The 72,089-nt window shown below is 32.4% G+C and overlaps 3 protein-coding genes across 5 annotated transcripts; 1 reads left to right on the forward strand and 2 right to left on the reverse strand.

Annotated features, from left to right (window-relative positions):
* Positions 1-12,904: 12,904 nt before the first annotated feature.
* Positions 12,905-16,782, reverse strand: LOC108485874 (uncharacterized). 2 transcript variants are annotated; one of them, XM_017789721.2, is made up of 3 exons: positions 16,603-16,782; positions 13,174-13,454; positions 12,905-13,097 (listed from the first exon to the last, which is right to left on the reverse strand). In XM_017789721.2, the coding sequence occupies exons 1-3, from the start codon at positions 16,678-16,680 to the stop codon at positions 13,049-13,051; spliced, it is 408 nt and encodes a 135-aa protein (XP_017645210.1). In that variant the 5' UTR covers positions 16,681-16,782; the 3' UTR covers positions 12,905-13,048. The 2 variants fall into 2 exon arrangements, with proteins under 2 accessions (XP_017645210.1, XP_017645211.1); XM_017789722.2 differs by having other exon boundaries at positions 13,174-13,451; positions 16,603-16,776.
* An 18,367-nt stretch (positions 16,783-35,149) lies between these two features.
* Positions 35,150-38,676, reverse strand: LOC128284350 (uncharacterized). Of its 2 annotated transcripts, none has more exons than XM_053022374.1 (3): positions 38,367-38,676; positions 35,472-35,755; positions 35,150-35,377 (listed from the first exon to the last, which is right to left on the reverse strand). In XM_053022374.1, exons 1-3 carry the CDS (start codon positions 38,466-38,468, stop codon positions 35,356-35,358), a joined length of 408 nt encoding a protein of 135 aa, XP_052878334.1. In that variant the 5' UTR covers positions 38,469-38,676; the 3' UTR covers positions 35,150-35,355. The 2 variants fall into 2 exon arrangements, with proteins under 2 accessions (XP_052878334.1, XP_052878340.1); XM_053022380.1 differs by having other exon boundaries at positions 35,472-35,752; positions 38,367-38,658.
* A 213-nt stretch (positions 38,677-38,889) lies between these two features.
* Positions 38,890-41,800, forward strand: LOC128284388 (uncharacterized). The gene is made up of 4 exons (XM_053022402.1): positions 38,890-39,020; positions 41,048-41,115; positions 41,276-41,325; positions 41,403-41,800. Exons 1-4 carry the CDS (start codon positions 38,986-38,988, stop codon positions 41,616-41,618), a joined length of 369 nt encoding a protein of 122 aa, XP_052878362.1. The 5' UTR covers positions 38,890-38,985; the 3' UTR covers positions 41,619-41,800.
* The last annotated feature ends 30,289 nt before the right edge of the window (positions 41,801-72,089 follow it).

The following is a 72,089-nucleotide window of genomic DNA, read 5'->3' on the forward strand; positions in this document are numbered from 1 at the left end:
TTTGATAGGTCATATGGCCACCCTTTAGCTCAAATACACAATGATCATACGCATTTTTAATCACATCAACAATTTAATACAATTCATTCGAACATCAAAAGAGAAGCTCAAGGTACTTAGCCCATATATACACATTAGACATTGGAGTCACATATGTACGAAATCACGAATCGAATTCAACATACTAGCTAATATTTCCCCTTAGCCGAATTTTCTAAGTCAAGCTAAAGCCATCAATAGGCTACCAATGGCCGAACATACACATCTATGCTAAGGCCGATTGCAACACTTAATACATTCTACAAGTATGGTCACTTGTGTTGACTAAACACCATTTGTTTCAAGTTCAAAACTTGGCTAATACACATATATACACTATTAAAGCATCCTCTCTCTTTACACTAATTCAACACATGCATTACCCATAATATACCAAATTACATTCGGCCTTAGCACACAACTTGCTAGCCGATTCTTCTCCATCTAGCAACCAATGCACATACGAGCTCATTTGTTAGACTCTACTTCATCTAACAACAACCTTATTTCTCTTCTATATCCTACCATGGCCGAATGCATCACAACACTTTACCATTTCAATTTTTGGTCATGGTTGAACAAGGAACTTAATGTCTCACTCAAGGATGCTAAAAAGAAGATTCAAGAGTTATCAATCCACCATCACATGCATCATTAACAAGCTTCACATTTAGCATGCAATGATATCAACACAAAATCCACCTTGGCGAATACCATCCCCATGACATAGCAAAGATTTGAACCATGGGCTAATAAGAACATCAAGCTAGCAACTAAAACATGCATGAATCTCATGGCACAACATCAAACATACCTTAATCTTGATACAAGTATGGCCGAACCTCCTCCTAATCCTCTTCTAAACCAAACATGGAGCAAGAATTCCTTCCTTCTTCCTTAGAATTTTCGGCCAAAAGAAAATGAAAAGGATGAACAAATTTTTTTTTTCTCTTTTCTTCAACTCACGGCAATGGGGGGGGAATCACACACCTTCTTTCCTTTTTTTTCATTTCTTTATTATCCATACTCCTTATTTTATTTATTCCAACATAAACCACTTACACAACATGTTTTATGACATGTTTTGCCCATCCCCCTTTGTCATGGCCGGCCACTAGGCTTTAATCTAGGGAAATTTGACATGCAAGCCCATCATTTTCACATCATGCATTAATAGGCCACTTTACATTTGCCTAGCACATTTCTAAATTTTCTCACATAAGTCCTATTTGATAAAATTCACTTACAATTAACAAAATTCAAAAATGAATTTTTCACACATGCATATGTACATATAATGAGCATCAACTATGACGGCTAATTATTTTTATGACTCGGTTTAGTGGTCCCGAGACCACTTTCCGACTAGGGTCAATTTAGGGCTGTCACAACGTAACCGATTTTGAAAAAATATTTTAATATTATTTTTTTTGTCTGTGATATGCAAATTTATATCTGCGAAGTTTCTGTGATTTAATTTTTCTGTTTCTGTGCTTAATTATGAAAAAAAGGATTTAATCGCGTAAATGATAAAATTTGCATGCCATATATTCAATGTGTTTAATTGGTATGGCTTTGGATTATTATGGCCTTATGTGGCAATTTCTCCATTGAATTTATGAGTGGTCATAAATGACGTTGTTTTATGTAATTGATATGTTTATTTATGAGGGATACAAAAGTAATTCATGCTTTAACATGAAATAAAGAAAACAAATTGCATGAATATGTTCAAAAACACATATTATATCCTAAAATCAAAGAAAATAAAAAGAAGAAAGCTATTTTAGGTTTCGGCTAGCTTAATCCTTGATTAAGGTATGAATTTTCGTCTGTTTTTTATAATTTCTACGTTTCTGTGATCGTTGCTTCGTGTTCTTCAAAACCCATGTCTGAATTTCTATTTCTGTTGAAGATTATGAAATGTTCCATTGATGATTATATGAACTTTGTAATGTTTTTATATGGATTATGAAAGATATAGGTGAGATTATCATGCTTTATTCTTGAATTTTTTTATGGAATAGAGATATTTAGGCTAATTTGTGAAAATGAAGTTTTGAATGACTAAATTGTGAATTAAATATGTTATTTGGGCTTGTATAGAAGCTATGTATATTCGGCCAAGCTATAGTCTTGGTGAATTTTGCATATTTGTGATTTTGTGAAAAATAGACTAAATTGTCAAAGTGTGAAAATGTAAGGGCTAAAATGCAAAGTGCCCTAAATATGTGTTCATGGATTATTTTGAATGAAATGAATGATTGAATGGTTGAATTTGAATTGTATTAGATCAAGAACAAAGAAAATTGGACTTAGATCGAGGGAAGTTCAAAATAGTTGAATAGTAGACTCGTTTCCGTCTGAACTTCGTACGAGGTAAGTCAAAATAAAATTACGTGTTAAATTGATTGAATGTTGTATATACTAGTTATAATCTGTATTGGATGGTTGTGAGAGCCTGATGAATGAATTTTGAGTAAATTCCGATAATATGCTAGTATCTGAAAAGCTCTATATGTTTCTAACAGAACGTTGTCATCGATCTGAGATATCGTGTAAAACTGTGTCTGGGACACAGGCCTCGATTTGAGATTTACGTGTAAGACGATGTTTGGGACATCGGCATCGTATCTGAATTCGTGTAAGACCCTGTCTGGGACAGAGGCATTGATATTGATTTACATGTAAGACCACATCTAGGATGTCGGCATTGTACCCGTTTATAAGTATCTGTATCATTTCTGAATCGTCTGATGATAGAGTACGACATATGGGAATGAATATATAAAATGTATAATCTATACAGGTACGTTTGTATCGTACTAATTTTCTGAATATAAAAGACTCTATTTCTGTGAAATAATGAATACGAAGTATGTATGAAATCATGGAAATGAAACATGACATGTATACAAGCAAATGAGCATAGTTAGGCTCATGAACTATTCTGTATTTGGCTATGAATTCTTGCTGTTGATTTGTACTTTATATGCTTTAATAGTTAGACCAATTATATTTGGCTTACTAAGCTCTTTGTAGCTTACTCTGTGTGATTTCTGTCTGTTTTACAGTTATCGTAGCTACTTAAGGCTTGGGGATAGTCGAGGATTGTCACCATACTATCAAACTCATTTGGGTACTTTTGAAAGTGTAAATATTTTTAAGTATGGCATGTATAAGCTAGAATATCTATGTATTTAAGTTTTGATATGTATATATGTTATGCCATGAGAGTTGGCTAGCAAATGGTATATATGTGCTTAGTTTTGGTAAATGGTTTTTGATGCCAAATTGTGTATGCTTGTAATGGATATATGGCCTTATATATGGTGATCATTTTGAAATATGGCAAGTTATGGAAATGGTAAGTTTAAGCATGAGTTAGAGGGTGCCATAAGTGAGCTATGAAATGAGCATTTTGAGATGTTGTTGTAATAAGATTTTTAATGTGTTTTGGTATGAATTTGAATAGGTTATTGAATGATGATGATTTAGTTATAATGAAGCATGATTTGAGCATTGAATTGGCTAAAATTTTGGTATAAATGTTGTTTAATATTGTTTGTAGGAATAACCCAAAAAGGGGTGGCAAGTTGGCTTAAACCAAGCCTGCATTATGCCACACGGTCAAGGAACATGGGCATGCCTTGTGGCCATGTATACAAAGCAGTAACCTCTTAAGATCACACGGTCAAGACACATGGGCGTGTCATATGGCCGTGGGCTTAAGTCAGTAGCCAGCAAAGTATCACACGACCATGGCACACGATCGTGTCTGTTGCCCGTGTGTAAAAGTCAGTATGTATACTCTGTTTTGGTATGGCCGGACCTCATGGGTGTGTCTGGTGCCCGTGTAAGGCACACGGCCTGATCACACGGGCGTGTGACCTCAACAGAATTGAAATTTTTTTCTATGTTATGAAAATTCTAAATGTGTTCGGTTTAGTCCCAACCTTTTCTAAAAGTATTTTTTAGGTCTTGGATATCTCTATAATGGATGAATTGTTGAATCGCTTATGCATTAATATTATGTGATATCCGTGATTCTGTATTGATCTGTGATGTTCTGTTTGTCTGGTAATGCCCCTTACCTATTCTGGTGACAGTTGTAGGATAGGGGTGTTACATTTTATTGGTATCAGAGATATGATTTAGTCGGTTCTAGGGCTACCATAGCATATGTGAGTCTAGCTATACATGTCATATTTATGAACTACGATAGTATGATGAATCCTGGCATTGAAATGTGCTTTTATATAGCAATGGATCTCGATAGAGCTGTTGTTGACGATGTTGAAAGTAATGCGCCTGCTCCCACGCAAGGGACGGTGCAAGTTGATTCTCGAACGGCTATGAGTAGCCGTGATGGTGAGGCTAAACAAGCCTTCTATCATATGATGAATGAATGGTTCACCCAATACATTAGAACCAATCAGGCTGTACAACAACCTCCACCCCCGGTTAATCCTTCTGAAATTCCTGTTATGTCCTCAATGAATCCGGTTCAGTTAAGTAGACCACCAGTTGATAAGATTAGAAAGTATGAGGCTGAAGGGTTATGAGCTACAACGAATGATGATGCTAAAATAGCCGAATTCTGGTTAGAGAATACAATATGAGTGTTTGATGAAATGTCTCTAAATTCTGAGGAATGTGTAAAATGTGTTGTTTCACTTCTGATAGATACGGCGTACCATTGGTGGAAAACTTTAATATCTGTGGTTCTAAGTGAACGGGTTACTTGGTATTTCTTCCAAACTGAATTTCAGAAGAAATACATTAGTTAGAGATTCATCGATCAGAAACGTAAAGAGTTTCTCGAGCTTAAACAAGGCCGTATGTCTGTTACTGAATACGAACGTGAATTTGTGAGATTGAGCCAGTATGCTTGGGAATGTATATTAAATGAAGAAATAATGTGCAAAAGGTTTGAAGATAGACTAAACGAAGATATCCATCTGTTAGTTGGGATTTTGGAAATTAAAGAAATGGTAGTGCTAGTTGAGTGAGCTTGTAAAGTTGAAGAATTAAGTAAAGAGAAAAGAAAAGCTGATTCTGAAGCTAGATATGTTAGAAAAAGATCTTCGAGTAGATCATTTCAGTCTGTGTCAAAGAAATTTCGAGATGATCATAGCCATTCAAAGGCTGATGTAAGACATTCGAATCGAGATCGAGCTAGATCGCATTCAAATTTCAGAGCTCTTGCTACTTTTGTTGCAAGTGTCGGGTATGTCTGATCTGAGAAACCTGAATGTAAACACTGTGGTAAAAGACATCCAAGAAATTGTAGATTAAATGACCGAGCCTGTTTTCGATGTGGATCTTTGGACCATTTTGTAAGAGATTGTTCTAAACCTGCTGAGCAAGAGAATATACAGAATATGAGACCGAGCAACACCTCATCTAGAGGTAGACCTTCCAGAAATATGGGAAATGCAAGTGGTGGTCAAAGAGCTACTAAGGATACTGCTGTTAGATCTGAGGTCAGAGCACTTGCAAGAGCCTATGCTATCCGAGCTCATGAGGAAGCCTCGTCTCCAAACATGATTACTGGTACTTTTACTCTTTATGATACTTCTGTGATTACATTGATAGACCCTGGATCAACGCATTCATATATCTGTATGAATTTAATGCACAGTAAGACTTTGCCTGTAGACTTTACTGAATTCGTAATTAGAGTATAAAACCCCTTAGGCAAAAGTGTCTTGGTTGATAAAGTCTACAATAATTGCCCGCTATTGATTCGAGATATCTGTTTTCCTACTGATCTGATACTCTTACCTTTCGACGAATTTGATATAATTATGGGAATAGACTGGTTAACTTTGCACGATGCTATTGTGAATTGCAAACGAAAAGTCATTGATTTAAGGTGTAAGAATGATGAGATAATTCGAATTGAGTCTAGTGATCTGAATGGACTACCAGCTGTGATATCTACAATGAAAGCACGAAAATATGTAAAGAAAGGCTGTGAAGCCTACTTAACTTATATGTTAGACTCGAAATTGAATGATAAGAAAGTCGAATCAGTGTCTGTTGACTGTGAATCGTCTGATGTGTTTCCTGAAGAACTACCGGGTTTGCCTCCGATTCAAGAAGTCAAGTTTGGCATTGAATTAGTACCTGGTACTACTCCGATTTCGATAGCTCCGTATAGAATGGCTCTGACCGAGTTAAAGGAATTAAACTCTCAATTGAATTGACTGATCGAGGATTTGCTAGGCCGAGCTTTTCACCATGGGGTGCTCCTGTTCTGTTTGCGAAAAAGAAAGATGGCACAATGAGAATGTGTATTGATTACCGTCAGCTTAACAAAGTGACTATAAAGAACAAATATCCTCTTCCTAGAATTGATGACTTATTCGATCAGTTGAAAGGTGCTATTGTGTTTTCAAAGATAGATCTGAGATCGGTTTACTATCAGTTGCGAGTAAAGGACTTTGACATTCCAAAAACTGCTTTCAGAATGAGGTACGGGCATTATGAATTTTTAGTTATGCCTTTTGGATTAACGAATGCACCTACTGTCTTTATGGATTTAATGAATAGAATTTTCAAACCGTATCTAGATCAATTTGTTGTGGTATCATTGATGACATATTGATTTATTCACGTGATTAATCTAAGCATGTTGAACATCTGAGAATAGTGCTACAGACTCTGCGAGACAAACAGTTGTATGCAAAGTTCAGTCAATGTGAATTCTGGTTGCGAGAAGTTGGTTTCCTGGGTCATATTGTATCAGCCTCTGGTATCCAAGTTGATCCGAGCAAAATTTCAGCTATTCTAGATTGCAAACCTCCGAGGAATGTATCTGAAGTCTGTAGTTTTCTGGGACTTGCTGGTTACTATAGAAGATTAGTAAAAGGTTTCTCGATGATTGCGACTCCGTTGACAAAATTGCTCTAGAAAGATGTGAAGTTTGAGTGGTCTGAAAAGTGTCAGAACAATTTTGATTAGTTGAAAGCTTTATTGACTGAAGCTCCAGTTTTGGTACAACCTGAATTGGGTAAAGAATTTGTGATTTATAGTGATGCTTCGTTGATTGGTCTGGTATATGTTCTAATACAGGAAGGAATAGTTATAGCTTATGCCTCGAGACAACTAAATTCGCAAGAAAAGAACTATCAAACTCACGACCTCGAGTTAGCTGCTATTGTGTTTGCCTTAAAGATCTGGCGTCACTATCTGTTTGGTGAGAAATGTTACATATTTTCTGATCATAAAAGTCTGAAGTATTTAATGACACAAAAAGATTTGAATCTACGACAAAGAACATGGCTTGAATTACTAAAGGACTACGAACTTGTGATAGATTATCATCCGGGTAAAGCAAATGTTGTTGCTGATGCCCTGAGTCGAAAATCATTGTTTGCTTTACGTGCGATGAATGTTTGTTTGGTTCTGTCTAATGATGGTTCAGTTTTAGCTAAATTAATAGCAAAACGAGCTCAGTGTGATTCTGAATTCCGAGTTAATGTTGATGATTGTTTGAGATTCAGAAATAAACTTTGTGTTCCGAGAAATCCAGAGTTAATCCGGACGATTTTAAGTGAAGCTCATAGTAGTTGTTTATCTGTACATCCGGGTAGTACGAAAATGTATAATGATTTGAAGCAGCATTATTGGTCGTCCGGAATGAAAAGAGATATCTCTGAATTTGTTTCTAAATGCTTCATCTGTCAACAAGTCAAAGCTGAGCATCAAATGCCGTCTGGATTGTTACAACCGATTATGATTCTAGAGTGGAAATGGGGTCGAGTGACTATGAATTTTATTTCGGGTTTGCCTCTGTCTCCAAGAAAGAAAGACGCAATTTGGGTTGTAGTTGATCGTTTGACGAAATCAACTCATTTTATTCCGATTCGATTTGATTATTCACTCGATAAATTAGCTGAGTTAAATATTTCTGAAATCATGAAACTGCATGGTGTACCATTGTCGATAGTGTCAGATAGAGACCCGAGATTTACATCGTGGTTCTGGAAGAAATTGCAAGATGCTCTGGGTACTAAATTGCATTTTAACACTGCTTTTCATTCGAAAATAGATGGTCAATCTGAACGGATTATTCAGATACTCGAGGATATGTTGAGATGTTGCATTCCTGAGTTTGAAGGTACGTGGGAACAATATCTACCTTTGATTGAATTCGTTTATAATAATAGCTTTCAATCGAGCATTAAAATGGCACCGTACGAAGCCTTATACGGTAGAAAGTGTAGAACTCCATTATCTTTGGTCGAGCTCGGTGAGGATAAGATTACTGATTGATCGATAAAAGAAATGTAAGCGAAAGTGAAAGTAGTCCGAGATAGTCTGAAAGCTACCTCTGATCGTCAAAAATCTTATGCGGATTTAAAACGAAAAGATATCGAATTTGAGATCGATGATAAAGTGTTTTTGAAAGTATCTCCGTGGAAGAAACTGTTCCGATTTGGTAAAAAGGAAAGTTGAGTCCGAGGTTCATCAGACCGTATGAAATCATCGAGCGAATTGGGTCGGTTACTTATAGATTGAGGCTACTATCTGAGTTAGAAAAGATACATAATGTGTTTCATGTATCGATGCTTCGACAATCCAGATCCGATCCTTTGCATATAATTTCCCCGTCTGATATTGAAATCCAATCTGATATGACTTATGAAGAAAAGTCGATCCATATTTTAGCTCGTGAGGTTAAAGAGTTACGAAATAAGAAAATTCCATTAGTTAAAGTGATGTGGCATTGACACGGTGTTGAAGAGGCCACGTGGGAGTCTGAAGATGTTATGAGACAACAATATCTGAATCTGTTTAATGGTAAGATTTTCAGGGATGAAAATCCCTAAGGGGGAGAATTGTAACAGTCCGATAGTGACCCTAGTCGGAACAGTGGTTTCGAGACCACGTAACAGATTCTGAAAAAAATATTTTAATATTATTTTCTGTACCTATGATATGTGAATTTATATCTGCGAAGTTTCTGTGATTTAATTTGTCTGTTTCTGTGCTTAATTATGAAAAAAAGGATTTAATTGCGTAAATGATAAAATTTGCATGCCATATATTCAATGTGTTTAATTGGATAAAATTTGCATGCCATATATTCAATGTGTTTAATTGGCATAGCTTTGGATTATTATGGCCTTATGTGGCAATTTCTCCATTGAATTTATGAGTGGTCATAAATGACGTTGTTTTATGTAATTGATTTGTTTATTTATGAGGGATACAAAGGTAATTCATGCTTTAACATGAAATAAAGAAAACAAATTGCATGAATGTGTTCAAAAACACATATTATATCCTAAAATCAAAGAAAATAAAAAGAAGGAAGCCATTTTAGGTTTCGGCTAGCTTAATCCTTGATTAAGGTATACATTTTCTTCTGTTTTTTATAATTTCTACGTTTCTGTGATCGTTGCTTCGTGTTCTTCAAAACCCATGTCTGAATTTCTGTTTCTGTTGAAGATTATGAAATGTGCCATTGATGATTATATGATCTTTGTAATGTTTTTATATGGATTATGAAAGATATAGGTGAGATTATCATGCTTTATTCTTGAATTTTTTATGGAATAGAGATATTTGGGCTAATTTGTGAAAATGAGGTTTTGAAGGACTAAATTGTGAATTAAATATGTTAGTTTGGCTTGTATAGAAGCTATGTATATTCGGCCAAGCTATAGTCTTCTGAATTTTGCATATTTGTGATTTTGTGAAAAATAGACTAAATTGTCAAAGTGTGAAAATGTAAAGGCTAAAATGCAAAGTGCCCTAAATATGTGTTCATGAATTATTTTGAATGAAATGAATGATTGAATGGTTGAATTTGAATTGTATTAGATCAAGAACAAAGAAAATTGGACTTAGATCGAGGGAAGTTCAAAATAGTTGAATAGTTGACTCGTTTTCGTCTGAAATTCGTACGAGGTAAGTCAAAATACAATTACGTGTTAAATTGATTGAATGTTGTATCTACTAGTTATAATCTGTATTGGACGGATGTGAAAGCCTGATGAATGAATTTCGAGTAAATTCCGATAATGTGCTAGTATCTGAAAAGCTCTGTATGTTTTTGACGGAACATTGTCATCGATCTGAGATATCGTGTAAGACCGTGTCTGGGACACAGGCCTCGATTTAAGATTTACATGTAAGACGATGTCTGGGACATCGGCATCATATCTGAATTCGTATAAGACCCTGTATGGGACAGAGGCATTGATATTGAATTACATGTAAGACCACGTCTCGGCATTGTACCCGTTTATGAGTATCTATATCATTTCTGAACCGTCTGATGGTAGAGTACGACATATGGGAATGAATATATGAAATGTATAATCTATACAGGTACGTTTGTATCGTACTAAATTTCTGAATATGAAAGACTCTGTTTCTGTGAAATAATGAATGCGAAGTATATATGAAATCATGGAAATGAAACATGACATGTATATAAGCAAATGAGCATAGTTAGGCTCATGAACTATTCTGTATTTGGCTATGAATTCTTGATGTTGATTTGTACTTTATATGCTTTAATAATTAGACCAATTGTATTTGGCTTACTAAGCTCTTTGTAGCTTACTCTGTGTGAATTCTGTCTGTTTTACAGTTATCGTAGCTACTAAAGGCTCGGGGATAGTCGAGGATTGTCACCATACTATCGAACTCATTTTGGTACTTTTGAAAGTGTAAATATTTTTAAGTATGGCATGTATAAGCTAGAATGTCTATGTATTTAAGTTTTGATATGTATATATGTTATGCCATGAGAGTTGGCTAGCAAATGGTATGTATGTGGTTAGTTTTGGTAAATGGTTTGTGATGCAAAATTGTGAATGCTTGTAATGGATATATAGCCTTATATATGGTGATCATTTTGAAATATGGCAAGTTGAGGAAATGGTAAGTTTAAGCATGAGTTAGAGGGTGCCATAAGTGAGCTATGAAATGAGCATTTTGGCATATTGTTGTAATAAGATTTTTAATGTGTTTTGGTATGAATTTGAATAGGTTATTGAATGATGATGATTTAGTTATAATGAAGCATGATTTGAGCATAGAATTGGCTAAAAATTTTGGTATAAATGTTGTTGAATATTGTTTGTAGGAATGACCCAAAAAGGGGTGGCAAGTTGGCTTAAACCAAGCCTGCATTGTGCCACGCGGTCAAGGAACACAGGCGTGCCTTGTGGCCGTGTATGCAAAGCAGTAACCTCTTAAGATCACACAGTTAAGACACATGGGGGTGTCATATGGCCGTGGGCTTAAGTCAATAGCCAGCTAAGTATCACACGGCCATGGCATACAGCTGTTTCTATTGGCCGTGTGTAAAAGTCAGTATGTATACTCTGTTTTGGCACGACTGGACCTCATGGGCGTGTCTGGTGCCCGTGTAAGGCACACAGTCTGATCACACGGGCATGTGACCTCAGCAGAATTGAAAATTTTTTCTAAGTTCTGAAAATTCTAAATGTGTTTGGTTTAGTCCCGACCTTTTTTAAAAGTATGTCTGAGGTCTTGAAGACCTCCATAATGGATGAATTGTTGAATCGCTTATGCATTAATATTATGTGATATCCGTGATTCTGTATTGATCTATGATGTTCTGTCTTTCTAGTAATGCCCCTTACCTATTCCGGCGACGGTCGCGGGATAGGGGTGTTACAACTCATTTTACAACTTTTACAAATAAGTCTTTTTTTGACATTTTTTACTAAAAATCACTGAGCAAAAGTTGTTTATCTTACAACTAACATACATTTTCTACCATTAGACATCAAAATACATGCATGTCTAACATGGGTAAAATTTTAGACTTTGACAATACTTCAAAATAGTCCTTGGAAAAGCTAGATTAGGTTACAAAGATCTCAAAAACATGAAAATCATTAAAAACGGGGCTAGAATAGACTTACAATCGAGCTTGGAAGTGGCCAAAACCCTAGCTAGGGTTCCCCTTGAAATTTTGGCACTAAGGGACTCAATTGAAGAAGATGACATCTTTTTATTTGTTTTATTTTATCTTTATTTACTAAATAACCAAAATGCCCTTTACTTAAAACATAAAAATTCTCTTACTTCATGTCCATTTTTGTCCACTATCTTAAAAAATGGTCTAATTACCATCTAAGGACCTTCAATTTAAAATCTCATAACAATCTAACACTTTTAGCATGTAGAACCTAAATTTTGGACTTATTGTAATTTAGTCCTTTTAGCCAAATTAAGAGCCCCAATCGATAAAATTTTGAAACGAAATTTTCACGAAACAATTCCATAAAATTGTAGACCATAAAAATATAATAAAAATAAATGTTTCTACGTTGGATTCGTGGTCCCGAAACCATTGTTCCATTTAGACCCAAAACCGGGCAGTTACATTAGTAGCAAGAGAATAAGAGCAGATGAAAGATGATTTCCGTGTCTTAGCCTTCTCTCAGATGTTATGGTGAGCTTATATATGGGAGACAAAGATGCTCAAATGTCTTGAAGTCACTGATTGTGGAGTTATACATTGTTCTTTTGCAGTGGTACTGATGTAACGTCCTAGGATATGACTTCTTAGGGTAGTTGAGTAATCAATAGGTTTGAATTCCCATGTGCACTCTACATATACCTAGTGAGGGTGATCTTGCGAAGATTCGCCAGTCTATTGTGGTCTGAGGTTTGCCAAGTGCTGATTGAGAGTTCATCTAATATGGACATGTTTATCTATAACTTGGTTGTTAATTACAGTGGAGGAGATATAACAAGTTCTATGCTTGAATTTTGATTTAGGTGTGTTATATTTGTACTCAGTAGCTTTTTTATAACAGTAATAAAAATACCATTTGACTAAGTAAAAAGGAAATTGAACACAAACTTTTATTCAATTTTATCTTACTTTTTAAGATAAATGCAAGACTAAGGTCTAGAATTGCGTTCCTTTCATGAAATTTGATATTATACATATAGAACATATAGAAAGGAAATAACAATAGAGCTAGCTCGCCTCCAACTCCAACCTTCATTTTTTCGATGCATCCAATTCCTGCTCTTCTCTTGCTACAACTTCACTGTAAAATAGAAAATAAACAATCTTTAGTAAAAATACAAATGACGAAGCCTTAAGAACTTTGGGAAGAGAAATACCGGAGAGCATGAGTGATTATGGCTGCCTTGTCAAGCTCTTGGTTTTGTCTAGCTTTCAAGATTTGGAACATTAGAGCAAGGCGGATTTGGGTTTTTGCACTTTGTTGTGTTATAAGCATAGTCTCTTTTCGAAGTTCTTCACAGTGCAATTCAATGGCTTCAAATTTTTCTCGTACTTGTCTTTGCCCCTCTTTTATCTCTCTTTGCTCCGCAGTTATTTCTTTCATCTCCACTCTTAACCTTTTCATGCGAGAGTTTACACTTCTCAACCTTCTCTTCTGCTAAAATGCCATTTAATTTATTGTAAGAGTCCAAAATTTTAAAGTTTTCCGGAAAGAAAAAACAATTTTAAAGTTTGGCTCAATATAAAATTTCAAAGGAGGTCACTGAGGGAAAGAAAAGAGATTTCCAATGTTAAAATTAAAACTCAAGACTTCTTTAATTCCATTTTTAAAGATTACTAGTTGAATGTAATTAGGTGTGATATCAGTCCAGTTAAATATTTTTGAACCGGTTCGATTACATTATCGATTTTTCATAGTAATTTTTCTTTTAAATTTTAGATATATTTTAACAAAATGAGCTTTGTTTTATGTCTTTTGAATTTAACAAAATTTCAAAATCTTTTTCACAAATATTTCTAAACAAAACAATAAGATTTGAATAATTTTAAATTGTTTTCACTAATTTAAATATAAAATATTTATTTTTATATTATAAAATTAAAATTAATTACATATTAAATAAAATAGAATTTTAATCAATTTTAAGTAATCGTAATTTTAAACTTGTATATTATAAATTATTCAAACACTACAATTCGAGTAGATTTTCGATTTTTTAATTTTTCCTACTCAACCCTAAATATAACATGACACGAAAATTCCAAACTTTATGAAATTTAAATTTAAATATAAACTTGCATTCCAAAATGAAATACGTTTCAACTTTGACTCTAGTATTTAAAGTACAAGCATGGTTGAGATTGAATAGTTTTATAATTACTAGGAATTGAAGAACCTATTTTGTAGATGAAAAATAATAAAATATTAAAATTTTCACACTCACAAAAAAAATATATTGTATATTTTTTATATTTTAAAAACACGCATATATAAATTTTACATTTTGATAGATAATAAATATTTAAAAAAAAAGCGTTTTCTTTCTAATGATGAGAAGTTATATAATCAGCAGTTTATTCTTTTTCCGGTTTTTATGAAAATGTGAATATATTTAGATTTTTCTAACAACGTGATTGTTTTAATATATATATATATATTGGATTGTAGGGGTAAGATTCGATTTGAAAAATTAGAAAAGTTTAAATTTTGAATCATTCAAATTGAATTAATCAAAAATTTTAATTTGAAAAGGCGAATCCAGAACAATTTTTTAAGAGCCGAATGAAATTTTATTTTTTTACAGTTTATATCTTTATAATTTTTAAAAGATTAAATCAAATTTTTATAATTTTAAGGAGAAACAAAATATAATTTTACCTTTACTAATTTAAATATTTTTAAAAAATTAAAAACCTAAATAATAATTTTTCATTTTAGGGCCAGGGCCTCCGTAGATTCGTCTTCGCTCCCAACCCACTCCCCTAGTCTCCCCCTCAAACTCGAATATATAAATTTGGAGTTGATATTATATGTAAGCCCATGCCAAATGTACCTAGCTCCGTCTAAGACCATGCGTGGCAGGCCGACACCAAACTCACTGATGTTCTTACAGTTTATTCGACTCAACCCCACGCTGCTTTATTTATCTTTATTCCTAAACTAAACAAATATTTTTATTTTTACATAATTGTTTTAATTTTTGTTCGATTAATTTGTTTAATTACCTAATTATTATATTTCATATTCTATTGATGTATAACATATATGTCAAATTTAGAATAAATTAAAATTTTTAACTATTTATTTTATGTAAAATAAAATTCAGTGATTTAATATATATTAATATAGACAATACTTTATATTGATATAATAAAGAGATAAAATTGATTTCAAAATTTACATACATATTAATAAATTCAACCGTTAAAATATATTAATCGTTTATATATATATTCAAACTAACGACTCAAGAACGTTTACTTAAAACATATGCTGATCAATCTTGACATTGCATCCGCATTAAAAAACTATTTGCAAAGGAGTGGTATTTGGGTAAGAATGGCGTGGGCCCCAGCCCCCCTAAAATGTAAAATTATTTTTTAGGCCCTTAAATTTTTAAAAAATTTTATATTAGTAAAGGTAAAATTACACTTTGACTCTCTTAAAATTATAAAAATTCGATTTAATCCTTTACAAATTATAAAGATATAAACTATAAAAAATTAAAATTTCATCCAGCCCTTAAAAAATTTTTCTGGCTTCGCCCCTGGACGAACCTTTACTAGTCAAACACCTCTTTAATATGGATAAGAGATCATGTAACCTTGATATGGTGAAATCACTTTTTAATAAAGAGGAAGCCAGACTCATTCCTACTATTCCAATTGATCGTTCTCACATTGAAGATTGCATGATTTGGCACTTCATAAAGAACAGAGACTATATATTGTTAAATTTGGGTACCATCTTATTATTGAGTCCAGTCCAAAATTTGAAGAGCCATGTCCACAGCCTATAGCCAGACTATGGAAAAGCGTTTGAAAAGTTGAAGGGACCCCTTAGGTGAAGAAGTTTCTATGGAGGGCTTGCCCCAATGCCTTAACCACATATGAAATTCTAAAGCTTAGACACAGGGACAGCTCCTTCCATGATGAAAATAAGCCCCTCCAAGGCTCCAACGCATTCCATTATTTCTGCTGCTGCCTTCTTTACGAAGGCTTCCGCGGTTTGTTGCATTAGTGGATTGAAGTTGTGAATGTGCTCCAAAGCCTTGGATAACATTTCGATAGAACTTAGAGCTAGATTATGCTGGTTTATCTGGAAAGCACGACATGAATGGATTTTTAATTTTAGGCATTAAAGGGGACGTCGTTCAAACTTGGCATGACTGCCAGGACTACTCTGTAAAAGAAGCAGCCGGACGAGCGAATGATCCCTCATGGCCAACTGAGCTCAACCGACAGCTTGGTCAAAATTAATTGCGACCGCAATGTTTAAATCCAACTCTAATCAGGTAGACTTTGCAAAGTCGGATGAGAGTATAATGATACACTTATCGATCCAACCAGATGCAGATTATAATAATATTTAACGAATTCGAATTTATAACAGTATATTTGGATTCAAGTATTATTAATTTTTTTTATAGAAAATATTATTAAAAATTAATATATACGATACTAGCATTCCTATCTTTATTTCTTTCAGGGGGATTTGCTACAGTTTTTAGCAACCCTCTGGTTCCTCAAGTCAATTCCGTTTGATCATCATAATATATATGAATAAAGAATTATAAAAATGGAACCTGATTCTGTCTTTGTGATGTCCTGTACTGCATTCTCGCAGCCACCGCTAGCTTGAAGTTCCTCCTTGTCGCCTGCATTTTCCCTTTTTTTCTTCAAATATTTCAGGTCGTTCAAGTTTGGTATTCAATGTTCTGCAGTTTGTTTGCCGACGTAAACTGCACATATATATAATCAATATCATCTTATCTTTTATATGAATTATATTTTTTTAATTTCTTTTTTAGAAATAGGTGACTAGCAATTATTGTAAGTCAATTATATGAGGTTGGTACATCTAAATAGAATTATCAAAAAAGTAGTTAAGTTCTTGTTTTAGTAGTATCAGAGTTAGGTTTGCAAAACTTTGCTTGTGTTTTTACGTATCCATGTGCGCGCGTGTGTGTTTTAAAAAAAATTTGAAAATAAATTTTGTACCACAGTGTTTTGAAAAAGTTTTTGAAAAAATAAAATGTCTGAGACTCCGATGCTAGTCCGTGTGAAACTCTGAACTTGTCAAATTAATTCGTAATATTAGAATTGTAATGTTTAGACAATTATCTTTGTGTTCGGTTTTGGTATTATAGATTCTTGAGGTTAGTTCGAAGTTCAATATGGATTCTGGTGATAAGCAAGATCGTAAGGGTCAATTTGGTGAGACTCTCGAGGAGTCGTCGGCTTTTTTGGGACATGTGTCTATTCAGGAAGTCAATGAGGTTCCGCTAGCTTCTGGTAGCGATGACCTGAAGGTTGGCCCTGAGGCGTTGACTCGGGTTGTGAGAGAAGTGTTAGAGAAAGTCTTCCATGCTAGTTTAGAGAGAACTAGAGAGATGGTTCAAGGTAGGTGTGCGGATTGTGAGAAGAAAATAGATCATAGTCCTTTGAGGTGGGAGCCTCGATCTGCGAAGCGTTTCAGGTCTCAGTGGAATGTCAGTAAGAGTAGTGCGGGAGGTTCCAGTAGTGGCGGTAAATGTGTCAGTTTGTGGGGATTGTAAGAAGCGTCATTTGGGCGATCGTTAGAAAAAATAGGGAGCGTGTCTCAGATGCGGGTTCACGGGGCATCAGATTAGGGACTGTCCTCGGCGACATTGAGTCAAGTATGGTTGTGTGATATTGTTGACTTCGTGTGCTATTGTTTGTGAATGATTTGACTTTATGAATATGGCATTGTGTTTGTGTGTGTAATAGAAAAGGAAATTGATCTAGTTCAGTGGTTAAGTGTTTTGAGTATGTATGCAAAATTTTAAGGTTTAGTAGGATATGGTAATGTTTCGAGGTCAGAGTGCACAACGGGGGCGTAGTGGTGAGTTTTGTGTTTAGACAGTTGTTTTGTTAGTTGGAAAATTTGGGAACTAAATTTCTTTAAGGAAGGGTGAGTTGTGACATCCCGAAATCTGGGATTAGAAGTTTTGAGGTTTGTGGTTAGGGTCAGTGAGTGGGTTGAATATTTGGATTCAGTTTCGCGTTTTAATGTTAGAATGGGCCTGCTAGTCTGGTGGTTAGTTGTGTGTTAGTGTATCTCTGGGTCTCGTGTTCGAATCACTGTGAGTGTTTTTTATATTTATTTTTTTATGTTATTTTATTTTATTTTAAAAGGGGAAGTCATTTTTAAAATAGAAAAATAAAATTTCACGTTCTTTTTCTTCACTTTTTTTTTCTTTCTTCCCCATCATTCCTCTTTTTTATGTTCTTTCCAAATTTCAATTTTGTTTGTTTCTTGCTTCTTTTGTTTTACGCACTTGTTATCTATCGTTCTGCCAAAGGAGATTGCTCTTGTGTGTTTCATGTAATTGGGTGTGAGTTAGAATAGTCTCATGGAGGTGAAACAGTTAATCTTTGTTGTTTGCAATTCTGATTTAAGGTGTGTTTCTGAAACTGTTGATTTTAAGTGTTAAGTTATTGATAGACTGCATGATATTCTGCATATTTCAGTATATTTCCAGATTTCCAATGGATGAGGATCGTTTTGGTGTCAAAAGCATGATTTTCAAGCTATTTCGGCGTGGTTTCGTGACCACACGGGCATGTGTCACACATGGGCGGTCCACACGGCTGTGTGCAATTGGGAATTTAGAGTTTCCAATAGTTTTTAGTTCCACACGGCCTGGCCACACGGGCGTGTGAGATCTCCACATGGCTGTGTCTCCTCTGCTATTTATTTTTGGCATTTTTGGATAGTGAGTTACACGGGCTACTCACACAGCCATGTAACTTGGTCACACGAGCGTGTCCCCTCCACACGGGCATGTAGGCCTCCACACGGCCTAGACACTTCCATACAACCGGGGCACACAACCATGTAGCCCTATTTTGCAAAATTTTTGTTTTGAATTATAATCTATCTATTTTATGTTTTTGTGTAATCCGACCCTCGGTCAAGCCTTGGTAAGTGTGTTTCGGACTTGATTTAGTTTGGTTCATGTATATATGTGCATTTATGGGTTTAAACTTTATTTCTCATTTATGTGATGAATAAGTTTGAGTTTATTATTGTTGTCGTAACTGAATATTAAAATACAAGTGTAATCAAATCTGAATCTGTTCAACTGGAAATGTTAATGTTCGTTCTGTATGTTTTCTGCGCAATTTGTGCATTGTTGCATAGCATGGAAATTTTAGGATCTGGTTATGAAGAGAAAGAAGACATACTTAGCAGTTTTAACTGTGATACTTTTGTATAGTGGTTTACCGCACTATCCTATATGTATATCAGCTCAGCTGTATACAGTTACTCAAGTGGCATAGTTCCATGTTGTGGTGTGTAGGATGGATGAACCTATTATGGTTGTATGTGGTGTACATGGTGGATAGGCCTACCATAGCCCTTATGTGGTGTGCTGGATGGACGAAGTTGTACGTGGTTGGTGCGGTGGGATTTTTAACTTGTACATCAGTTCACATCTGAATATACGTGTGTTTGTCAGAACATTTTGTTTGTTTATGTGAACATTTGGTTACTGAAAATATAGTTATTGTCATGTAATATGTTTTGATTATTATGTATGATTGGATTATCATTTCTGTGGTTTAATATTGTATTTGACATACCGATTGAGACTTTCGTAAGTGATATTTTTATACATATGCTTGTCTGAAGTATTTATTGTGTCACTCTGTCTTTTGCCATCTGTTCATGTTTCGGACTCACACTAAGCTCGCGTAGCTCATCTCTGTAGTATTTTTCCTTTTAGGTACTTTCCGTGTTTTGGAGCTAGACTCGGCATACCGGAGGTTTTAGAAAGATATGGTTTGATTTGATTTAAGTAAATTCTCATAAGTTTTATACGGTTAATTTTAAGTCGGTTTGTAAAACAATTATATAAACTATGGTACAAGTTTTTATGGTGAACATTCGTAAGGTGTTATTTGGGCCGAACTTCAGAAATTGTGGATTTTATTTCCAAATGTTTGACGTCGGTTTATTATTGTTCCAAACATAATGAACAAAAAGGTTTTCTTAGTTTGAATTAAAGTTTTTGTTTCCACCACTTTTGGTGGCCAATGTAACCTCCAGGATTCAGTCTAAACTTCTTGGCCGGGTTTTGGGGTGTTACAATAAATATAAAAAAATATGTGCTATATAATTTTGAATTATGATTCAAATATTTCAATTATGATTAATACAATTAACCAAGCTAATGGTATAATGATAAAAAAGTTTCCATTAAAATAAAGTTTTAGTTAGACATGAGATTGAATATTTGAATTTCGGCAACTCCTCCCCTATTTCCTTGATAAAAAAAATTTAATACAATACATTTACAAGACATGTTAAAATACACACTAAATTATGACTTTAGTTGAAATGAAAAGATTGAGATGGTGAACACTATAATGTTTTATGTTCAAATCTTATAATTCTTGTTCAAAAATATGGAATGACTAAAATGTGCCTAAAGAAGTGTTTATTTTCTTCATCACTGCGACAGACAACATCTTTCCACATTTAGAAGATTGATAATTTATTGAATTGTATCTTTGGAGTTAGTTGAGATCGTGGTTTATAACTAGCTCATCAATGAAAATCATATCACTTGAAAAAACAAATTTGGAAGATTCGGATTAGATTGAGTCTATCTAATACCATGGATTAAGGAAGTTTGATTGGATTGGAACACTGAAGTTTGGTCGCCAACGGTCCTTGTTTACTTTGTTTGTTATTAATTATTTTATTTTCAACAGTTTAATTATTGTTTAATATAGATTGTGATAGATCTTCATTATGTTAGCAAGTCTCAAAATCTCTATATAATTTAAGACTTGTATAGGTTATTATACCGAGAATTGAGAGAACTTAATTTGTTCAAGTGAAGAAGATTATTGTAAGAGTGCATTTGATTATAAAACCTTTATGTTGTGGTTACAATCTAAATTCGTCAGGGTGAATTTAATGGTGAGAGTACCATTTTTCTAGGATATAGAAGTGAAGAAATTGTCACTGGGAGTGATATATTAGGTTCACTTGTTGTAAGGTTTAAAGATAGTGGATAATCAAAAGAGCACTTCTAAAGGGTGTTTTTATTTTGGAAACAACTTAGTTTCATAGTATAGTAAGAAGCAATGGTCGATTTCTCTATCTATAGCAAAAGTATAATATGTTATAGTTGGCAACTGTTGTGCACAGCTGTTTTGGATGAGACAGATGTTAGAAGACTTTGGGATTGTTTTGCCTATTTCCTCGACCTAATGTGATAACACTAGTTCCATAAACATATCAAAGATTCTTGTGCAACATTCAAAGGAAAAAACATCAATATCAAACACCATTCTATTAGAGAAATGGTGGAGAATGAGTCAATTGAGTTGAGGTGTGCTTCCACACAAAGTCAGTTAGTAGATTAATTCACCAAAACTGTAACACCGCTCACCAGGTTTAGTCGTGGACTCAAGTTACAGGATGCTACATCAACCAACAAAACATAATCACATGTATATATAGTTTCGAATAAGAGCAACTACTACTAGAATTAACATTTAAAGAAAAGTTCATGGCTAATTTAAAGATTTAAACGACAATAGAAATAGTTTTAACCTAATTAAGTTTCATTTTTAAAAAATATTGAAAACCCACATAGGTACAAATACAAATGAGAAGGTATCGATATTTGTATCACAAGTATCGATACTCGTATATGAGTATCGATACCAAAGATTCTATCAAATTTTGAAAACATCTCAACTTCGAGGTATCGATATTCATATCCCAAGTATCAATACATTTACCCAAAATACCAAAAATTCACAAGTTAAAATGTTATCCATGCTCAAAACAATGTTTTACTCAACGCAATTATAGTCTAATTTAACTAAACTTATTAACATCCTTTAAACATTTATCATGCTACACCCATACATTTAAATAAGAATATTTAACATGCATTATGAACCTTAATCTCAAACGTCAATTTAGTCGCAAATGAAGTCTAAAACAACATCCATATTTTGTCAATCCAATACCAAGATAGAATTAATAAAATAATGTTAATAATCAAAACTAAAACTCTAACCCATATTGACTTTATTTAGTGAGTTCAAAAGAATCACAAAAACCACCTACTCAAAAATATTGCCTTACTTAGATCACTTCTTTTGTCGCTCCACTCACATAAAAAAACTATTTATTTGCAAGATGTTAATGTGGAGTGTAAGCTTAAATAAGCTCAGTGAATGTTCGGGACTACCGCTAAGCATACACACATCACATGTTAAGCAAGAGCTGCTACAACTTACTCATAACCATATTTTCATCAAGTCAGAATAACATATTCACGCTTCATTAAATTATAAACAAGCATATACTCTCACATGCAATTACACTCAACTCATATTTATATAATTCATTTTACGATAATTCATTAAGACAAAACAACATATTCTTGCTTTAATGACTCAAAGAATCTAACATATCTCATAAGTGTAGCATAAAGCTAAACACTCTCCAACACACCAACATATCCCAGTGAATGGAGCGTAGCTCGACATTCCCTTATTCCTCCAATCTTTCTTAGGGCTTCAATGTCCAAATCACAAAACATAAGAGTGAGTACTCACAATCCTATAGCATGCCAACTATATCCAACGGTTTCAAGAGATCATAAGGCCAAAATATCCGCAAATACACACATTTAATTACTATTTTAATGCACATAATATCTGTTCATAATCATCAATTCATATCACAAATTTGTACACGATGCATACTTATCAGATTCACATTTATTTGCACTTTAAGTGCCACAACTATGCTTATTGAGCCATCACATATCCGACCACATATGCGTGCATTAAAATCAATTTATCACATACAAATATTCACACACATTACCTGTTATAACAACATCTCAATCCACAACTTGACATTCATTAAATGTAATTTCACAACAAAACAACAATATAAAAAAGACTTACACTCGAAACTTAGAATAGAGTTTTAGGTTATTCCTAAGCTCCCAATTAATGCTACAAATCGCGCGTACCAACAGCGACTCTGAACATTCACCAATCACTCTTCTGCTTACTAGCCGAAAGCTCAAACAAGCTTTTCCTTGCCTTTAGACTTGCTTGTAATAGCCCTTGAAAGATCCGACACTTTACACACATAACAAAAACATTCCAAAATTATCAAAAAACAGCCTAGAATACAACCAAACAACAAGAAATAAACAATTCAAGCCTTTCCTTTTTCACTACCGAAAACTAGCTATTTTTGTCAAAATTGAAATTCTGACATCCTAATCTTGTTTCTAATCCTCCATTTTGATTTAAAACATCCTAAATATCATATAATTTCATATCTAAACCATTAATTTGATGAAAACAAACTATTTACAACTCTAATTTGGGATTTAAAATCAAGAAGAATAATGATGAGTTTGGGGAAGAAAACATGATTTTCATTTGAAATTGGGGGTTATTTTGGTGTTTGGGGTAATAAATCTAAAGGAATGAATTGATTTTGATACAACTCTTTGATTTTAGGTTTTATAAAACTTTTGAATGATTTGGGTTTTTTGAGAACAAGGGGAAGATGGTTGGTGTTCTCTTGTAGGAGACTAATTTCAAAATTTGGGCAGTTTGCCCTTTATGCTAATTCTTCTATTTCTCAAAAGGGTCCTAAATCAATTAAAAGCCATTTTTTTCAAATTAGACCTCAAATTTGAATTTCATCTTGAAATAAAAATAATAAAATAAAAATCTTATTATGACATTCACATAGTTAAATTACTTATTTACGACCCTATTTTTGGATATCTAACTCAACCTTCGGTTAAAAAACCTTGATTCTATTAACCCAAAACTACTAGGCCAAGTTTGGGGCATGACAATAACTTTGGATTTCAACAAGTTGAGAGCTTTAGAACCTCGATTGGGGTATGTCAAGCATGAGGAATATTGAATTATTATGGAAAGCATCCATAGGATAAGTCTTGATGTTGTTTTGATGTATTTTGGGGTAATTACGTAGTTATTATTAGATTTTCTAGAGGCTAATAGTAATTTTTTTTTTTGCACAAGTTTATTTTTGGTGGGAATTAATTTTGTATATATTTCTCTCTCATCGTATATTGGAGGGATCTTGATTTATTTTGATCAGTGACAACTTGTGTTTTTATTATATCCCATCGAATCCCATTTATTACTCTTTAAAAATTCTCAATAAGTTTTACTCATCTCAATTCTTCAAGTTCTTACTTCTTTACCCTAATTCGTATCATAAGAAAGCGTCGTTCATCTTCAATGGCTTGTGTAAAAACTACTTCTGGGAATCAATTTTGGAAACAACAACAAGAACAATCAATTGGTGAGGGGACCTCTAATCTCTTAATTGAGAAGTATGATGAAGAAACCAGATAAATGCCAACTTTCCCAAGCACATTACACCAAGAGACTACTAAACCATCACAAGTTGTTTAACAAACAATGGAGGAAATTGATACCTTGTTAAAGAAACATCCAATGCCAGAATATGCCATGATTCTTGAGCAAATAATTGAAACCATTATTCAAGTAATCACAAGTCAAGGTGAATAGGTCTCGATCATTGACAACAAATTGGTGAATGTGACAGATGCTATTTTTGAATCGTCTTCTCTAGAGAGTCTCATAGAAACTAAGGCTTTTACCAAAAATATCCTAGAACTAGTGATGGAACAAGAACAATTTGCTAAGTTTTTTTAGAAGGATCCAATGTTGTCTGATAAAGAAAAGGCCAAGACTAGAGCCTTTAATCCTTAAGTAGAAATCATTAGCAAATTGCCCACTTCCTCTGCCCCTATGCAAGGTCACAATATATGTACATTTTTAGTTGTGGCAAATGAGTTTTCCAAAATCACAACCTCAAAAAAAATGGAGAAAGGAGAACTACTTTTTTGTTGTAAATTCATGTAAAATAAAGAAGTTTCTGAATTATTACTATTGTGGAACTAGATGAGACCATAGACCGGAATGCAATAGCCATAACCAACAATGTCCATTTATCTTGGCCTGAGAAAGGTAATATTCATGCTTTTTCTCTCTCAACTATCTATTTTACCTTATGTGTTATAGCAACAACGAATTAACTCTCTAATAGCTAGAGGGATACTTTAAGTAAGAAGGACACAATCATATTGAGGAAAGTTGTTTAGTGGTCAAATTTTACTAGGGCTAGATGATTTTTTATGAGATTGTCAAGCACACCGAGAAGGTCCATGCCAGATGCCTTATGCCATTCCTTTCACTTATCTTCTAAATCTCACATAAACAATACCCCCAAATTGTTCAAGTCACCGAGAAATATGAAAAGCCTAGACCATAACTTAAAATTTTCTTATAAAAGGATAAAAGGTAAGCATGCCATTCGTGAACCAAAGGAGAAAAAAAAACTAGTTCTACTAATGATGAACAAGTGGAAAAGCCGCAAAACAAGGAAGTACCTACTTCTTCAAGCCCCAACGCCATTCCCTCTGATATTTGTAAATTGATGATTGAGGATGTTACAACCTATATTGATGCTAATGACAGGCACATTATAGATTCCATTTTGAAGCTAATACAATCAAGAAGATCAGAGATAGGTTAAAGGCTCTTATTTTATCCCTTCTTGACAAAGAGTAAGTTGACAATCTTGATGAAAAATAGGGTGGGAGTTGTTGGTGATAGAGTGAGATTTAGATTCTGATCCTTCATATTTGTTGATTATTATTGATTTCTGATGTTTTTTGGAACTTATGGTTTTTAGAGGACTATTTCTTGATTTTTCTACTTTTGATTGAAGGATTTCATTTGCTGAATAGATTATGTTTACTTTGGTTGTATACATTTTTTGTGATTTATTACTGTTGGAATAAAGGGAATATGCTAAGTGGGAGCAATTTGATAATTGATGTTTAAGCTTCTTGGCTTGTTTGTGTTTTATTAAACAAATTTCCAAAGAGGGAGATTGTTGAAAAATACGGAATGACTAAGATGTGTTTGTGGAAGTGCCTACTTCCTTCACCACTGCGACAAACAACATCTTTCCATATTTAGGAGATTGGAAATTTATTGAATCATATCTTTGGCTTAGCTGAGATTGTGGTTTATATCTAGCCCATCAATGAAGATCATATCACTTGAAGAAACAAATCTTGAAGAATTGGATCAGATCGAGTAATCTAATCCCTTAGGTAAAGGAAGTTGGATCGGATTGGAACGTCAAAGTTTTACCTGCCAATAGTCTCAAAATCTCTATATAATTAAGAAAATTGTATAGGTCATTGTACAAAATTGAGAGCACTTAATTTGTTCAAGTGAGGATCATTATTTTTAAGAGCACATTTGATTGTAAAACATGTGTTATAATTTTACTAGCTATGTTCACAGAGGTGAATTTAGTGGTGAGAGTACTGGTCTTCTAGGATACAAAAGTGAGGAAATTGTCACTAGGGCGTGATAGATTAGGTTCCCTTGTTGTAAGTTTAGAAGATAGTGGATATTTCTCATTGAGCTAGACTATGCAGGCGTAAAGGAATTGAATTGTATAAACAATCTTTGTATCCTTTATTTTTGTGCATTGTTTTGTAGTGCTTGAAGAAGTGTAAGTTCCCTGCAACTTGTTTCAAGCACATAGCTTGTTCATTAGCAATTGCTTTTAAATTTACAGTTCTATTACTTAATAAAATTTTGATATATTTAATAATTTATTTTATATATTAATGGTTCGATTAAGTTGGTGTCACCCATCAATCGAAACCCTACTCAGTTAGCAAATTACCAAAAGCTCATTTCTTCTACAACATAAAAAATATTATTTTAACAGTATTTATATCTTTTTGTATTTTGATATGTCTAAAAACTAAATATACCTAACGATAATAAAAATATTGGCTTAACGGTGTAAAAGGCCCTCAAACTTTTTAAAAAAAAGTAATTAAGCCCCTGCTCTTTTTTTTTTTTTTTTGCACTCAATTGGGTATTTGAACTTTCAAATGCATCAAAAAGGCCTTCAAACTTTTTCAAGAAAAGTAATTAAGTCATTTTTTTTTACTCAATTGGTTACTTGAATTATCAAATGCATCAAAAAGGCCATTTGACCATTAAAGTTAACTGCCCTTAAATTTTTCCGTTAAAATCATCCCATATCACAATCGTATGTGACATGTGAAAAATTATAAAAAATAAAAATTAATAAAAGTTATAACAATTATTAAATTATAAAAAAATATAAAAAAATTAGAAAAATTGTAAAATTTTATAAAAATCATAAAAATTATAAAATGCATAAAAACGTCATTTAATCATTAACTTTAATTGTTGACCGTTAAAGTTAATGACCCTGATTTTTTAGTTAAAGCCATCATATGTCACAACATAACGTGACGTGTGGCAAAATTGATAAAATAAAATAAAATAAAAATTATAGAAAAATTATCAAATGCTTCTTTTAGTACGATAATTTTTATATACTTTTATGAATTTTATATTTCTTTACATTTTTTAAATTTTCTTATGAATTTATAAAATTTTATATTTTTTACGATTTTATAAAATTTTACAATTTTATAATTTTTTTACAATTTTGTAATTTTTATAATTTTAAATAAAATTTAAATATTTTTATATTTTTGTTAAAATATAATATTTTTATAACTTTTATTAATTTTTATTTTTATCATTTTTGTCACATGTCATGCTATGGTTATGACACATGGTAGCTTTAACTGAAAAAAACTAAGGGCGATTCAAGTACCCAATTAAGTGCAAAAAAATATATGGACTTAATTGCTTTTTTTTGAAAAAATTTGAGAGTCCTTTTTATGCATTTTGAAAGTTTAAGTGTCCAATTGAGTGCAAAAAAATGCAAGGGCTTAATTTTTTTTAAAAAAAAAGTTCGAGAGTCTTTTTGATGTATTGTGAAAGCTCAAGTGCCCAAGTGAGTGCAAAAGAAAAAAAAAGAATAGGGTTTAATTGTTTTTTCTAAAAAAATTTGAGAGGTCTTTACACTCTTAAACTAATAAAATTTAAACCTAAAATATCATCTTCAATTAAAATCGTGTTTAATTTTATATTAAATTTTAATAAATTTATTACTCATATATCTACTCGATTAACAAAAAAGCATAGAATATTATACACAAAACGAGTTGATTTTTATTTTAAATTTTCATTGAATTTAAACTTTAGAAAAAAATATTTTAAATTATGACTTTATTCTAAATTGTTTTATGTATATTTATGGTCTTTTACCTACAGAATGCTAATTTCCAATCTGGACATTATAATTCCCACCCACCGACGACTGACTTGAATTAATAAAAGATTCAAATTCTAAAATCATTTTATAATAGTAAAAGAATAGTATTAGATCCGTTAGTTAAGGTGTTCAACAAAGTGTGAGTTCTACTTAAATAGTATAAAAAGTAATAATAATAAATAAAAATAAAGTCAATTATATTTATAATTTTATAATTGGCTGATGACCCAATTAAATGTGATACAAATTTAATAAAATGCTTAAATATAAGTATTAAATAAGATATGTATGGTACATAGTCAAGCTATCGTGCAGTAGTGGGAGGTTAAACTGTTGGATCGAGCGATATCTGGGCGGATATTGGCAGAGCCTAGCGACAATCGATCGATCACAAGACTTCGTCTTGAAGCGATTTACTTTTATTGACTTTTGCTTTTATTATTATGTCATTGGATACATCGCGCGAGGGGATGTTTCCCTTGAAGGACGTATGAAGCAACCTGAAAATAGGCTCCACGTTTAATAATACGCGGCGTTAAATAGACTACTTATGGCAACGGAAATTTGTCCCTTTAGTAAGTTAGAGACCTGTCTTTTTTTCTCCTGACAACATCAATGAAAGTAGCATTAAACAATATATGAAGCGCGCGATCGCCAACCTCGAAAGTAAATGCTAGGAAAATGCGTGCATAATGACATATTCAATAATCAAACAATTAAGTAGAATGCTTTACTCCCTCCTTTGCTGCTTATTTAGGTCCTAGAGATGCCAATTGTGTCATTCGTATTGATCAATAATATATTGGATTCTTCTTAAAGGAAAAGCGACAAGCTTCAATAGGTTCCAAATTCCAACTGCTGCAATAACACCTAAAATCTATCCACTTTTGTTAATAAGATCCATCAACGTTTCACCATCCCAATATTCAGATTAATACGAGGAGATCCAACTTTACAACCAAAAAAAAAAAAATGGGCAATGAGGAAATAGAGAAGGTAAAAAGAAAGCAGGACGATCATTAGTTGGTCTTGCGCAGGGGAAAAGAGAAGCAAAAGAGGGGCAAATACAAAAAGGGATGAGAAGGTGAACTTATCCGCCAAGGAAAGGCAGCTGAGATACCAATTCGGATTATCGGTAACACATAATATATAATTTGTTGCCTAAAGTGTATTATAGAAACTACTCTGTACTAAATTTATATAAAAATTTTATAACACTTCCACATATCATTTTTTAACCCCGTGTGAAGTTGCGGAATCAAGGGAGCTCGCAGGAACTCAACCCTCCTTAAAATAGGATTTTTTTATTTAAGTCATTTATAATTTATAAAATTTTAAATTAATAATGATAAATTTACATTTTGACCCTCTAAATATAATAAAATTTGATTTAATTTTTTAAAAATTATAAAGATATTAACAATTAAAATAGTGAAATTGTATTTTTACTATCGTAAAAATATATAATTTAATTTTGGTCCCCAAAAAACTTTTTCTGGCTACGCCACTGCCCTTGTGTTTAACATGATGATCAGGTTATTCACCGTCCTAAGTGTGACTTACATTCGAGTCACACTAGTTATGTTGTTATTATGAATTTATCCTACTTTTATAATTCAAAAAAATATCCATTTAATAAAACAAAAGAAGTTGGACTGTAGGACATGGGAAATGGATATGGTAAAGTTACTGTAGCTTCATGACATGGACAAATAAAAAGTAGCCACCTTAGTAAAAAGAAAAAACCACAAAATTTTAAAAGGGTTAAATCACTTTTTCAAATTTTAATTTATTTTTTCTTGAAGATAATCTCTGAATATTAGGGTTTTTTTTGTCTAAATTAATTACTAAATAAGGGTAAAATAAAAAAAAATTATGTAGAGTGGGGGATAGAGGTGTTCATGGGCCGGGTGGAGCCAGGTTCGGGTCGGGCCCAACTAAAAATTTAAGCTCTTTTGCTAGGCTCGGGCTCGGCTCGGCCCAAAAAATAGGCCTAAAATTTTGCCCAAGCCCGACCGAATAAAAATGTTAAAACCTAAGCCCGACCCGCCAACTCATATTAATTTTTATATTATTTTTATATAATTTTAAAATATATATAAACTATCAAAATACTAAGAACATCAAAATAAATATTTCTCAACATATTGAAAATAAATTTTAAAAAATATGTACACTTAAATAACACTAAAATAGATGCAACTTAACAAGCAAATGCTTCTAAAATAATAACAAAATTAACAAATGTGTTTAAAATAATAAAAATTAACAACAAAATAAATTTTATACAATATTCAAATAATAACAACAAAATAGTAGCAACATAATAGTAAAATAGTAGCAAAATAGTAGCAAAATAGAGAGAAACCAATAAAGAAATAATATTAAAAAAATAGATTTTTTGTCATGTAGTGAATTCGGGCCAGGCTCGAGCTAAAAATACATTACCCGAGGCCTGACCCGTTTTTTAAACGAGCCTAATTTTTTTACCCAAGCCCATTTTTCGAATATATATTTTTGCCCAAATCTTTCTAAATTTTGGGTGGGCCTTGGGGCCAGACCGGGTGGCCCGGCCCATGCACACCTCTAGTAGGGGATGGTCTAAGAAGTAAAAAAGGGAAGAGTGAGAGGATGGTTCGAAATTTGTAAAATACAACTGCATTCCCATTATAGTGTAAATACACTTCCAAATTCGATCTCCCAAAATTATTTCCATTTCACACCGCAACTTAATCGTGAAGTCTACTTTTTGGATAGCAACTATCCTTTTACATTTTTCTCCCTAAGATCTAATTATTTATACCTATATTTTTAAGATTAATTATTTAAATCGTAATTATACTTTAATTTTATTAAGTTACATTAAATAAAAATATCAGTTAAATTTATTTTAATTAAATATATTATTTGAAACTAAATCAAACCTACACTTACACTCTATTTGATAAAATGTTGAAAAAATCAATTAAAATTAATATTTTAGTAATTTAATTTTTTAAATATGTTTGATAATATTTACCATGTAAACTGCTAGATTTTTTTATAGAAAGTTTAAATAAAAAAAAGAGGGAGATAAGGATTAACTTATCACTTAATAGGAACAGATTCAATTTTTAAATATTATATTATCTTTTATGAAACTATCTAAATATATTCTATATATATATGCCCAATAGATTTTATGACTTAAAGTCAACATTTAATTTTTTAATATTTATTTTTAAACATTTAATCATTGAAATCATAATTATACCTTGATTTTATTAAATTAAATTAAATCATCAATTAAAATTCTTAAATGAAATCATACACTTATTTAAACTAAAAAATCAGTTCTTTGCTTTTCAACATCAACGAAAATTCTTATTTAATTTAATATTAAATAAATTATTTTAAACGTTTTTCAACTTTTATATTATAAATTAAGGTTTGATTCTTATACTTTATCGATATATATATATATATATGTAGGTATTAATTTTTAATATATTCATTATCTATAGTTTATTTTCATAGCACAAAGGAATGTGTGCATAGCCTCGGAGTTGATTGACTCTTTGCCTTGTCATTTGTATCCCATCTTTTTTCCTCTTTGGGTACCTCCAAGGAACCTTTTGTAATGATCCTTCAAGCACCGTAATTGAATGCTTGGATAAAGAATTTCATCATCACATTCCATTAGGAATGGTTAAAACTATTAAGCAAGGGAGGAAATATGATGAAATGACCTTCATCCATAATTATTGACCTAGACTCAGTAATCATCTAAGCCCAGTATTTTCAACTTTGAATCGCTTCTTTTCGTGAATAAACCTTTGATGGAGACCAAGCTTTGATACCTTTTGTTAGGCCTGAAAATACCAAGATGGGTGAATTGGTATTTTCAAATTCTTTATAAACTTTTTTAAAGGATAAGGAAATTAAAAACAAGCTTGAACACTTCAATTTATAATGGTTCAACCCCAATTGCCTATCTCCACTACCTTGATATACCTCAACTAAGGATTTCCCAATTCACCATACTTAAATTGATACCTTTCAAGGATAAGGTATAACCTTTACAATCTCTATCTTTTTCACAAGACTAAGATAAAATCTTCCCCCTAGTTTTTATGGTTTAACTAGAACCCTTTAATTTTTACAATGCTCAACTATAACCCTTTACAAATTACATAAGGTTTTAAACCTTGGAAACCTTAAGTAGCTCTTGCAATACCAAGAAAAGATGTAAACAATGAAGATCTCTCAAACGTGTGCGTTTACAGTCTCTTAAAGAATTGAAATGAGAATGATAAAAGATCTAACAATAAGCACCTAAAATATATGTACAAGAGAAAATGAGAAAATGAAGAATTTGAGGTTTTTCTCGTGATTTCTATGCTTTAATATTCATTTATTATATTTTGAAGCGTTCTTGATGTTTATATATAACAAGCAGAGATTTTGTGACCGTTTATAACCGTTGGGATAATTTCTAGACATTGGAAGCATTGCAAACAGATTTGTATTGATAAAACTCAAAGATGTATAGGTAGAAGTGGAATTGTATCGGTAGAAGTCTCCCTAAGTATCGGTAAAAGTCTGGACGTGTGCTTGAAGTTCTCTCTTACTTCTACCGATAGAATTTCCCCCAGGTATCGATACAACTTCCCAGACTTGTAGAAGATGAGTTTAAAAATACTTAAAACATTTTGGATTGACTCAAAAATATTTAGATAAATTAAAACACATTTAAAAGATGTTTTTTATTACTTTTAAAAGTCTTTAGAATGCTTTAAAAATGTTTAACAAAATTTCAAATAATTATTTTCATCAAATGACTTAGAAAATATAAATAAAAATTTATCTTAAATGTTGTTATATCAAAAAGCATGGGACATTAAAGCTAACACATTTTCTCATTGAGTGCTTCTCCCTCTTCCAAAACATAGTGAACTCTTGTTCACTTCTTATCATCAGTATCAACAACAAAATCCTTTCATGATAAAAAGAATAATTAATGTTTTTGCAACTGAAAAATATTATTCATTACTCTTATTAATGATCAATTTTATAACTCCTATTCTTGCAATACTTCAAATAGGAGCATTCCACAACTAGTGAAAGGACTTTTGGAACTCTTGTCATTCTAACTCTTAAAACTTTCTCAAAATTTCTCTCAACTTGTTTTCTTTGTTTAGCCTTATCGTCAGCTACATTTCTCTTTCTCCACCTTACCAACCACCACCTGCAACTACACTTAGTGTTATCTGATTTGCTCTAGTTTTTCTCTTCACCTTATTTCAGAACATCTCGTTCACTTGTTTGCAATATCTCCTCTCTCCATCAAATACTCTTCTCTACAAAGCGAAATCTAAGTTATCAATAATATTGTGGATAAAGCTTTTGATACTAAGTCATTCGTTTTAAGGCTTGGATATGAGCCTACGACTAATTAAAAATAAATTAAGTGCAACTAAAATTGACTTAGAAAAATGTGTGAGCAATACACAAGATAAGCTTCAAAACTTTAAAATGATTTAAAGTCAAATAAAAGCTATGAAAGTTGGTTTCATAGTTGCTGGGATCCAAGTTCTCCCACCTCAATTTCCAAGTATACAATAACGTGCTTTTAATAAAAGTTAATTAAAAGAATAGTTTATTCACTTTTAATAATAATCAATTAAATAATTTTTTTACATACCTCATATGGTTTTTGATTGAATAATTGACTAAAAAACAAATATAAATGTTTATTGCATTTATCAATATATTAATAATTTCTTGTAGCTTCAAGTGGGGCCAGAGGCTCACCATTAACAAAATCACCTTTTACACAAGATTTGTATTGAGAAGCTCACAACAACTTATTCTACAAGCTATATTATGATCATATTATTGGTAACGGTTCCTATAATTAATGATGATTTTGCGTCTGCACTAATAATTTCATTTCACTATAGTGACAATTCTAATATAATTAATGATGGAATCATTTATAATTGAGTGACAAAATTATTATTATAAAATATTGATTTTAATATGATGCTAGTCTTTATTGTTACTATATTGTTTGTACTATGTGGCAATTCAAATTGACACTAAATAAAAGTTTCTTGACATTATTTTAGTGCATTAGGTATCGATATATTATGTTATTAACTATATGACATTGTTTGTTTTGTCAATGACGATTATGTATGTGATGTAGTGATGAAACTAGTTGCCACCAACTATTGATTATATATGGTGACATTATCTATTATCGACATTTATGCTACTATTTAAACATATTAAGTACGATATAGCATGTCATTAATATTGTATTTTTTTTTTGTATTATTTATATCTGTTTTACAATCCATATTCAGGGTTAATGTCCAAAACAAGTTTACAAGTTAACTATAATTTATTATCCTAATACATTAAATCTAAAACTCTAACTAGCTATGGTACCTCTTGCCAGTCTACTTGCTATAGCTCAACTTTTACTCCTGACAAAGACGATGAATTGATATATAATTCGGTGATGAAACTGTCCATTAGTAAATACTTACTAAAATGCGATGTTTTACATTAGTGTAATTATTTTATATATTAGGTAATGATGTTATACAGAATGTGGTTAATACTATTCCGATGTCACTTTTATTAGTTATATGATAAAAGTTATTCCACTATTGATGACGATGCAAATGATCAATGAAATCTTACATAATCCGGTAATAAAATTAGTTGTCACTTAACACTAATTATTGGGTAACCTTATACATTATTGTCATTATATTCTAAAAAATACATGACAAAAGTAATATATCATCATTGTTATGAACGCTGTGACGAAAAATGCTGCACCACCAAATACAAATAGTGACAAATATTTTTGAATGGCAATGTTTAAGTGCAAATTTATTGCAAATGCAAACTAAATTGAAGTTAAGAGTTGCAATATACCATTACATGGGATTGAATGCTTATAGTAGTTGAGGTTAGATGAAATTGCTGACAAACATAAACAGAAAGTAAATAACAATAGAGCTCGCCTCCAACTCCAACCATCATTTTCCGATGCATCCATTTCGTACTATTTTCTCGCTATCACTTCACTGTAAATTTAGAAAAATGAAACGAAAAAACGCTTCAGGAAAAAAAAGTAGGAAGACTTAAGCAGTTATAATAGTGGATGGAGAAGAGAAATACCGGAGAGCATTAGTGAGCATGACTGCCTTGTCGAACTCTAGGTTTTCTCTTGCTTTCAAGATTTGCAACATTAGAGCAAGACGAATTTGGGTGCTCGCAGTTTGTTGTGCTATGAGGATTGTCTGGTTTCTCAGTTCCTCGCATTCTAATTCAATTGCTTCAAATTTTTCTCTTTCTTTTCTTTGCCTCTCTTTGATCTCTTTTTGTTCTTCACTTATTTCTTTCATATCCGACCTTATCCTTTTCATGCGACTGCTTAGTCTTTCCTGCTTTTTCCTCTTCTGCTATGTATGGAAGAAATAACTAATTACTAAGCAATTCTTAGATTTCATTAATTTACTTTTTGGGATGCTTAAATAAAAATGTTGTAATTTAAAATGCGATCTATTCACAGTCCATGATCATCCATTGATTACTCAGTCTAAAAATTACAGATTTAAAATATAAATACAATTAATGAAGATAATAAATTGTGCATGTTAAAATTAAATTAAATAAAATATATTAAAATGAAGTTTTAGTTGAGTAGTAAATTTAATATTTTACCAATCCTATTGGCATGAGATTAAATTTTACTATATCCAAATTTTATTTTTACTTTTGTTAAAAAAAATTAAAGTACCCTCGAATAATATAACTTATTTTTTCCATAATTTTCCTAGGGTTTAGACCTAGTTAATGGGTGACACCAACTTAACAAAGGGTTTCATAAATAGTATAGATAAATGACTTTATAAATAGTATAGATACAACTAATGAAGGTAATAACTTGTGCATATTAAAATAAAAATATTCAAAAAAATTAATAAATTGAAGTTTTAGTTGAGTGGCAAATTTAAAATTTTATCAATTAAATTGGTTTGAGTTCAGCAAATTTTACTACTTTTGTTAAAATAAAAGAGTAAAGTATCTTAAAATAATATATTTATTTTAATTACAGAAGGATATTCTCATAATTCCCCTAACTGAGTTGCTGTCTGATTGTCTCATGACTAGACCTGCTCATGGGTCAAGCCACCCGCCTAGACCCGAAGGCTTGTTAGAAAAATGGGAGGGTGACCAAAATACGAGGCTCGAAAAATGAGTTTGGCTAAAATCAAAAGCCCGTTTTCTATATGGGTTGGGCCATGGGCAATATTTTTTTGGCTCGGCCGAATATATTATGTTATAAAATTAATTATATTAATTATATATGTTAAATAATTATACATATCTATATTAAATCACTAACCCAATAATACTTAAACCCATTATATTTGCCCAACTAAAATATAAAATTTTAAAATTATATTTAATACAATAAAACATTTACTATATTTATTTCCATTTTTAATATAATAAAACATTTATTATATTTATGGTAGTATTTTTAATATAAATAATTTTTAATGTGTTACAAAACATTTATTTTAGTGTTTTTCACAGCGTATTCTATTTTTAAAAACTATTTTTAAATAAAACAAATATAAAAATTAAATATGGGCATGTCAAGTCAAACCCAAGATTACTTTTCTTAAATTGGATTAGGCTTAGGAAAAAAAGTAAGCCTATTTTTCAGGTCAGATCAGATTAGGCTAGGAAAATTGGTCTAAATATCTTTCATGGGCTCGACCCATGAACGCTTCTACTTGCGACATCGCTTTGTTAATAGTACAAATATATAATGCAATAAATTATACATATTAAAAATAAAAACTTATAAAAATAAAAATTGAAGTTTTTGTTGAGTAATAAATTTAAAATTGTATTAATCTAATTGGCGTGGATTCCCACAATATGTATATTTTTATTGTTTTTATTAAAATAAAAATACTAAAGTATTCTCAAATAATATAATTTATTTTAGTCACAAAAAATATTTCTGTAATTTTCTTAATCTAATTAATGTTTATAATTTAAATCTTTTAAACCTTGGAGATATTTCTTCAAGAAACCGCCCACTATCTCTTTCTTTTATTCCTAGATCATCACGAGTTCTAAAGTTTTTGGGAGGAAGATAGAATAGTCAAATTATAATTTGGGACTAAAAGTGAACTATAACTACATTTTTCTTCAGAAAATATTTAAGAGGAATGGAATTTGAGGTAGATTAATGGCTTTTTTTTTTTGCCATTGACAAAATCTTGACTTGATCTTTGAACAACATCAACCCGTTGAGTGGTTCATCAACTTCAGATGAACAACATTTTGAAAACTTCTCCTAAAGGAATCAGCCTCCCCTCAAAACAAAAAGGTCCTAATAGACCCCTCAACGAGTTGGAATTGTCGAGCTGGAGCTTTTATCTCCTGTCTTTGTCGAGAATCCAAGTTGCAAAGGCTGGTTTCATAGAGTGATAATGTCTCATTAGATAATATTGGATTGTACATGGTGCATGGCCACCTACCAAGGGACATTAGAATTATGTGTTTGGTAGGGTTTGAATCCTAACCCTTATTTTATCTCTTGATTTAATAAAGAGTTCTCACTCCATGAATCCCGCCTTCGATACTTGGGCTCTCGATAGAGTCGAGAGAGAAAAACCTCTACTTAGTCCGAAGATAACATCAATCCATGGTCCGAAGATAACATCAATCCATTAAGAGGCCTATTGACTTTAGACAAGTGATACTATACAAATTTCTTCGAAAGGAGTGCCTCCCCTCAACAATAATATATAAGTTTGTAGTTCATCTACACTAACAGTTTATATCTTGCATTAAATATCAATCATATAAATATATATATCATTAAAATTAATTGAATATTATTAACATAAAATATAATATATATATATATATATATATAGTAAAGCTTGATTTTTTTGGAAAAGATTGGTGCATATTATTAATATAAAAAAGAGTGAGACTACGTAGGGGTAGATGCAGAATAAGAATGAATGAAGATTAAAAGCATACCTGATAGCATCTCCATAGGAGTTCCGGTTTTGGAAATGGAAGGGTATGATAATGATGTCTCTTTTTCCTACTCGTAAACATGGAACATTGCATTGTTTTCATACTCACTAGTCGTAGCTACCATTTGCATGTTCTACTTTTCGTCTTCAATATCTTATAAACAGTTGCATCTCCATTGTGGTCCTGCCTAATGATCGCACGGCTGCCACCGGTGTCGACCGATTATTTTCAAACTTACGCAAGTCAACTGACACCATCGTCCGTAGCATCGTGTTGTTAATGTTTTTTTATTCTTTTTAGTAGTTAATCCAAGTCAGGCAATCAATTTCCAAGAAACTGAGCAGAATATTCCCGCAAGGAGTCGCACGATTTACAGGCTTTAACAGCTCCACAGAATTTCCAAGGAGAGAAGAAAACACAAAGCAACCCAACAATTGACTAAATTACAATTAACTAAACCCCCAACAACCCTCTCTAGTCTTGCATAAATCCCAGAATTTCTCTTCTTGTTTACTCTGTTCTTTCTGGCTTGGATACATCTAATTTGGTTCTTTCATTTTAGTTTTCACTTATCTCCAAGCGAGAAGTATTTAGTGAAATCTAAACTGAAGGATCAAATATGTATCGTTTTCGGAAATTGTTGAAAGGAGAAAGGTAATTATTTTAATCCACTGCATCCTTCTAATCATTGTTTTTGCTCTGTTTCCATGGATTATAAATTTAGTGTTTTTGGGGAGACACTTCTCACGGCAGCTAGGTATAAAAATGATGAACACAGGTAATATGGCAGGAAGAAATAGGCAAAGGTTTGACATTTATTACTGTCTAAATGTGTTATAATTTGGTAGTTATATGTTAGTTGAAATGGTAAGGAGGTGGATGCTATTTAACTATAGTTTTAGATTTATTATAGATTTCTACTAATATTATTTTGTAGAACATCCTACCACATCAGATATGTCTCTTTCAATAATAATAAAACTCATAAACATTTTTTACCAATCACCACTTCACATCAAATCTTTCTCCTCCCTCCTTCCTCTTCTAACCACCAAGAAAATCAATAACAAAAAGCAGAAACAAGAAGAAGAAAGAGGAGATAGTCAACCCAACCTAAAATAAATCCAAAGCACATCCACATATAATAAAGAAATAAAGAAGTGACATATTTGGTTAGTCAAGAATTCTCAACAAAACTTTGGTGGGACTGAATTCATTGATTGTTGCTTTTAAATTGGAGTTTATTGTATATCCAAGAAAATTCAATCCATGCCAATAATTTTAATGCTTGGATTGCGGCAAACTTTGGGCGTAATGTTTTTTCTTTTCATTAATTTTATTAATAATTATATTATTTTTTTAAACAATATCATGTTATGATCATATCTGATCTTTTTAACACAATACTTAAAATTATTAATAACTCTTATCGACCTATAAATGGGAGAATAATGCATTTCAACGCACCTAAATCCACGTAATACTCATGCCACTCGATTGGCATAATCATATTGTTAGATACTAACATATTATATATGATAATTTGATTTGTAAGTTTTGTTACTTGTATATAGATGATTTTTAAGTATTATTAATAATTTTATAAATTAATATGATAGTTTTAAATTATCAAATGCATTTTTTTAAAATTTTTCAGAAATAAAAATGAAAAATGTTTTTAAAATAAAACTATATATTTAATAACCAAACGACGTTGTAAGTTTTTTAAATATTTAATTCCATTATTTTTTTGTATATTTTTAATATTAATAATTAAAAGTAAAACCTTACTTCAATATGAAAATGGGAGTCAAAAAGCTTAATAATCCATTACAATTGAGAAGCGGAATGAGATTAGGGTCGCACAAATTGAAAACCCAACTAAAATCCAAGTTAATTTAGTGTTAAGAAACGGAAGCCCACTTTAACCCTTAAAATCTATATTTAAAATAATGAAATTAACTTGCTATATAAGATAAAATTAACATCAAACCCATGAAAACTCAAGTTAATTTACATTTAAATTATTTTAAATCTTCTCTTTTAGATGAAGAAAGATTATTTTAAATCGGTAATATAATATTATTAATAGTACTAGGATTTTGTAATATATGAATAACCTTATCTTAATAATAAGAAATCTGTGACAACTTTATCCCATTCTTAATAACTTTAAACCATTTTTGTTGAACCCTAACATTGTGCTCATCCGCCAATAGTGTTCTCCCATCCCTAACACATGGGATGAGATTGATTCACATGCATATGTAAATTATACCCTCACAACTTGCCATTTGTTTATTATATTGTATTTGATGGATTATATTATAAGTGAAAATTTGTATTATTAATTATTTATTAGCGAAAATTTTAACATTTTCTATGTTTTTATTGTTTTAACTTTTTCTATATTTTAATAATTTTTAACTAAAGATAATTTTATATTGCAAACAATTAAACCAAATAAGTTAATGTACTTCTTTGATACAAAGTGAGGAAGGAGAATTTCAGCAAAAAGGTTGGAACCTTTATCATTGAAGTGACTTTAACTGATAAATAAATAAATAAATATAATATATCTAAATAATTTTACATTTTAAAAATTTTATTACCAAAATTAATTTTAGGCTCATTAAACCACTACATATTTTTGAATATTTGACCTTCCTATCTTCTTTCAGTTCATGTAAGAAACTTGGGAAAAAAAAAGCTTCTTCATCCTGGCTTGGGGTCATGACAGGTGACATTGGTGAGTAATAAATTTTTTTATGCTTGAAAATAGGAATATTCAAACAAATAATTTTAGCAATCTCCGACCAACAAACATACCAAGCAAAAAAAAAAAAAAAAAGTCCTAACTATTTCTTTTGTTTTCACTTGATTTGTTATTTTTTTGGCCCCGCAAGCAGAAGGAAAAAGGGCAAGTAGTAGAAAAAAGCTGTACAAATCCAGCATTCAGGTATGGTGTGATTAATTAGTGATTGATAGATTATACATGCAGTTTGTCAAATTGTCAAATAGTATTTGTATATACAGAAAGCTAAAAGAATTCTTCGGATTAAAACTGGATTGGCCAATAAAAGAGTGATGGTTGAATCATTAATGGCATCCAAACAAGATGCGGCCAAGACTGTGGCAAGCCTAAGGTCTCTCAACATGAGAAGGAATGAGCTAAGGGATAAGCTGAATAGTGCAATCGATGACTTGGTGAGATGGCGAGCTTTGGAGACTTGGTTGATGGGTTTCCTTTGAAGTAGATAGCAAAGTGACTTTCAAGGATAGATAAGTTTTAATCGTAATAGGTTGTTCCCATTCTGTTTAAATATGTTTCTTTTTGGTCAATCTCTAAGATTCCTGGCTTTGTGTTATCTATACTTCTTGTTGGGTGATGTTTGGTATCGATATCCAATAAATTTGTTTCGCTCTTGGTTTAAGATTTGAATGTCGGATCTAATTGAATTGTTGGGTTACTGCATGATTCCATTCTGCTTAATTGCTAAAACTCTTTTTTATTGATTTTGGGTCCTAGGTCTTTTGATTTTGTATTAGGGTCACTAAAATCCATTTTCATTGATAAAAAATTTTAAGCCTGTTTGATTTCTGTTTTGGGCTTGTGACCCGTTTTCGCTCAATTTTTTCAACTTTATTTTAATTACTTCAATTGTATTTAAATTGCACGAATAATATTTAATAAATTATCTGTGCATAAGTCTTATGTATTATCAATGAATAATATTAACTCACCTCATTAATTAATAAAATAATAAAAAATTTGAAGACATACTTTTATTTAATTATAATTAAATAGGAGTGAGCTTTCCTAGAATACTGAAGAAAAAAACTCAAAAAATACGATTGAAGTCGACTCTAAAGTAGATTTCCATCAAGATTAAAGATCTCGTCTTAATTCCTTTACAGTTTATTATGGATTTTTTGTTTCTTGTAGTTATACTGTCTTCTAGATGTTTTTATTTGTGATTATGAACTAATTTTCTAAATACCTAGGGCAGATGAACCCTATGATGAATTTTGTCTTTTGAATTTTGTTTTATGCAATAAATACTTGAATCTTGTTCTCAATTATATGTGCTTAATTATTGCTTTAATATTTCTGAACTATTAATCCATGTTTGATGTGCTTAAATCAAAGGAGGAAAAGTCCCTGTTTAAGAGTAGATATTGTAACACCCCTCACCCGTATCCAACTCCGGGACAAGGTTCGAGGCGTTATCGGATTTAAACATTCACAAACATACAAAATCAGGTCACCAAATTTTGCCCAAAATTAAAACTTTTCAAACACATGCATATCGTCCCTTATACAGGCCTTCGAGGCCTAAAACATACATCGGGGCGGTTCGGGACAAAACCAAAAACATTCGATAAACTTTGGGCAACTTAATAAATTTTCTTGCTTTGGAGAGTCACACGCCCGTGTGGGTGTGGCCGTGTGGTCACACACACCCGTGTGGCTTGGGACACGCCTTTGTCCTTAGCCCATGTAACTCTCTGTTTATGACGTCAGCAAAATAATTTATATCACACGACCAGGCCACACGCCTGTGTACTAGGCCGTGTCCTCCACACGGTTGAGACACATGGCTGTGTTTCTACTCATGTAGCTAACACTTATGCTATTTTTAAAGCCTTATGTTGACATTATTTTCCCCCCATATTTTTACACATCATAGACATAAATTATAACATCAATTTAATGTTTAATCAACCTTTGGTGAAATTCAATTAAATAATTTGCATGTTGTCATACATGTGTTTATTACCCAACACTTAATATCTACACATTTAACAATTGTCTATGTTCAATCATTATCATCTTACTACCATGCCACACATTCAATTTAAGGCCACGCCCATCTCAAATGGTCCTGGGGCGTTCATCATGTACATGTACCATATACTTCTCATACATAGTGAACAAGCATAATCACATAACCACATCACAAGACATTAACACATACTATGGACTAATAGGCTTACAAGCCAAAATCATTATAAGCTACATCTCATGGTTATATACAATGAATTAATACAAGCCAACAGCTTGGCCAAAACATAAAAAAAAAAGCACATATCAATAATTAAGTCCCTATACATTCCACTCACTTGAAGAAATTAAGTTTCAACAATACTTCAAAGATGGTAGCTTGATAGTGTGAGGTTGCATTTGATGATCTCCAACCCCGAGCCGAATTGAGGATACTAGAAGAAATGGAAGGGGGAGTAAGCTTTATGCTTAGTAAGTCCATATGAAAATAATAAGCATTATAACAACATGTTTTCTTAGGTAAAACAACTATAATTACATTTTTATTCATCTTCTGGTCAAGCTGTCTACTCGAGTCATAGTCGATAAATTATTTATATATCAAGCTACAGGATTCTAAATTAAGATCCGTTAATTTTCCCTGAAACTAGACTCATATATCTTCTTACCATAAAATTTTTATAATTTTTGGTCTAGCCAATAAGTACAGTTTATTCTTTAAACTCTCCCCCATTTCGCTGTCTGACAACTTTGACCTTTATCTACTCAAAATCAGATACTAGTACGAGACTCGGATAATGTTTCTGTCTTTTTCTCTTGAAAATATACTCATTAAGGATTTCAGTAATATGAATTTTAACTCATAATTATTTTTTTAAAACTTTTTTTGATTTTCCAAAGTTAAGACAGGGGGAGTCTATAATCACTCCAACTCTGTCTCACAAGAATTCAAATATCTCATAATACAAAATTCTTTTGCTTACACAGTTTTCTTTAAGTGAAACTAGACCCATTAAGCTTTTATTTCATATATTATTCAGCCTCTAATTCGACTTTTACCATTTATGGTGATTTTTCAAATTTGGGCTACTGCTGCTGTTCAACACTGTTTCGGTCCAAAATCACAATAGCTATCATAATTTCATTGTCACAATGACCATGGACTCATTATTGCATAAATCACATATTCAATTACACAATCTAAGTTAACATGATATTGTAACACAATTCATAATCATAAGCATAAGGATAGTTCGTCTTTCAATTCTTTTCACTTGTTCATCATGTATACACCTACTTATGCATGAATTCGCTTACTCATCATTTATCACATTCCAATAAGGCAATACTTATGAGTATAATGTGCGTACCTATACATATCCATAGCATATCGATTAACTTTACATTTATCACCTCTCATCTTGGGACTTTCATCGTGTTATTCATTATAATACCCGTTGAATTTCTAGGAAATCTCGATGGATAATTCATTTACCGTCAAGTCATACAAGTGATCATCTCAAGTACACACTCTCACGAACCTCACATCTTACGGCGGGATTACCAGTCCAGGCTAAATCCCCCGTAATATAAACTCATAGAGTATTATCGGGATTACCAATCCAGGCTAAATCCCCTACGACGACATATACTCAAATGAGATCGGATCTGAATTACCAGTCCAGGCTAAATTCAGACCCTAATCGGATTACCCGTCTGGGCTAAATCCTTAATGCACAAATATTCTTCGGGAGGCTCGATCACTTAAGGAACACTCGTCCAGGCTAGATCCTTTTCTATATTTGAGATCAAAGGATTACCCATCCGGGCTAAATCTTTTTCTGCAACACATGCAAGATCTCAAGTCATGTAAGCCATGGTTTATCCATCGGATTTCCCTTTTTATTCAATCAGGATTTTTCTATTTTCGTCAAGTATCTCGTTATGCATAGCTAATCATGCAATCTACATCCAATTCAACACATTTTCTTGTTTATTTAGACATTAGTCCATGAAATAAACATGACATTGCATACAATTTTATTTAGGCATTTGTTACAATATTTAATCTTTATATCAACTAAATAAATATCCATCACACAATGCTAACACATCAATTTAAGTTCAAGTATGATCAATAATATCATTGCATTATCATTGACATATGAACTTACCTCGGTTTCGAGTACGACTATTTATTTCGAGTTTGTGCTTAACCTTGTTCAACCTTGTTCTAAGCCCGAATCTTATTTTTCTTGATCTATAATATCACATTTAGCCTACTAATTAGTCACATTATTCATATGGGTCCAAAAATCATAATTTTACAAATTTTCATTTTGACCCCTAAACTTTCACATATTTGCACTTTTAGGCCAATGCTCGTAAAATGATTTTTATTCAATTTCCTTGCATTTCAAGCCTAGCCGAATCATTTTCATAACTATGGAAGCCCATAATTTCCACTAAATCACCCTTTTATGATCAATTTTATAATTTTTACAAAACAGTCCTTTTGGACGTTTTCATCAAAAATTGCTTAGTAAAAGTCATTTATTACACATCGAGCCTTTATATTCTACCATTAAACATCAAAATACATGCATATAATTCATGGGTAAATTTTTAAACACAAACTCTAGCTCAAATAAATGGTAGAAATAGCTAGAACATGTTACCAGGACTTCAAAAATGCATAGAACGTTAAAAACAGAGCTCAGAATCACTTACTATTGAGCTTGGAAGCTTGGCCAAACCCTAAACATCACTGCTCTTGGTACATTCGGCTGAAGCAAGAAGAAGGGACACATTTGGGTTTTAAAATTTGTCTTTTAATTCATTTTACCCCTAAATGCCCAAAATGCCCTTTTTACTATTCTTTCAAAATTTACCCAACCAAGGTCATTTTTGTCCAACAAGTTATAAAATGGTCTAATTACCATTTAAGGACATCCCAGTTAAAATTTCATAAAAAGTAGACACCTCTAACATGTAGAACTCAACTTTTACACTTTTTACAATTTAATCCTTTTGACCAAATTGAGTGCCCAAACGTCGAAATTTTCGAACGAAATTTTCACAAAATCATTCTGTGAAATTGTAGACCATAAAAATATAATAAATTTAAATTTTCTTACGTCGAATTTGTGGTCCCGAAACCACTGTTCCGACTAGGCCCTAATTCGGGATGTTACAGATATAGCATAATTGAGTGAAGTTGCATGCAACTTAGAAATAGGACAACATAAATCTACCCAATTAGAGTCAAATCTAATAGGGGGATCCATAAATCAAGTTAATGTGATAATCGGGGTTTCATTTAGAAAGAAATTTCAATTAATCAACTTAGAGTCAATTGCTCTTACTCTCGAAAGAGATATTAGCATAATTTATGGATTTCTCTAGATCAAGATACTAAGTGAAGAAATTGTGTAATTTAGATTGATAATGACAGATGAAATCTAGATGGATTCTTTCCTGGGTATTGTTTCGCTTCTTAGTTGTTAATGGTTTGTTTTCCTGATTTGTTCTTTGTCGTGTTCTTTAGTTAATTAATTTAGTTAATTTTAGTTTTAATCAATCTATCCAATTTATCGGTTAAATAATAGAAAGAAAGTAATTACTAGTACTTTTAGTCCCCGTGGGAATGATATCTTTACTCACTGTAGCTATATTATTAATTGATAGGTGTACTTGTCTTTGTCAGATTTTTAGTTAGTTTACGATTGCATCATAGGGTTATGATTTGATTATTACTCGTGACATTGGGGAAAGTAGTGCTGTGGGAGTGAGATGACATAAGAGCTTCGCAGATTTTCAGTTTAAAGTGTCAGCTCAACTAAAACTTGAACCAGAGTTGATACTAGGAGGTGAATTTAGATGCAAGCAAACTTTCAATCACATCAAATACCACATGATGCCACGACTTTCAAGTTAAGAAGATAGGGAAGCAAAAAGTAAGTCACAAGCAACTCGACTCGGGATCATCTAGTTTTAAAAGAAAGTGATCTGATGATGATACGAATAGTGAGGTTGCTAGTAGATTTCTAGTACGAAAATGCCTTCAAACTCTTACTATGGGTTAAGCTATCGATCAGAAAGTCATGATGAGCATAACATCAATGGTAGAACGTAGTATGGAACACCCTCAAATGCCAAACCTTTAAAGGGCTATTGTGACTTCTATCATTGTCACGTTTGTTTTGGGAACTGAATACAAGACACTAGGGCCTAAGTAGGCTGGGCTAATCAACTTGCACCAACACCATGATCACACTATTTTGGAATGTCCGAGGTTTCAGCCAAACTGGAACATTTCAACACTACTACTATTTGGCCCGTTACCATCGAACCAATTTTTGTTTTCTCTCGGAGATAAAAGTGAATATTAGCGAAGCTAAACATATAGCGTATTGACTCAGGTTCGATAATAAAAGAGCCCAACATGATTTTAGGTTATGTGAATTGCTCAAACTACAGATTTGGGTTGTCATGTGTTTATGGACACCCTTATTTTAGTAAATGGCAGTTGGTTTCAAACATAATTATGGATACTTATATTTTAGTTTCACTTGATGATGCTTTGTTTTTATTAGGTGACTCCAATTAGGTATTGAGATAAGAAGATAAATTTTCGTTCCACAAAAACTGACTTGTTGGTGCAAAGGAACTCAACTAGGTTTTGAATTGATGTGGACTATTTGAAATGAAGTATACTAGGGATCATTTCACATGGACAAATAAAAGAGAAGGATATGATGCTGCCAGGGAAATATTGGATAGAGGATTCTAAATACGGAAGCTCTCTAACTTTGTCCAAGTCAAGCGCTAATAAACTTACCTATATTAGTTTTGGATCATTGTCAAATGTTATTCTACACAAAATATAGACTTCCATTTGTCCATCAACCATATAAATTTGAAGCAATGTGGACTACGCACCAATAAAGAAAAGTCGTTATACAAAAGTCTTGGGAATCTCGTTTCTCTAGGTTAGTTGGATATATTTTTATGCATAAATTGCATACTACAAGTGGTATGCTTCGCAAATAGAACCGAGAAATGTACAGGAAGCTAAAACCACACTACTCACAATTTCAAAGTGAATTGGCAGAGCTACAGACAAATTTATCATCCATGGAATAGTGCAATAAGGAAATAATGATTCGTAAAGCCCTATATGAACTAGAAGAACAATAGTAGATTCATTGGGCCCAAAAAGCATGGTCGAATTGGGTTCTTAAAAGTGATCGAAACAAAAGATTTTTTCATGCAATCACTCTTAATAGAAGAGTTTGGAACCATATTCAGATGACTAGGGCTATTGGATTGTTGATAAGAGTCATATGTAGATGCAGTTGTCTAATATTTCAATAAAATATATTTAACACATAATTCACAAGAGTAGTCAAGTATGGATACTATTTTAAACTCTATACAATTACCCGAACTCTCCCAGACTCATAAACAAGCACTAGATGCACCTTTCCTAGTGGAGAAAATCAAAGAAGTGACTTTTCAAATTGTTCCCCTCAAAGTGCCAAGTAAGGATGGTAAACCTAGACTTTTCTATCGGACATATTGGATATTATCAGGAATCTTACAACACAAGCATGCTTGGATTTTTTCAACTCTAGCTTCATTTTTGAAGGAAATGAATCAAACTCTAATAACCATTATTCCTAAGGGCTTAGCTCAAAATGTTGGGTAGATTATAGGTCGGTCAGTCTGTGCAATGTTATTTACAAAATTTGTGCAAAGGCCTTGGTAAATCACCTCAAGCCCATTATGAACGACCTCATTACACTTTTTCAAAAAGAATTTATATAAGTCATAATGTATATAAAATGTTTTTATTACAAGCAAAATTTTACAAACGGTAATGCACAAACCGTATGAGAAAGGTGTCCTCGCTACAATAAAAGTTGAAATGTGCAAAGCTTATGATAAGTGAGCAGCCAATTTATTATTCATGTTATGAATACCATGGGGTTCAGTAAATCCTAGAAAAAAATCATACATCAGTGGATAAACAATGTATCTTACCAGATCCTCATCAATATGAGCCCTTCAACCCCCTTTAAACCTAATAGAGGCTTACGACAAGGCGATTCACTGTCTCCTTATATTTTCTTACTATGTCAGAGTGTATTATCCTGTATGATGATTCAAGCTGAATAACAGTCCACCTTACCTACCATATGTATCAATAAGTATTCTTCCAATTTATCACCTACTTTTTGTTGACGTGCTTTTTTTTTTCTCAATGCTTTTTTAGGTGCTTGGAAGGAATTGAAATCTACCTTCGATGACTATTGTTGTATCTCTAGACTCTCCATCAATCAGAATAAATCAGAGTTACACAAATGCAAACCTGGATTGTTGAAAAGTCATAGGTGAATAAAAGGAATATTTTGGATGAAGGCGGCAGATCATCTTAGGCAGTACTTAGGGTATCAACTTGGTTTGTTAGATCATAAGAAAGAATTTTTCCAAACTATTTTAGACCAAATGAAAACAAGACTCCTTAAATGGAAGTCAAAACTCCTATCACCTGACGATCGTCTGACACTCATCCAATCATTACTCTCATCCCTTCCAATATACACAATGTCATATGTACATGCACTTATAGCAATTATGGACTAGATGGACAAGTTGTTTCAAGCTCTTTGGTGGGGACATGATCCAAATAAAAGAGGTATGTATCTACGAAACTATCATTCCCTCTGTAAAACAAAATATATAGGAGATTTTGGTATTTGAAAATTCCATATTATGAATATGGAAATGCTATCCAAAATAGCATGAAAATTTATCACCAAAACTCAAGCCTTTATTTCACGAGTACTATTGTTGAAATACTGTACCTATAAAAACTTCCTTCAAATGCAAGCTTGAAAACTAGACATATGGATATGGAAAAGTATTTTAAAGTTCAATACCTTTTTTTGCAAGTTATTAATATTCAAATACATATGGAAACAATGTTTTGATTGTGAACAATGGTCTATCCATAACCGAAATACCAGAACAAGAAAAATTGGGAATACTTACACCGAATTTACACTTCCAACATAATTCTGACTGGAATTGTTCACTAATCCAAAACCAATGTGTAGATAATTGGAAGATGGTATTATCATTCTTTTCCTTTTACTTATTTCAATAGGGTGATAAATTTGTTTGGGAACACAACCATTTAGAAAATTCACAGTAAAAAAAGCATACAAATGGATACGCCTTAGTAACATGTCTTCATATTTTTTCAGGCGGGTACAGATGGGAAACCCTTTGGAAAATAAAACTCCTTTCCAAAATCCTAGTCTTTCTATGGAAAATTTGTAGGAATGCTTTGTCAGTTTTCGCAAAAATCCAAAAGCTTATTCCTCATATTGATCCTCACGTTCCACTATATTTTATAGACGATGAGGCAGTAGATCATCTATTTCGTACATGCACCTTTAGTCGTGCAGTCTAGTTTGGTTCCAACTCAGGATTACATATAGAAAGATTACAGGTTTCTGACATATGAGAATGGATCAGAAATTGGGTGGAGGAGTTACTTGTTTCTTTGGGAAAATTGCGAACCCATAACAGACCATATAAACTATAACGAGCCAATGCAAGTTTCATCGTTAGTTTACCAAAATGACGAAACCTTCAATAATGCTAATATTCCCAAGGAACCAAATGTTAACCAATACCAACCAACCACCCTCAACTCACATGTTCTACATCACAATTGCTGAAAACTGAAGCCCTAGATGTTATGGAGGCGTTCTTTTCATCTGGCCAAATTATCGGCCAATGCCATTTTTCATCAAAGAAATTCAACCAACTTAAAATTCCATTATCGATTGCTATTACTCTGTTATCCATTATTACAACTGCATACATTAGGTATCAACAGTGCAACCTTTGTGGGAACAAGTCAAAAATGGCGAAGTTTACTTAAACAGTAAAAAGTACATTGGAAATTGATACCCCTGCTATCAGACATATAAACCCTTCTACAAACTATTAATATTCGCTTCACTTGAAAGTCACACCCCTAAAACTCCGAAGTGAAGAAATTGGCAAAAATTCTTAGGGTAAATTACACCAACAGTCACTTAACTTTGATGTTAATGACAAAACAATCACCCAACTTTTGAAAAATAAAAAACCAATTCTTTTAACCATTTTCTGTTACAAACATAATGAAAAAGTGACATGGCATTTAATTGGCTCTTTGTTGTCATTAACTTGTTAGCTAGAAGGTTAGCATTAGCTTAAACAACCCCACTTAAGAGTTTAGGGTTTAGGTAGAAGAAGAAGAAGAAGAAGAAGAAGAAGAAGAAGAAGAAGAAGAAGAAGAAGAAGAAGAAGAAATGGAGATGCTGATCGTGATTCTAGTGTGCTATTATAGAAACCTAGCCAATTTAAATATGTCCTCGTCCAATGACAACCCAAGTAGGAGGTTTTTTTGGTGTAAAAAGTATGGGAGTGTGTTTCAAAATCCATGTCAATTTTTCATCTGGTTTGATCTACCATTCACGAATTATGTTGTTGGTTTTCTGAAAAAAGTGAGGATATTGGAGGATGCAATGAGGAGAGAGAGAAAAACATGATGTTTGGTGTTGTTATTTGTAATATTGTTGTTGTTTAAATGAAAAACTAGCTTATTTGATAGTTGGTGGTGTTGTTGATGTTGAATGGAAAACCAACTTATGTGACTATTGGTATTGGAAGGGTATTCTTTCATGGTGAGTGGAAGCTTACAGACCTAAATGTCATGGTCTAGAAAGGGCATCAATTTGCTTATATATTTTAGTTGAGACTCCAAAGTTGAAAGACTAATGTCAATCTCATACATTTGAATTTTATTTCATTTGATTTTTTGAATACCATGTGGGCTGTTTAATCTTGTTTTAATAGTGGAAAAAGTATTTGGTTATTTGTTTTTCATTTTCTTACATTGCATGGATCAATGCTCAAAATGGTAGAAGAGACACAGAAGAAAAAAGAAACATAAAACATTCGCCAGAATTAAACTTCATTCATAAATTAAGGCCAACTTGTTTACAAATAAAAGGACAAACTATTGCCAAATTTGCCTACAATTTAGTACAATTGAACTCATTTGATTTGTAGACAAATTTACAAAAAAAAAAAATAAAATCAACAACTACATGCCTAAGTTTATATAACAATAGCAACAATAAGCAATTTTACAAAAATAATAATAAAAATAATCTGCTTAAGTTAAGAAATAAATAGCAGTAATAAGGAAATTTACATAATAAGCTAAAAAATTTAGCCAAATAAACTTTTAGTGCACAATGTCATCGATGGGTTTGAGACAAATTACTTTTGAGTAGAAGACATCCATCTAATAGTGGTTGGTTTCCTCTTGAATGGAAGCTTTTCTCTTGGGGCAGCTTGTTGACAAGTTGGCGCAACTTCTTGGTAAGTTGGGGTAGCTTCTTGTTGAGTTGGGGCAACTATTTGGTTATGAACACCAACTTTGTATCTTTTGAACTACACGAACAAGTGAAATCCATCAAACACATTGCATATATAAGTAATCTAATAAAGCCAAGATAGATAACTTACTAGAATGTTTTGGTCGACTTCTCTTCTGCAACTCCTCTTATTGTGGCCTAATCTCTTGCATTTACTGTACCTTATTTCCATCCCTCTATTGCTCAACCTTTCTACTATTTTTGGTTCATCAGATTCTTTCCTTCCACCCATAGTAGGTCTGCCAGGTTACCTTCTTAATGTAGAAGGCAGTACTGGCAACATGCCCGGCACAGACTCCCATTGCTTAAGACCCTTTATTGGCTTGATGAAGTTGGACTGATTTTGCTTGGTGTACCAGGTTTGTACATAAGTTTCAAGGTATTCATCTTTTAGATGAATGACAACCATTATATGCTTACAAGGGATGCCAGTGAGATCCCAATTCCTGCAGGAGTAAGAATTCTCAACTAGGTCCACCATATATTGAACGCCTGGACCACATTCAACCTAATATTTGTCTCTACTAGCATGTGATGAAACACACCTAAAAAAATAGTCACTAAAACATATAATACTCAAGTAAAGTCATGGGAGAATAAAGACATGCATATATTAAAAATAGCATGTGATAAGCCTCACCAACATGTGATGATAGAATAAAGGCATAAAAATATTAAAAATATATATATTTACCTCAATGAATATTTCATATATACATCCAACTTTTTCTTGATCTATGGACATAAGATTCCTTTAATTTTTTTAGCTTCTTCTTTCTTCTTGACAATCAGTAGCATAATCTTGGTCCTAATTGTTTCCATCATGGTCAGAATAGGGTTTCCCTCTTAATTCCAATATCACCTACTAGTAAGTAACATAAATGATTAGTAAGACAAGGTCCTTAATGATCTACATGTAGAAAATAAATAGAGGTCTACCTTGTTAAAGCATTTAGAAATATTATTCACTAACATGTCAAACTGACTCCTAATTGAGAAGTGAGACATTGACCAGTCAGTAAGGTTCTTTCCCTTAAACCAATCATAAGCATGTTGATTGGTATTCTTCAGTTTAGCCATGATATCCTCAAAATCCCTTGAAGTGCTTGCTCTGGTAGCTTTCCAAAGAAAATATTTCAATTACTTTATTTTGAAACTAGCTTTCTTGAAATTAGCATGTAGGTGTTTAACACAGCGTCTTGTTTCTATATAGGAAATAACATGAATATTGCTTTTACAAGCTTCTACAAACAGAACAAAAACAATTTAATTCTTTGGCATATTATCCTAAACAGAAACAACATAAAATAAAGCAAAGAAATGGAGTTTTACCTTCTATTTGTCAGACATGAAAGATATCTGATATGAGCTCACAATTTCCAAGTCCAATGCTAGTAACTCCAAGAGCCAGAACCATAATGCTCGATTTTCACTTTCAACAGCAACATATGCAATAGGATAAATGTCAATATTTGCATCTATGCCAACAATCGCTAGTAGGTAGCCAGCAAAGTAGCCCTTCGAGATATTTAAACCTATTATCCTCCTACAACTAGCCCTATACCCATCTTTGCATGCCTGCAAATAGACATACATCTTTTGAAATAACCTATTATCAAGATAACAGATTATTGTTGTTCCAACATTTTGGGTCATAACTTCCAACAGACGCTCATAAATCTTTTCATATTGAGCCTGACGAGCTCTTTCAAGTAATTCCACTGCCCTAAGTTTAGTCCTCCTATATTTGGTTAGTAAGACAAGCAAAGGAAATCTCTTTTGAGATCTTGTTGCAATGATGTCAAAGAATAATAAAGATCGGCAATGAACTTGCCTTTATAATGTTGATCTAGCCAAGCTGAGATTATATTCTTATTTTTATAGACCTTAGAGCAAGTATACTTAGGGTTTGCACTCCTGATTTGCTAAGTCTGGTCAATAGGGTGTAGTCTAGAGGCCCATATGTACCAAGAGTTGTTTGAACTGCAAACTACTTTAACCTTTTTAGATCATTTTTTGGAATCTCAATAAGATAACTATTCAACCTACCATACTGCCAGACAGCTTCTTGTAGATTGTATTTGGTCAAAAATAACATTCTAACCTCAAGTTTTGGATTATTCATGTCACTGTTTGGGTTGAACTCAGGCCAATTTTGGAATTCTAAGTCAAATTCAAGTGCACTATTTAACCTCTCAGAATCATTACTATCGGACAATTCCCCTACTTTTATATCATCCATGTTTAAGCCATCTAGATTAACCCTAACCCTATTAGACACATCACTATCAAACAAATCAAAATCAGATAGTTCTTTTTCACTCTCATTAAATTCATCATTAATTAAACTTGTCAAACAAATTTAAAATCAATAAAGGTAGTGGCAGACAATCACCAAACACTTTAATACAACCTAGGTAATAATAGAAAATAACCAATACAAAAACAACTTAAAACAAACAAATAAATTCCTATCATACACATGGAAAATAATAATCGAACACTTTAATACAACCTAGGTAATGACAGGCAATAACCAAAAACTTTCATATAACCTAGACAATGACAAACAATAACCAATACAAAAATAATTTAACAAAAAGAAATCTATTTCTTTCATGTACAATAATCAAACAATTTAATACAAATATATCCAAAACAATATCATGCACATGGCAGACAATAATCAAAGAAATCTAAACCGGCCATACACTTTGACACAAATAATAATCATATTTGAATCAACATTTAAAAAATCTTACTGACAACTAGGAATTGATTTAATACAATTTGATTCATATTTAAATCATATTTGAATCCATAGAAACTTGATACTATTAGTCATAAAAAAAGGAACTGATCTGTCTCTTTCCTAAGGCTATTAGTATGCAAACAATAAGTTTACAAAAATCCAAACTTGCAATTCAATTTGATAAAAACAACAATCATATTTGAATCAACATTTAAAAAATGTTTTGAATCATATTTGAATAATTCAATGACATACACAGCTTCAAATAATTCAATAAAAACTAATTTGTCAAATAGGAACCGATTTGTGTCTTTCCTAAGGCTCTTAGTTTGCACATGGCAAACAATAAGTTTACAAAAATCCAAACATGCAATTTAGTTCGATACAAACAATAATCATATTTGAATCAACATTTAAAATATATTTTGAATCATATTTAAATAATTTAGTGACATACACAATTTCAAATAATTCAATCAAAACTTATTTGTAACACCGCTAACCCTTATCAATCGTCGAAATAGGGTTATGGAGCATTATCGTACAAACGAAACATTAAAACATTCATTTCATACATCATTACAAACTTAATCTAAATACATTCAATCACATGCATAACGTCCCTCAATCGATCCTTTGAGGCCCTAGAAATATCTTAGAAACAATTTGGGACTCAATTGGAAGCAATTGGAAAGTATAAGAAAAAATTAGAAAAATTGGATTGCAAGGGTCACACGGCCGTGTGCCTTAGATGGCTAAGACACACATAGGTGTCTAAAGCCTTGTAACAATCGTAATAGGGACACACTGCTATGTCTGAACCCGTGTCCTTACCTGTGTAACTCTCTGAGTTGGGTCAAATGGCCAAGCCATACGCCCGTCTGCCAAGCCATGTAACTTTCGAAATACCCACACATAGCCTCACTTGCATGCATTAAAACCTACAAAGGACACACGGTCGTGTCACCAGGCCGTGTGTCACATACGGCTGAGTCACATGCCCGTGCCTTAGGCCGTGTGGACATCAAATTGGCCAAAATCAAGCCATTTCCAACACCAACTCATGCAACCACTTAAAAACATTTTGTGCACATAATCAAGGAATCAAAACATAATTAAAACCTACATGAAATGACCAATTCAATAATCCAAAGTCATCCAACCAATATGTCATACATGGCATCTCAAATGCAAACATACAAACTTACCAAATCATGCATATATTTTATCACATTTCTACTATCAAACATAACTCACTTTTACCAAGCCATACCTCAAATATGACCATTAACACTTCAACATCACTTGCCATTTCAAGCATACCATTCATGCATCACAAGCACCAAAATGACACAATTTAACCATTATCAAGATGGTACCAAAACAACAAACTAATACAAACCAAAAAAACATCTAAGAATTCAACTAAACATCATCATAAGTTCACCTACACATGCCATTAAAACTTTGGCCAAAACATAAAAAACTACCGAAATTTATGTTGGATAGTGTGATAGATCTTCGCGGAGCTTCCAAATCGATCGAGCTTCCGATCATCTATAAAACATAGGAGAGAAAACTATGTAAGCATATAATGTTTAGTAAGTTCGTAAAACATGAAACATAACTTACCATTTCATCTAAATAACATAAGTATAAGCATAATGTAATCCAACCACAAGCTTGGCACAAGCCTAAGCACCATCACCAACACAAATTAGTGCATTCAAAAATAATTCACTTGAATTAAACATAAGGTAAGCCATTTGTAGATGAACATACTTCATTTGAATTCATCATTTCCTTTCCATGAATACATAAAATAGTTCATTTGAACACTTACCATTCCTTTCCTTTTCATGCCTATTGAACCATTTAGAATATCATCGGATACTTAGGAAAGCTCACACGAACTGTGTTTAAACATATAATCGTAATATTTCATTTACATCGTTGCTCAAATGAGCTGTGAAATGGGCATGCTCACACGAGTTATAGGCCAGAATGTAAGCTACACGATGTTGCATACACGAGCTCTGGAGTATCCGTAACAAATGTAGGACCTCAAACATCGGTAGGACATTCGAGACCAGTACCCAAAACATTAAAACCTTAATGGCATGTCATTTGTATCCTACGAATTCCTAAGGTTCAACTAGGAATCGATAACCATCAAGGAATTGTTGGATATTCATTATTCAATTACATGACAACTAACATATTAACATATAATAGAAAATAGCATTAAAACGATATTTATTCATACGAACTTTCCTTGATAATAAGGGCGTAAAAAAATGAGATCGACTAATCCAAGGCTTTAGCTTTTCCTCGATCTAGATCCGTACGTGGTCTATCTTGATCTAAACAGACAAATTCAATCCATTTAATACTTCTATTATTCAATTCAGTCCATATTCCATAATTTGAAAAATTACTATTTTGCCTCTAACATTTGAACTTTTCACAATTTAGTCCTTAAGTTCATAACTTGAAATCTAACCATTTTTATCCTTTTCTCAAGCTAGCCAATTTCTCTAGGGACCTATATCAATCCATACAAATCATTATTTCTCAAAGTTCAAATGTTAGGGGCAAAATTACTATTTTTCCCCTAACATTTGAACTTTTCACAATTTAGTCCTTAAGTTCATAACTTGAAATCTAAGCATTTTTATCCTTTTGTCAAGCTAGCCAATTTCTCTAGGGACCTATATCAATCCATACAAATCATTATTTCTCAAATTTTCCATGAACTGTTATCATTTTTACAAAAAAATTCTTAAATACAATTTCTATCAAAATTAACTATACAAAACTTGTTTATTTATTAACAAGGACTCATAATCTATCATTAAACATCAAGAATTATGCAAGAACATTCATAGAAATACCCTAAATTTTTAACAATTTTACAAATTGATCCCCGGGCTAGTTAGGTTAAGGTAAAACAATTTCAAAAACATAAAAACCTTTAAAAACGGGACCAAAATCACTTACCATGCAAGCACCTTAGCTAGCCGAACCTTCAACCCTAAAATGGCTATTCCTTTGCCCTCAAAATCGGTGGAGAGGACAACCATAAGGACGATACCATCTTTTGAATTCTTTTTTTTTTTAACTTATTTGTTAACTTAGCATTTTAACCTTAATTTATAACTATACAAAACATTAAATTCAAGTCTATATTTTTCCATTAATTCCTTAAATGGTTTATTTACCATTTAAGTCCATTTACTTTCATTTCCCTAGTCATTTAACCCTTTTAACGAATAGAACTCAATGTTCATACATTTTATTATTTAGTCCTTTTTATTTAATTAACCATTTAAACGTCAAAATTTCTTAACGAAACTTTAATACGACCTTAATAATATTCCATAAATATTTAATAAAATATTTATGACTTAGTTTATAGAAATGAGGTCCCAATACCTCATTTTCTAAAACCACTTGGCATTACGGTCTTACCACTTAAACTTGATTGTTCTTCCATTTAACAAAAATCATTAGATAAAATTTTTATCATCACACTATATATTACTCGTAAATATTAAATAACAATATTTATGGACTCACATTAGATTTGTGGCTCCAAAACCACTGTTTCGACATTACCAAGAAATGGTTTGTTACATGATTTGTCAAATAGGATCTGATTTTACACTAAACCCTAAGGCTATCTGTATGCACATGACAGACCATAACTTTAGAAAAATCCAAACAAGCTATGCACTTTAATAACCAAAGAAATCAAAATAAGGCATACACTTTAATACAAACAATAAATATACAAAAACCCTAAACCCAAATCCCCTAAATCCAAAAAATCATAAACCAAATACAAAAAATTACCCGTTTAAGGTGGATGCAACAACATTGGTTGCATCTCTTCTATTAATTATTGTGGCCCTCAACCTTAAACACCGATATCTTTTGTTGTCTTCTTTTCTCCTGAAACCCAAAATATCAATTCTTCAACCTTCAATCGTTCACTCTTACCATTACCTTAGAAATTCCATCCTTCAATCATCCAACCCTAAACCCTAAAATTGATTTCCATCCCTAAACCTTGTTAATCCCTTATGGTTGTGAAACTAACCAAAAATTCGACTAAGGCAAGCGCACCTATCGAATAGTAGTATAGTTATGGTGAGACTGGAAATATCGTACCCACGAGGACTAAAAGTACTAGTAATTACTATCTTTTATTATCTAGCCTAACAATTTAGAGAATGTTTTATCTAAAACTAATATACTAATTAACTAAGATTGCGACAGAGATTAAATTTGGAAAATACTTTTGGAAAACCGATGAAGAAGACAATACCCAAGGAAGAGTTCACCTAGACTTCACTTATTACCTCTGAATTAGACGATTTATTCACTTGACTTAATCCATAGAAATCCCTAATTTATGTTAATATCCCTCTCGAGACTAAAAACAATTGACTCTAGGTTGATTAATTGAAATCTCTTTCTAATTAAAACCCCTATTGTCGCATTAACTCGATCTTTGGATTCTCTTATTAGATTTGACTCTAATCTAGTAGATTTATGTCGTTATATCTCTGGGATTCCATGCAACACCGTTTAATTATGGGGATCTACTCTTAAATAGGGGCTTTTGCTCCACTGAATAAGTACATCAAAACCTGAATTAATACCTTGGAATATTAAAAAAAAAATTTAAAACTCTCAATTAAGAATAAGAACAAGTATTTATCATATAATTCAAATAGTAATAAGATCCGTCTTAGTTTCACCTCCTTTAGGTATTTAGGGAGTTTAGTTCATAATAATGGAAAACATCTCAAGAATCAGAAAACAACAAAACATAAAGAAACCCAAAGAACTTCTAGGAAATTGAATGGAAATCTTCAGTCTTGATGTAGATCCTACCTCCGAGCTGATTCCGATGGCTGTCTTTAGGTATTTTCTACCTTCTACTCTGTATATCCCCCTTTAATCCTCTTCTAGGATGTTTATATAGACTTTGGAATGCCTAAATTAGCCCAAAATTAACCTTTTTCGAGTAGAATTAGACTTGAGCTCGACAGGGACACGGCCGTGTGCCACGCCTGGTGAAAATGCTTAGACCGTGTGCAATTCTGACTTTGTTTCGTGTAGACATGGCCATAAAACACGGACGTGTGGTCTACCCGTGTATCACACACAAGCGTGTGAATTGCCCGTGTGGAAGTGCCTAGGCTATGTGAAACACTGAATTAGTTCCAATTTGTCTGTTTTTGGCCTGTTTCTTACTCTTTTTGCTATCCTAAGCTCTCCTGAGTGTAAACATGAAATTAAAGGATTAGGAGCATCAAATTCACTAAAACCAAGGAAAAATCATTCATAAATATGCCAAGCATGGGGTAAAAATATGTAATATTACGGTTTATCAATCCCAATCGATTTTCTTTTCTTCTCCTTAATCCCAAACTTTTGTCTTTTTTTTCCCCTAAACCAATCCACCTTCTCTTTTTTTTTTTCCCTAAACTCGTCTAAACATTTGAAACTTCGGCTCCTCGCCCAACCTGGCAAGTTAACTGGCTATGTCAATTTTCCCATTAAGCTTGTAACGAAAAATGTTAATAAGTGAATGATTTGTCACCTTTCGATAACATTAGTGACTGATTTGTTATTTTTTGAAGGTTGAGTGACTATTGGTATAATTTACTCAAATTCTTATTAGAAGTCTTGTAGTATGTAATGTTTTTCTTCTCTTTTTCTTTTGCAGTGTATAAAAAAAGGGGTAGTTTGCCCGCATCAAACTTGAAAAATAAATGATGTAATCTTCATTCTCCTAATTTATAATATTATACAATATTTAATAAAACATTTGTTATATCCTTTTAATTTTCATATTTTAAAACATATTAAATGAATTTATTTAATCAGTTGAATTAAAAAGTTTATAGTTCTAATTCACTAAAGTTTTCCAGATTAACTTTTATTTCTTGATTCTGATTTATATACTTAAAAAAAATTCCTTTCTATCTAATGCGAGTTTATAAACTCCGGACATTCTTTCAAATCTAATTTCATTACTCATGATCTTTTTCATTGTTTACCTTACTCTTTTCTTAGGGGTTCAGTATGGGTTCATGGTTATTACACTATCTACCCATTTCTTTTGGGGCACTAACATAAAATTGATCCATCAAGAGTTAGTTTATCTTACACAATCATTTATTTATTTTAAATTTTTATTAAAAACAAAATTATAATAAAATTATATACTATAATTTTGTTCTATAACAAATAATTTTTAAGAGAAACGTCAATTAAAATAATAATAATAAATGGTCTAACACAAATCAAGAAATAGAGAGGAATAATCTAAATACCAAACCAACAACTTTGTCTTATATATCTTGTTTTACTTGTTTCATCCTCTTCTCTCACAACACATCAATATCAACAGCAAATAAAGCAACGGAACATCAAAATGAATTATCAGTTCATGAAATAAGACAATTTAAACTAAATTAAGAGTCACCTATTAACATCCCTTCAAATCCAAACAACAAATATATAACTGATAGCAAGATAAATTTGTATTTTTAATATATTTATTTTTACGAAATTATCAAATAAAATGTTATTAAATTTGGGTTTTTCTTATCAAGAATGAAATTGGTGTGTTGAATTCAAACTCATACAAAAAGGGGCTAAATTGGAAAAAAAAACCAAAGAGGAAGGCTTGATTGAAAGATTGAAGATTTAAAGTTGGCTGGATAAAGATTGAAGGGTTGAAGATTTAAAAAAATGGTTGGATAAAGATTGAAGGACTTTTGATATTGTTAAAATATTGTAATTAGTTTGAATTTAATCTCTATTTTAAATTTGATTTTTAAAATTTTGATTTATTTAGTGATAATATTTAGGAAAAATCTAGCTAAATTTTAGCACTAGAAGTGTGTACAAATACCCAATGGCTACAACCAACTAAACACACATTTGGCTTCAGGCATTTAATAAAAACTCTTTTTTTTTCCTCCCTGTGTCTATTATATTCTACCATTTCAATTTTCTTTCTTTTGCTTTTAACATTTTTGGCTTATTTGCCTTTCAAGCCCTCTTCCCTTTCCACTTTCCACAATTCCATTTAAACCGTTTCTATACACCTTCAAGCATGATTCTTTTCATGATTAACTAAACTCCTCTTTTAGCTATAGCCCAGAAATTGCCCCAACAAAACAATTGTGAGATACGAGCCAGCTCAAAAAAATCTCTCAGTATTTTCTATCTCTCCGGTATATGGGATAGTAAAAATTTGTCCCTTAAAGTTGATCCAGCTTCGATTCAAAAAGTGCACGTTGGGTTGGAGTTGATTGGCATACAGTTGGGAAGTCGAATAGGCCATGTTGTGTTTGAATTCCCGCGAACAAATTGGAGTGTCTAGGTGGAAAAAGCCAATTGGGTTCTGTCAAAGAATATAGAGATTGGATTTAAAAGAGCCACGCGATTGAGGCCGTTAATTCTAGTTGGGCCATTCAGATTGCAAGGCTGTCGAAATCCTGAATTGCTAACATGTGTATCATGGTTAGAAATTTGGCAAGAGTCGGTTTGTAGGTTGTACCGGGATCGACTACATAAGGAAAAAGTAGTGGTCGAGACATTCTTGGTTGTTATAACTAGCTTATCGCTTAAAAAAGCAAGTCCATTTCAAGGATTGATTCAAGACTGGAGTACACCAAGGCTAAGGTTAAGCTTTAAAAAATATTTTTTTATTCATTTAATTTTATATTTCTAATTTTACTTTGCAATCACGTTTTTACTTTATTTTATATACATATTTTTTTCCTTTTAATTTTATATCTTTATCCACTAAACCTCTATTTTTATTTTCCAGCATTGCAAACACATAGGTCGTAGGCACAACTGTTACCGTGATAGTAATTCTAGTCACAAGAAAAGGTAAAATTAGACAACTAGCTCATGTGGATTTGACCCTATTGCTTCATATTTCAATTTACTATTATTTTTTCATAGGAATTTATATTTGGTGGTTTCGACGCCCATCAAATTTTGGCATCGTTGCCGGGGGCTGGTGAAAATTTCTAATTTTTGTTTGTTTTCTTTATGACCAAGTTAGAACCGGGGACTCTAGCATTTGAACCAGAAATAGAAAAGTTGGCTCAAACACTTCAAAGAGAGGTTGTTTAATGTGGTAAACGACCACATCCAAACTTTTAAGTAGGATCTTATACTGAAGATATTTTCTAATTCGAAGATTTAGACAAAATGACAGATCAAAGTATACGCCAACTTGTAGTTGCACCAGATGAATAACAACCACTATGCATAACTTATCCAGCAGGAGAAACACCGTTTGAGTTAAAGCTAGGATTAATTCATTTGTTGTCAACTTTTCACGGTTTGAAAAATGAGAACCCCCACACTCATCTAAAAGAATTTCATATGGTCTATTTAAGCATGAAATTAGAAGGAGTAACTGAGGATCAAATTAAACTTCGAGCTTTTCCCTTTTAATTAGCCGACTCTGCTAGAGAATGGTTGTTTTATTTACCTTTGGGATCTGTTAATACTTGGACTGATATGTCACGATTATTTCTTGACAGGTTTTTCCTAGCAGCTAGAGCAACCAAATTAAGGAAAAGTGTAGTCGGAATACAAAAAAAGCAAGCAGAGTCACTCTATGAATATTGGGAGCGATACAAGAAGTTGTGTGCAAATTGCCGACAACATGGCCTGTTTGAATAGTCGCTCTTACAGTATTTCTATGAAGGGTTACTCCAAACATAAATGAAAATGATTGATGCCATCAGCAAAGGAGTGCTTGTGAACATGACTCTTTAAAGAGTTAGGGAATAAATTTCGACCATGGCTATAAATCCAAAAACAGTATCGACCGCCTATGGAACTACGAGAAGGGTTCATGAACTAAATACTCCTTCTTTAGTAGATAAGATTGATAAACTTACTAATATGGTTAAAAATATGCTTGTAGGAAAGACGAACCCAGCTCGCTTATGCGAAATTTGCGCTAAGCCTGATCATCCTACCGATTCGTGCCCGATTTTATAGGAAGATACAACTGCACAAGTAGATGACATTTGGAACTTTCCAATGCCACCTAAAAAGTGTTATAATCCATGTTCGAACACGTACAATGCAGGATGGAAGGACCACCTGAATCTAAGCTATGGATCAAACCCTTGATTCAATCAACAATATCAACCAAGACCACATCCGCTTCAACAATATCAACCTCCAAAATCATCTCTTGTAACCATAATAGAGAGGTTGGCCATTAGCACCGAAAAGTTCAAACAAAATTCTGAGGCATAGTTTTAAGAAATTGATCAAAAAATAAATAAGTTAGCACTTATGGTTAGTCGTTTGGAGAACCAAGGAAAATTGTCATCTCAAACCGAGTCAAACCCATGTCAAAATGTGAGTGCTATTGTCGTAAAAGATGGAACAGAGTCAAAACTAGTGCCCAACATGATTCGTGACCACGACGCTGAACAGGAAGAACAAAAAGCCGAACTAGCAGCTCCCACAGAGCCGGCACCATAGAAACCATTTGTTGTACCTTCCCTATTTCCTGGAAGGCTCGTCCAAGTTAAAAAGGAATGAGAGGAGAAATAAATCCTTGAGATATTTCGAAAGGTGAAAAAGAATTATTAGCCTTTGTTTTTACTTTGTAAAAATTTAGACCATATTTATTAGGCACTAAAGTTATTTTTTTCCAACCATGCAACGTTGAATATTTGATTGGGAAAAAGGAGGCAAAACCTAAGCTAATTCAATGGATTCATCTCTTACAAGAATTCAATTTTGAAATTATGGACAAGAAATGAAGCAAGAACTTAGTAACTGATCATTTGAGTCAAATTCCTTTTCCAAAAGGTGACACTCCTATTAAAGATGACTTCCTAAATGAAAATCTACTATCCATACAGATAGTTTACTCATGGTTTGCAGATATGGTAAATTACCTCACTACAGGTATTATTTCTTCCAACTTATCACGTTATGAAAATGACAAAATCAAGAGAGACTCACGATATTATATTTGGGACGATCCATACCTATGGAAACACTGTTCTGATCAGGTAACCCGACAACGTGTCGTAGAAACAGAGGTACAATCTATCCTTCTTTTTTTTTGTCATTCTTATGTTTGTGGAAGACATTTTGGTCCTAAATGCACTGCACATAAGGTACTTAAATGTGAATTGTTTTGGCCACACATATTTTGTGACGCTTATTTATTTTGCAAAACTTGCGAAATATGTCAAAAAGTGGGGAATTTAAGCCGAAAGAATGATATGCCCTTAACACCAATACATGTATGCAAAATTTTTTATGTATGGGGCATCGATTTCATAGGACCGTTTGTTTCATCATTTAATAATCTTTACATTATTCTCGCTGCCTGACATGCTGATGCTAAAGCTGTAGTGGATTTTCTAATGAACTCTATCTTTTCCAAGTTTGGCATATCGAGAGCATTAATCAGCGATCAAGGAACTCATTTTTGCAACAAGGTAATTGATACTCTATTGAAAAAATATGGGGTGACACAGCAAATGGCCCCAGCTTATCACTCACAAACAAACGGTCTGGCAGAAGTTTCGAACCGTGAAATAAAGTTGATTCTAGAAAAGACTGTAAAACCAAATCGAAAAGATTAGAGCCTATGTTTAAACGATGCATTGTGGGTGTATCGTAATGCTTACAAAGGACCAATAGGAATGTCCCCTTACCGACTCATATTCGGTAAACCGTGTCACCTTCTAGTGGAGTTAGAATATAAGGCATCTTGGGCGGTTAAAAAAATGCAACATGGAGTTAGATGTCACAGGTGATTATCGAAAATTACACATTTAAGAGCTCGAAGAGATCCGGTGAGACACACATGAAAATGCCCAAATTTATAAAGAAAAAACCAAGGTGTTTCATGACCAGAAAATATCCCGTAAGCAATTTTCAGTTGATCAGAAAGTGTTACTTTACGATCCTACACTGAGAATTTTTTCAAGTAAGTTTCGAACTAAATGGCTTGGTCCTTTTGTTATTACTAAATTATTTCTTCATGGTGCAGTTGAAATTAAAAGCGAAGAGTCCTTGAAATATTTTAAAGTCAATGGTCAAAGGTTAAAACCCTTTTACGAGAATTTTCAAGTATACGTGGTGGAAGAATTATTTTTCAAGGAGCCGAACAATTAAATTTTTCATGTCATCGAGCTAATGACGTTAAACAAAAGCGCTTTATGGGAGTCAACCCACATTTATTTTTATTTATTTAATTTAATTTTGAATTCTAGTTTATTTTGAGAATTAAATTTTAATTTATTTGGTCGTGTTATTTTCCAAGAGCATAGATCATTTGGATGAATATTATTTGGATTTTATGGGTTTGCTTGTCGGTACCTCTACTTCGCTTTATTTAATCCCCCCAGATACACGAACCGCTCGAAGCAATAAAGTCTTTCGACGAAGACGCGATCCGGCTACTAAAGAACAAGAGGAGCAGCCACCTTTCACTGTGGATGAATGACTCCATCGTATTGATGTTCACCTCGAAACAATTGAAGAAAACATCTTAAGCATCCTCAACAAACTACAAAGCGACCACTTCCACCATCCTCCGACCCATTGAATATACACGGGAGTACACTTTGTCTCAACTTTTATTATTCTTTTTGGACATTGTGGGCAATGTGGGCTAAATAAGGGGAGGATCTTGCCATACTTTCTTCTTTGCATGTGTTTTGCTAAGAATAATTTCTTAATTTGTTTTGGAAATAAAAATCTAATTCTTATGTTTAGTTTATTTAAATAAGTGGGTGAATCATGAATAACTATTGCTTGTTTGATCAACGAATATTTTGTATAATTGAAAATGTTATGCCTTAGTCAATATTTCATGAAAATTGTTGGCTCTTTTGAACTTGCCTAATGAAAGTTTGCTAATAGCTTAGGTTGTCATCTCATTTCGCGTCAAAAGGTTTGGTGACAAGTCAAAACTTGTAACACTCCACTAACCAAGCTGCCTTGAGAAAGAAGAAATAAATCGATTAGAGGCATATGAAATTGAGTAACCAGGATGAGGTGCTGGGGTTGTCATCTCATTTCGTGGCAAAAGGTTTGATTATGTCTCGAATTCGTTAAAAATAAATAAATAAATAAATAGAATGTGTCAGGTTGAGTAACCGAGGTAAGGTGCTTGGGTTGTCATCTCACTTCGCGTCAAAAGACTTGACTACGTTTGAAATATATATAAAAAATAAAAAATAAAAATAAAAGTATATATTGCATATGATCATTTCGCATGTTTGATTAAGTCTAAATTTAGTGAAATAGTTGAATTTGACATATTGTTTGAGATTTTATAAAATTTTTATTAGTTGAGTTTAGCAATTGCTTATTTTTTATTCACCTAATTGTTTGCAGTATGCTTGACTAAGGGCTTGTTCTGCAATGCTTAAAAAAAGTACTTATGGCTCCAAAAGCACTTTTGGAAGAAAAGTTGTGCGAAGCAAGCTGCTTTTGGCTGAAATTTTTTACTTTTCAAAAACACTTCTGAAAAGGAGAAACTAAAATTTTTAGCTTTTCCTCTCCCAAAAGAATTTTTAGTACTTAATTACTTTTTCACCCCTCCAATAACATAGTACTTTTCTTTTTTTTCTTGGTGCTTAATTGCAAATGTGTTAAAATCATTAATTAAAAATAAAAATATTTTTAAAATACTAATTACAAATATTAATGATTATATTTAAATATTTAAAATATAGTTTATATATTCTAATTAAACTTTATAAATAATTAATATTTATTACTTAAAAATATTTAAAATTTATATTTCATATATTAAAATATTAACAACAAGTAATAATAATTTTTTATATTCTTACTAAAATATAATAATATTAACTAATTTAAATATTATTTAAATGCATATTTGTTACTTGATAATAACATGTCTAAAATGGATATTTTATTTCTCAAAAGCTCTTTTTGAAAGCAATGCTAAACACTCAAATTTTAAACCAAACTTTTCAAAAGCACTTCTCAAAATCACTTTTCTACAGCACTTTTCAAAAGCACTTTTCAAAAGTATTGCCAAACTAGCCCTAAGAAAGGGGGTTCTGATTTTGAAAAAGTTTGACAAGTTATTTTTAGTGGATATCATTAGCTAAGTAGAAAAATTCATATTTTTAATATATTTATTTTTGGCTAATTATCGGATAAAATGCTATTAAATTTGTGTTTTTCTTATTAGGAATGAAGTTGGTGTGCTGAAGTCAAACTCATACAAAAAGGGGCTAAATTGGAAAAAAAAAACCAAATAGGAGGACTTTATTTAAAGATTTAAGATTTAAAGTTGGCTGGATAAAGATTGAAGGGTTGAAAATTTAAAAAAGTGGTTCGATAAAGATTAAAGGATTTTTTATATTGTTAAAATTCTGTAATTAGTGTGAATTTAATCTCTAGTTTAAATTTTATTTTTAAAATTTTAATTAATTTAGTGTATTTAGGAAAAATCTAGCTAAAATTTAGCATTAGAAGTATGTATAAATACCTAGTGGTTACAGCCAACTAAACACACACTTGACTTCAGACATTTAATAAAAATTCTTTCTTTTTTTTTTTTTCTTCATGCATCTGTTCTATTCTGCCATTTCAATTTTCTTTCTTTTGCTTTTTTGGCTTATTTGCCTTTCAAGTTCCCTTCCCTTTCCACTTTCCATTTAATCATTTCTATACACCTTCAAGTGTGATTCTTTTCATGATTAACTAAACTCCTCTTTAGCTTTAGCTCAAAAATTGCTCCAATAAAACAATCGTGAGATACGAGCCCGCTCAAAAAACCCTCTGAACGTAATATTTTCTAACTCTCCAATATATGGGATAGTACAAATTCGTCCCTTAAAGTTGATTCAGTTTTGATTCAAAAAGTGCACGTTGGGTTGGAGTTGTTTGTCATATAGTTGGGAAGTCACATCGGCCGTGTTGCGTTCGAATTCCCACGAACAAATTGGCGTGTCGAGGTGGAAAAAGCCAATTGGATTCCGTCAAGAGACAAAAATATCAGATTTAAACGACCCACGTGGTTGAGACCGTTGATTCAAGTTGGGCTTTTCAGATCATAAGGTTGTCAAAATCTTGAATTGCGAACACTTGTATCCCAGTTAGGAATTTGGCAAGAGTCGGTTTGCAGGTCGTACCGAGATCGACTACATAAGGAAAAATTGGTGGTTGGGACGTTCTTGGTTGTTATAACCAGCTTATCACTTGGAAAGGAAAATCTATTTCTAGGATCGATTTAAGATTGGAGTACACTGAGGCTAAGGTTAAGCTTTAAAAAATATTTTATTTATCCATTTAATTTTATTTCGCTCAATTTATCACGTTTTTACTTTATTTTATATACATATTATTTTCCGTTTAATATTATTATCTTTATCCACTAAAATTCCCTTTTTTTTTATTTTCCAGCATTGCAATGCACTGGTTGTGGGCACGACTGTTACTGCGATAGTAATTCTGGTCACGAGAAAAGGCAAAATTAGACAACGAACCCTTGTGGATTCGACCCTACTGTTTTATATTTCAATTTACTGTTATTTTATCATAGGAATTTATATTTGGTGGTTTTGACACCCATCAATAACAAATATACGAGTTTATAATCAATTAGATATTGTTTTGAATTAATTTAGTTTCTTATCATTTTAAACTTAAATCATTTTATATTAAAATTATTTTAAAATCAAATTTTCTTAAATTGAACTTTGAATATTTTTAATCATTCAAACTTTTTGAAATCTAGTAATACTTATTACATCACCTCGTGTTGTAAGTGTCAAATATTTATTCCCACATCATACCTCTCGTATGCAAGAAATAGAAAATAATATCTCACGTTCACCAAAGAAAGGTCGGTCATGGAAACATTGGACGTAAATATATTGGACGACAAATCACTTTCTAAGTCTTTTATTTAAGGAATGACAATATTTTAAAACATCAATCGAAGGCCTTCCATTCCTGTTCCGATACCCTTCATCTCAACTTAGACCAAAGCTCTTCTGGTTTCCCATTTTAATGGCATAAGCAGTCTCCATCATTGAGAAAATAACTAATAAAAAGAGTTAAATATAATATGTTATTTGATTTGTTCTATATATATTAAATTTATATTTTGATTTAATTTTATAAATTGAAAATAACATTATGTATGTGGTATCAATTTATTTTTATGTTTAATTATTGTCTATAAAAACAATTATGTTATTGGATATGAAAATAATTAGTTTTATTTTAAAATATATATAATTAAATCAAAATTGAAATTTTATTTATACAATTTCTAGAAGGCCCAAATTGTCCAGGCCCATTTTACAACTTTTAACCCAAACAAAACAAACCCAAACCCAATAGCCTAACCTAACCCTAGCCCAAACAAAATCAGAAAAAGAAAAAAACCTAGCCCCCCCTAAGTTCAGCAGTCGTACTAGCATGCCCACACGCCTCCTCCTAGCTTGCTGCCACCACCTATGTAACATCCTGATTTTCGGGTTTATTCGCGATTTTTAATATTTTGTAAAGATTTTTAAAATTTTGTATTTGGATGTGGAATTAGTATTTTGAGTAGGTAAATGGGCTTATAGAAGGCCCATGAGTTGGCCAAAACCCAGTTGAATTTTTGGAATTTTAGACTTAGGAGTTAGGGGTTCTGGCTAAGTGGCCTTAAGTGGAGTGATGGGTAAATTGCATCACAAAAGAGCCTTGGTTAAGTGGCAAGGGTGACGCCACTAGGCTCCTAGAAAAGTGGCGTGTAGAGCTTTGGGAAGGCAAGGATCGATTCCTGTGTTGGCAAATAGATGCATTTATTTTTTAGTGCGGGAGGGTAAGTGTTGGAGTTCGTGGATTCTGCTAAAGGAGAGTTGGATCAGTTTAAATGCTTGGATTAAGGAGGGATAAGGGAGAGATTTAAGGATTTGGATGAGGCTAGGAGTTGGTCAATTATGGGAATTGAAGAGGGAAAAATCGCGGGGGCTATGTTGTTAGTATTTTGGCACTTAGGGTATTGAGTGGTGCCGTTTTTCTTCGCTTTAACACCTTAGGGTTGTTTTTCCTCTCTTTTTCCTCTCTAGCGAAACTACCACCTCCCTATTCTTCTTCTTCTATTTTTTCTTTCTTCTTCTTCAAAACTATTCATCATACCTGCTATTCATCAATACTTTTGCCGAATCCATAAAAGCCGAAATCCTGTGATCATTGCTTGTGCCGATTTCTTCAAAGCCAGGTTCTCCTATGTTCTTTTGTTTTTATTAATTTGCAATTATCTTTTCTCAATCCTAGATCTCTGACCGCAATTCTACTTCAAGGTTGTAGCGCCACATTATCATCTTCTTCATCACACAAAAGCCGAAAAACCATAGATTTGGGGGCTTATAGCCGAAACTTCAAGACTTTGGGGAATCGAGTTCTACCGTCGTTTGATAGATAAATCTACACTAGATTGCGTGGAAATCAAGTGGGAGTAAGGGGTAAGTACGTATCATCTCAGATCTGTTCTTATTTTGCAAAGTTAAGAAAAGCCGAAGTCCCTAAAATTAGGGAGGCTGTCGATTTGGGCATATGGCTCTAAGAGTCTTTAACTGATGTTTTCTTTCGGTGACTAGAGTCTTCTT

This window comes from Gossypium arboreum, chromosome 1 (assembly GCF_025698485.1).
Source record: "Gossypium arboreum isolate Shixiya-1 chromosome 1, ASM2569848v2, whole genome shotgun sequence".
Lineage (NCBI taxonomy): Eukaryota > Viridiplantae > Streptophyta > Magnoliopsida > Malvales > Malvaceae > Gossypium > Gossypium arboreum.

Bases quoted from the DNA above. Each gene is read 5' to 3' on its own strand.
- LOC108485874 (XM_017789721.2), bottom strand. From the start codon at position 16,680: ATGCAGGCGACAAGGAGGAACTTCAAGCTAGCGGTGGCTGCGAGAATG. The intron at 13,455-16,602 runs GTTCCATTTTTA...ATGGCATTTTAG, and splicing joins CATCACAAAGACAGAATCAG to CAGAAGAGAAGGTTGAGAAG. The intron at 13,098-13,173 runs GTATTTCTCTTC...TCTATTTTACAG, and splicing joins ATAATCACTCATGCTCTCCG to TGAAGTTGTAGCAAGAGAAG.
- LOC128284388 (XM_053022402.1), top strand. From the start codon at position 38,986: ATGTATCGTTTTCGGAAATTGTTGAAAGGAGAAAG. The intron at 39,021-41,047 runs GTAATTATTTTA...ATCTTCTTTCAG, and splicing joins AAATTGTTGAAAGGAGAAAG to TTCATGTAAGAAACTTGGGA. The intron at 41,116-41,275 runs GTGAGTAATAAA...CCCCGCAAGCAG, and splicing joins GGTCATGACAGGTGACATTG to AAGGAAAAAGGGCAAGTAGT.
- LOC128284350 (XM_053022374.1), bottom strand. From the start codon at position 38,468: ATGAAAACAATGCAATGTTCCATGTTTACGAGTAGGAAAAAGAGACAT. The intron at 35,756-38,366 runs GTATGCTTTTAA...TTCCATACATAG, and splicing joins TCCTATGGAGATGCTATCAG to CAGAAGAGGAAAAAGCAGGA. The intron at 35,378-35,471 runs GTATTTCTCTTC...CTAAATTTACAG, and splicing joins ATGCTCACTAATGCTCTCCG to TGAAGTGATAGCGAGAAAAT.